A 61,391-nucleotide genomic window follows, 5' to 3' on the forward strand; every position below is an offset into this window, starting at 1 on the left:
GTTAGAACACGTTGGCACAGCAGCATTTGGGACACCGACTGCAGATAACTGCAGCATATGAGAATATAATAGTATGAGCTTCTTGTTTGATCACGAGGGTCTGCTTTTAAGTTGGCTCATTCGGCCGTCCTTCACAAAAGTACCAGAGCATCGTTAGAAATGTCTACATTTTTGCCACCTCAATTAAAAACACTGTCAGTTCTGGAAATCAAAAGATGCATAGCTTGCAATGGTCTGATGTTCCACATATTAAATTATACTAATATAACCTGGTATTGTTATACTGCACTCTGTGTAATTAAAATACCTTGTTGGTCCTTACACTTCAAATCAGAGGTTTCCCTGGATGTTGGTAGTTATCACACAGTTCGATAAACGCTTTAATTCGCAACTGCACTGTTCAACATTGGTGATGACTTAGCTTCAGTTTAATATTCATTATTACCTGTTGTTCCCCCTACCTTTGATGAAGTAGAGGGATTCCCTGTTTGTTTGTTTGTTTGTTTGTTTTAATCTCTTTTGAACCTCCTAAGACACCGAGTAGTACTATTAATTATTTCAAGCGATGCCCAGAGCATGTAAGGTGCAACGTGCCTGTAGTTCTCCGCTGACATTTAGTAGGCCAAGTATGGGGGCGTGCTTTATGTTAGGCGTCTGTGCTACCTTTAGCAGATTTGTGTCCCAAAGGACAGTATGGCTGCTGAGGCCCAGTGTAGAGGATCCTTCTGTTGTCGTCCAGCTGAGTTCTTTGTCGAGTTTGCAGGTAGAAGTCGAACAACAGCCCTCCGAGTTCATTATGAACAAATGGATTTTGCTGTCTTGGAGAAGACCTTGGGGGACATTTTTTGCACCCACCTCAGGGTGGCTGTTCTCTCCGTTCGTGTTGCTTCTCTGTCTTGTCTTACCTTACTCTTAATCATAGATACACACACACACACACACACACACACACACACACACACACACACACACACACACACACACACACACACACACGAATGTATTCAGCTAGACAAGCAACATAGTGTTGAAAAGAAAGTTAAAGACTGTAGCTACTGTAGGCTGCAGTTACGGAGATGTGTGTAGGAAAGGTATTATGACTTCTTTATCTCTCTTGTGTGGGCACACAAACTATATTGGTATTTTTATGTTATATGTTACCACCTCGCTGGTGGCTTTGTAAGATTAATGTATTCTCAATGGGAAAACAGAACACGCTCTTACTTCTTCAAACTACAATGACAAAGACCCTCTTAATAGCTCTTGTATGGCTAGCTTTTTCTTTCAACCTCACGTGAGCATTTTCTACCAGAAATTTTATATTCAAGAGCAGAACTAGTTTCACTTAACAGCTGCATGACCAGAATCCTACCTTCCGTCGCCTTCATTGCACTTCTCTCTGAAGCTCTCAACACACTTTACTTCACTGTCCTCATAAAAGCTTACTGCTCTGCTTCAATCTTCCTGTCTTACATTCGATTTCGTTCTTCACTTCACATTAACGCACATCAGACTACTTAACATTCTCTGTTTTTGTCTGTCTACTTGCAGTATCCCTGTCGGACAACTCACTGTTCTTCAATGTTATGATAGTAAGGACTGGTTGCTTTTTTGGAGAGAAATCTATGGAGGATTTGGATATTGCATTAAGTGACAGAAGCCATGGTGAGGGTTAATTCTATTAGTTTTATGTCCTGTAATGCACAGCTGCAACAATTTATCAAAAAATTGTTTTAGCGATAGATTCATTGTTTTTTGTCATTATTCGAGCAAAATGCCCCCGAAACATTGCTGTGATGATACCTTCTTTTTAGGCTTTTGGAAACTATACCAGGCATTTTTCACCATTTTCTAACATTTTGTAGGCAAACCCATTAAGCAATAATGAAATTAATTTATTTGCAAGCACTACTTTATAGACTAGATAAGAGAAAAATATACACAAGATTCCTTTGCTGTCTGTCAGTCACTGCTTCACACCTCCAAGTGCTTTCCCTATATAGAACGGACTTATGATCAACTTTGAAAAGCAAACTGGCATGAAGAAGCTCCCAGATGGAATGCATAAATATTGAAAACTGTAGGAGTACTGACAGCTAAAATAAGCCTATAGCATTGTATACTACCTGCTGTGCACACTTTGATGTCATATAGTAGTTAGTAATGCTAATGTTGTTAGAAGCCATACTAGGCTGCGCCTAATTCACCAGAGAGAGGGAGCGTTGGCTTGTTAGAAATAGAGATTTGTAAGTCTACAACGTAAAATCTGCAGCAAGGACAAAATATCCAAATTTGAACTGAATGATATTCTCCGTGGGAAAGCCCAGAAAATGAAAACTTTAATCAAAAAAATGCAAAGCCCTCCATAGACCCCCTGTCATAAATAGCTCACAGTGCCTTACATGCCTCTTTGTCTTACATGAATTATCATATCAACATTCCTCAAGAATACACCTGCCAATCCTTTACTTTCTCTAAAAACTGCCTCCATATGCTGACCACTTTGCAATTCAACACCCTATTTCAGACTTACTCTCACCCTCAATACAGCACATTCATAAACCCACCGTTTCACATTCTGTAACCCTTCTTCACATTATGTTGTCATTACAATTAGTTACAATTAATTATCTGTCATTTTCAGGGGCCGTATAATGAGCATTTTCACAGTTTGTCTTCAACCTCTCTCTAACGTTGCTCTTCCTGATATAGCAAGGGACTTAATGCTGTCTGTGTATGTTGGTGGTATCCGTGCACTTTGACTGAACATTGTGGTGACATCTCTGTCCCCCAGTGGGTTACCAGAGCAGACAGCACCCAACAGCAGCCAGCCGTTTACGTGACAACAACCAATGCCATGACAGCTCCCATTTAGAAGCCTCAGCTTGTATCAGGTCATGACATATTTTCTAAACTTATATCTGATTAAGAGACCCAGTGCGAATCACATGAAACGTGAGCTGATTGCACCTAAACAACAAATTTGATTAATGACGTACATTTTTGTGGGTTCAGTCCCCATGGCGGTGCCCAGAGATCCTCCTCCCTGCTGTTTTGAAATGTACACAACTCTCTAAAGTCAGTGGAATTGGTGCACGAGGCGGATGTTCCCCCACGTATCACCCATTCGCAGACACAGACGTATCAAAGATACAATGTCGTGTCCTGTCTGAAGGACGTGGTAGAGGTTACCCACAGTATCTCTATCCATTCCCTGTATGGGGCGCTCATTCACACACAGACTCATACTGTGCAGGCATACTGTAGAAGACATCCACACACAGGGGTTAAAATACAATCACACCAAGACATTCACTCAGACAACTACAATTTTTGGGGGGGCGATTCTTCCAAGGTGATTTGATAAAGCCAGTGAGTGGATAAGCTGTGAGACATCCTCAGAATAACAAGTGCTCCAGCTCAGAGGCTCCTCTGGCTTTGATGTTTGCCTTCAATCCTGGCTTTATGCTGACAGCAGGTGCTGAGCGAAGTACACACTACGGCTCCTTTTTTCGGGCGACTCGATTTCAGAGCCACCCTGGATTTCAAACACGACCCAGGTGTTCATTTGTAGCCTTTAACGAGCTAGTGCAATAATAAGTGGTCACCTGGTAGAGAAGAGAGGCTTGAAAGAGGGTGACGCTCACTCTCTCACTCATTCACTCATTCACTCATTCACTTCACTGAGAATTATCTTTTGGCTTGTTGGTGCAAATATTGCTCAGGTGTTTTGACCCTATCTGACCCTATCTTATGGCTCATCTTCCCAGGATGAATAGTTGCTTTATTGTATTTTATTTTATTTTATGTGATGCTTATGCAAGCGGTACCTCTCTTGTGAACTTATTTACATCACACTCACCTTATGGAATTCTGAAATCCTGATCTTATCATTATCATCACAATCACCATCATTTTTTAATACACTAATTGCTTCCTTGCTCTTGTTTTGATCTTGTTTTTTGAGCACTGTTATCATTTTAATCATGAATTAGTCATGAATTCCAATTTTTATCACAGGATTGGTTGAAAAATTCAAACCAAAACAAAGCATAAAAAGAAAAAGAATTGCTGTGTCAAAAACTCCTCTTTAAATATATTAATATGTTATTTTGTCCGCACACTTTCTCATGCACTCATCTTGCTCAGCTGACCTGACCTGACCTGACACAGGATTCCTGCTGATATCTTTCCGCTCTGAGCTGTTTCATCTCGCTTTGAGCTTCAGTTGACCTTGGTGATTAGCTTAGCTGGTCAGCAGATGGTGGGTGGAAAGCTGGCTGAGCTACACACTGTCACCAACTTTTGGGCTCAAGAGGGGCCCATGGGTGAGGATTAAGATGCCGAGTCAGCGCTGGAAATGCGTGAGTGGTGAATATACAGTGCAATAGTGCAAGCGGCGGGAAAAGCGTGTGAGAAAAGATGACTGTCGGTGGGACAAAGAGGCATGAGCATAGCAGAGAAATGAAGGAGAATTTGCATTAGGGAGTCGGGGGGGGGGGGCACAAAAAGTGGTAGCAGTTCTGGCTCAGGTCCTGGGCTTTCTTCTCTGGTGACAGGTGGTGGGGGTTGGGAGGGGCTCTCTCAGGCCTTTCTAGGCTGCTGATGGACTGCTGACCCTTTTATCCCTCAGCATCTCGTAGTGCACTTCTGGAATGTGGTGGCTGGCGAGGGCCAATCCCTCAGCCACCCTCAGTGCATAATGGACAGCTGTGTTCCCAGTGTCACTGCTGCCCTTTGTCCCACCCTCAGTCTCCTGTGCTATGAGGCATCAGCCTTTGGAGCTTCTTTTCGACCGTTCTTTAGGGGCGGCGAATCTGACGTCTTCACTGTCTTCCGAGGAGGACTCACTGGTTCACTGGCAAGCTCATGTAGCGATGGCTCCTTATACATCGCAACTGTGTGACAAAGATAGAAGCTAATTGTTAATAATTAAGGAGGTGATTAATAACCAAGATAAACTGGTTGGAATTGTTCTAAAGTAACACAAAGGACACAAACCCTCTATAACTTTAGGCAGGAAGTGTGCAGCTCCTTTGGTCTTCTTTACCCGGTTGCCCTTCATGATCTGGCCATCACGGTTGATACCGATATACCAGGAGCGGCCAGACTGGGTCTGGCGATAGAGCATGGAGGAGTATGTAACGTAGTAGTTCTCAAACACACTCTCCTTGAATTACACTCTGGAGTAAAGTGCTCCTGAAAATAAACATGGGAAAGGGGGAGAGGTGCATTCATATTAGCAAACAAGGCAAGAGAAGAAAAATCTCCAGTGCATGTGAGCACACACTGGGAATAAAAATACATGGACACAAGCAGTGAAATACATTAATTAGGTGGCTGTGTTTCTTTGAAAGCATGACCAACCTGCTCCTTTGGGACCAGCAAGACATAGATGCATACTATGCATGAAGAAATGGCATAAACATGTCTGCTAAACATCACCCAAAGGAACGGACAGAGAAGATGAGGAGTACTAACACACCAATACAACAACCAATTCAATCTATACACATACAGTACGTTCTATAAATGACAAATTCTGACATTAAACTGCAGTGACTGCTTCAGAGGCATCCCGAGTTCAGGAAACCAACTTGCCGAACCTATAATGAACAAGATCCTAGATAATGGGTTCAGTCTTTAGGAAATTTGTAAGTTGGTGTGTATGAACTGAATCCCCCATAAAAACAGTATTTTGGAATCACTTTTTCTGCAGTATGCATATCCACATGTATTTGCTGTGTATCATGTAAGTGATCTTGGAGTGTCATGTTATTTCTATGTTTATTGTAAAAATAGTGACTTAAGTGGATACTTAGGCGGCACAGAGTACCATGGACTTTATTAGATCTCATAGACATTTAACAAACATTTAAACTTCAAGCATGGTAGTTCCCAGCATGCAGGTCAGGATCTCTCCAGTGGGTCATAAGATGTAATCTGAGGGGTTGCAACATGAATAATGGGATAGGAAAGAATGAGGATCAAAAGTTAGGCAATGCTAATTTGTTTTTTATGTTTTTTCCCCTTTGTTAATTTTTGAAATATTTAACTTTTTCAAATTCCTTTATTTATTTGGCATATTGGTTAAAATGCCAGACCTTTATCAAGGTGGAAAAGGTAAAAAAAAAAAAAAAGTTTAGAAGGGAACTGCTCACAACTCATAGACACACTATTTAAGACACTGCTTTATTTTAAGGGGTCACAAGCCAAAAAGTTGGAGACCACTGCATTTGCAGTTTTTTAGACTCTGGGTATGTAGAAACAATAGTACTGTTCATCCGTTTAATATAGACTGCTGTCAATTGTCCATGACTGGCTAAATCTGAACAGACAATACAAAATCAAATTCGTTGGATCAGATCCTACAGTATGGCCTGTCGTAAATGATCATGTTGCAGCAGCACTTCCCCTCCCTCTCTGTCCTCAGCATAAGGACTACTGAACCCTGCATAATGTTGACTGGTGATATTAACCAATAACGACAGATATACATCTCTCTTAGTCTTCATCAGGGTCTCGACAGGGTCCTTCTCCTGTCAGAGAGCAAAGCCAATCTGCTGGATTGATTAAATGAGAGCAGCAGGGCAGAAATGGCCGAATGGAGAATTTCTCTGAGACTGAGGATGACAGAAGAGGGCCAAAGGATCACAACTTGGCATGGACCAGCAATAATAAAGACCCAAAAGTAGATTGAGAAGGTAAAAGAGACCTAGAGTTTCACACTTCATCACAGATCATCACCTTTCTCCTTCACAGGGAGCCGTTATCCTTTAGCTGAGAAGGCCTTTCAGGACTGTGTGTGCCCTTTCTCCGTCCACTCCTGCCCTGCTGCTCCACCACAGTTTATGCCCTTTTAACTACTGTCTCCCCATAATAAACAAAACAAGCCCCTACCCTTAACTCAGCAAACTCTCCCTCTACCAACACCACATCGCAGAGCTATTTTAAGATCCTCTGACATGTTTGATACTTTCTGCTGCGCTAACACAAAGGGGATGGGATCGATAGATGATCTGCTTCATTCATTATTAATCAGGCCAGAGAGCAAGAGGGGTGGGAAGTGCGGGAGACAGAAGGGGAAAGGTAGGAGAGACAGGAAAGAGAACAGAAGATCACTCAGAGAGGACAGAGGGGTTGCTGGGAGAGTAAGAAGAGAGAAGCCCGAGGCCTGCTTCTTTGCATTTCCCCCAGGACCAAAGCAGGAATGCTGGGCAGACAAGGGCTTTAGTCACCAGCACCCACAATCTGACACTCAAGTCCCTCTGGAAAGAGAACCCATCACTCCAACAAAATACCCTTCAGCTCAACCTCTGAAATGACACCAGTGGTAACCCCTCTCCCAAGTCATCCTATAATTACCCTTCATAATCAGTCCCCTGAAATTAGCCTAATGATAGAACCCACATCTTCTGTGTTTCACTCAAACAGTCTCCAAAGGTCTGGAGAAAAAAAATCACACTGAGAGAGGAGACTGTGAAATAAATGTCCTGAAGATTCAAAGACAGGCAGATAAAGTGATTTTTTTCATGATAACCTACCAAAATGGCCAGTATACCTGTTCCTTACTGAAACAAATGTGTTGTTATAATTATCCCCAGCTCTGAAACTCACCTTGAGGTAACCTGGCGACCTCAGAGACCACCCAGGGTGTACTGACTGACGATATTACTCAAACCACCAGATTTACCTGCGCAGATGAGTAATTGTTGAGGATGTGTTGAGGTTTTTTTTTAAGAGGGATGGGGGAATATTTCCATCTCAATGTTGTGTACCCGGACTACAAATGAAAAGAAATAAATAACCTGTTTCTTCGACCGTGACGTATTGGGAGACTGGGGTAGCTTCCCTGTGTCTCAAGCAAAAAAATGAATTTAAATAAAAGCAGATGAAGAAGGTAATATGTAGCATCCGTGCTGAGAATCCCCAAGATGGGGAGGAACCTTTTTTTGATGCAGAGCAGCGTCCCGACCACCACCCCGCCCACACACACCACCTCCTTCCTCATCCCTCTGATTACATCGATTCTACCTGCTCCAGGAAGCTTAACTCTCGACGCCACCGTACACTGGGACTGCACTTACCACCAAATAAGGACAGTGAAGTACTAATAATACAAACTCACAGGGCAGAGTTCCCTGACTAACGTCTTCCCCTGCATATAATTAGAATATAATAACAGGAAGGAAAGTTATTACTAAAAAGATAGTGAATCCATGAATAATATTTAATAACTTGTTTACTTTAATTTCATCATGCATGTACAGGCATGAAATGACAACCAGTGCCCCTGAAAATGAAGCTCCACTTCTGGAATTCAAAACATGTAGCTTTTCTGATGTGCAAATGATTTGCAGTACCCTGTTTAGACAGCAGGGGTCACAGTGTCATACAGGCCTCCAGCATCTATTAACTGTCCCATCAGCTCCCAGTGTAATCTATGGCAAACTGTGAAATCTGCCCCAGCTGCAGTAATCCGCCATATTTCCACAGTGCTGCAATAGTGCTGCAGCAACCCACTCACATGGTAACAACGTGAAAATGTCAAGTTCATTCACAACAGTCTTCTGTTGCACACACACAGACACATGCTCATAATATGTGTGTGTGTGTGTGTGTGAGAGAGAGAGAGAGAGAGAGAGGTGCAGCATGCCACCGGCAGGTCATGTTGCTGCTGTTGTTGTCGAGCCAGATGCAGATGCACTATGACACACCACGTTACGTAAGTCAATAGGGCACAGATGTGCTTATTAAGGGGGGTTTACAGAGGATGAGACTGACAGTTAATTCTGTCTAGTACCACACATGTATGGTCTGTCTGTAATGCTTTATGATAGGCTAGGGAGGTATGATGCTCGCATGACAAGATCAGAGTGGATAATAATGTGCAGGGACTCGTGCCTCCGCAGTGTTGACTGACAGCTGGAAGGCCCCTGTCAATTTAATGTAACTGAGTGGGGATAGGCAGCTGATGTTCCTTCTTTGACCCTCAGTGACAGAGGTGGCCGGCGCCACACTGCCTGCTTCCTTTATCAGAAATCACCCTGCTTTTAGTTTCCTAGGTAGGAGAGGGGACAAAAAGTGGTGGTTGGTTGTGTATTATCATCACCATAGGTATTTCAAATCTTGCCAAATCACAGAATTACATTCCAACATATTCCTGAGACAATTTTGGAAGGAGAGCACTGGTACAAAGTGCATCATGAGTCAGTCAGACATAATAGGTTTTGCCTTCCCTAAGTGCGCTTAATTGGCTGCCTGGCAAAGTAGCTGTCTGTACTGTTGCATTTCTGCACTTCATCTCTTTTGTCTTGCTCCAGCCAATTATTCTCTCTGCTACTCTTTCTAATGTTCACATTTTACCCTGTCCTGTGGTAAAAGCGATGCTATCTTGCTTCTGGTGTTGTCCTGCATCTCAATGCGATCCTCAGGTGAGAAGAATAGTAAGGACATTTCATCCTTTCATCAACAAGTCTAACGCTCTTTCTCTCTCTTTATCCCTCTTCTGTCTCTCTGTTTTTCTCACTCTGTCTATCACACACAGTTATCACAGGCCTGCACAGATCACAAACAAATTGTGCCATTGTCCTTTAAGTGTTTTTTTTTTTTGTCATTCTAGCGAAGATGTTCCGATTAAGTCCGATCTGATGCTTACATTTACCATAAATGCTGATTAAGTATGTGTCTGACAGCTCTAGCTAATGAATCTGACTCACCTTGTTTTTCACTAGCTACTTGATCACTATACTGAAGATCTTGGTTTGAAACTATTACCTTCAGTTTCCTGATATGATATAAATGAAAGTAGGGCTGGGCAATAAAACAATAATGATAATTATTGCAATATAATTTCCTCAATAAAAATATAACAAAGGTTTAATAAATATTTGATTTAATACATTTTAATCGCAAACAAATTAGCACTTTATTTTAATTTTACTCATACATGTAAGTTAAAAAATATTTTGTTATATTGATTTGAAAGTTCTACCTCGGATTTGTGAAGTGATCCACTGTTTGGCAAGTGTCTGCCATGTACTGACCATAAAGAAAAGTTTTAAACCACAATCAACCATCTGGTTTGTTCAACTTTCACTCAGCAGCAAAAATCCACCTTTAAACATGAAAGAAATACTGATTTGACATTTATAGTGATAATTATTGATAACAAACAATATGATTTTTTTTATCGTGATAACATATTTTGCCATATTGCCCAGCCCTAAATAAAAGTTCAACTGGGAGAACGCATCTCCTGATGTTAGGGAAAGGGATGACAAGTTGTTAGAACTATGGAAACACAGAAACAAACAAACTTTTGTCGAGCACAGACGCAGGCTACAGAGATTACTGTAAGTTTGACCTGGAATTAATGTTAACTAGTGACAGCTGATGTGACCCGGCGGCGCCAACATTTGTCATTTTAAACTAGTGCGAGTGACGGACAGCACTGGCTTTCTACACTACGCTTTACTAAGAAAGTGGAAGGAGACAGTGTATTTTGCCAAACTCCCTCTCTGAACTCACTGAGTCGCTCACCGGTGCGCACAAACCATGTTTTTACATCACACACTCTAATTTTCACTTACAGTAGATATGCAGTGGAATGTTCGCACTGTAGAGACGGACGGTTGTGGTAAAGGAGAGCAGCACTGCAACACTAGCCGGCTGAGGGGAACAAAACACAGTACAGTCATGTAAAGACAGGATTGGAAGTTGATCGGCTTTATTTTGGCCAATACCGATCCTTTAAAATATGGCTCGACATCTCAAATTCTAGCCATTTACTGACCAATGACTCAAAATTGATATTGTACAGTCTGTCGGGACCTTTTTTAAAATGTAAAGAGGCGATTTACACACCTAAATCTTGACTGGCACAAAACTGTTTCTGTGAAAACTTGCCTGTCAACAATCATATCAGCCTCCTTCAGCACAAGCCTTTTCCTCTCTCTCTCTTTCACACACTCTCCCTGTCTATGAGGAGTTTTCCAGAGCACATAGATTATAAAATGGGGCACGAATGAGCCAGGCTCTATTTTTATATCAGGATCAGCCATTTCCTGTTGTCAGCTACAGGTAGTGAGGCTGAGATTTATGTTTCAGACAAAGCAGCAGTGGACTTAGTCTGCTCGTCTGCTCAGGCCCCACATCCTGACCATCTACATCTGTGTGCGGGGGGCGTGAGTAAGGGATTCAGGGAAAATCTGCTTTAGAATCTGAGTTATTCAGGAGAGAACAACCAAATTACCAAAAAACCAAACTATGTATATGCAAGAAGATGAGAAAATAGCTGTAAGGAAGCTACTTGTCACTCTTGTCAGTCAGCTCAGCTTTTCTGAGACTGACATAAGTGATGAGCTTATGTATCGTAAATGAAAACCTTCCTCGTCTGTGTCACGCACTCTCTTGGCATGCTGTTTAAATCTAAAAGCAAATATGAACCTGCTCTCAGAGCACAGAGAGATGCATAAAGGGCCATATCATGCCACCTGCACACTCTACTACACCAACAAATTAGTACTCAGATACACGATAGACAATAACGTGGGGTCATAAAATCATACATGCATAATATTTCACAAGAAGGCAGCTGTTCTGTTGTACAGCACCTATATCAATTCATTCTTGGAAATCTAAGTGTGTGTGTGTGTGTGTGAAAGAGAGAGAGAGAGGGAAATCTCTGAAAGAGGCCAGTGTGGGATTCAGTACAGCTATTGACTGGTGCTGAGGAAATCCCTTCTCCTCTCACGGCAAGGCACCAAAGTCTGCTGCATGCTAATCAGGGGCTCAGAAGATAATAGGAGATAACGCATTTGCCATAATTCAAGATTTAACTCTCACATGTACAGATGATGCTCTCCCCTTCACGTCTCATGTGCATAAAAGGGTTCCTGCATTCACAGCTTTATTATATTATATTTTTAGAGGGCTCTCGCATCGCAAACATTGCTTTTTGTCCGATAAACTGCACAATAATAGCCTGATTACTGTTATTTAGCAGCACATGTATAACTTTATTACTATTGTGCAGTTATCTTATATCAGAATTGGATAGATAACATTGGCAGCCACAATATGGTGTAACTAGTCAAAACTTCCTGTAACAGTCATGTATTATTAACCATGTGGTTATGGTTAAGTGATTGGACACTGATGACATGTTACTAATGTTATAAGCACTGTCCAGGGTGCTGATCAAACTGCCCGTCCTGAAAGATTCACTAGAGGCCGAGAGGGGCGTCAACACGGCCTTGATCAAAAATGTGTGGTTTTACACGATGATCATGCTAAAGCAATGTTACAAGCGCTGTCCACATGCTGGTCCAACTGCGTACCCCAAAGCGGTATGTAGCGCAGTCCAAGGGCACCACCCAGTGAGTGCACGAGTGCTTAATCTTTTTAGATTTAGACAATTAGACAAAACAAGTTGTGATAGTAACACTGTCATGGGAATTGCACTCCAGAGTTCCTCATCTCTCTTTTCATCCTCCTGATGCTGCTTCACACATTTCTACACACAATATATTCTCTTCCGTTGCAATACGTCTGTGCAACACACACCAATAATGCACATGTAAATATCTGCCACATTGTTCTTTCTTTGCAAATAATTGTATTTTTTTCTGTTTCTTTTATTATTCTTATATAACTTGAATTTGTGTATTCCATATTTATATGTTTCTACATTTATTCAGCTGTTTGTTTGTCTATGTGTAGCACCTTATCACCAAAGCAAATTCCCAGAATGTGTAAAACACAATGAAGCTCCTTCTGATTCTGATTTGGTGTCTGACCATTGTAATATTATTATCTACTCAATTGAAAAGTCACTTGATTTAATGTATGTTAATGTAATAAATCAATCAGGCCATTGTTTTTTTTTCACCTGCACCTGATTACTGATTGCATTTTACTCTTTGTCTTTTTCTCCATCTAATTTAGAATCTGATATATTTCAGGCATTAGTTGATTACTAACTGCAGAACTTGGTCACAATCATTATGTCAACATGCTTGCTAACATTCAGCCGTGGTTGGCCTAAAAATACCTTGCACCTTAGTAATATTTAGTTTTACACCCACTCAGTATCCATTCCTTCCTCCCCTCCTGTCTTCCCAAAACTAATTGGAATACTCATGCAGGTAGTCTAACAGGTTGTCACCCTATCTCCCACCTCTCTGTGTCTCACCTCTCGCTCACACACACTCATGCACAGGTTTTTTTTTTTTACTATATATATAGTATAACTATATACTATATATATATATATATATTTCCTGTTTTCATGTTTGACGAGTGGCCATTTATGTGTGTGTACTCAGGTACACATATATAAAGGACACATACATGTATCACATAGTGTGTAACTTATGTGAAAATGGTAAAATATGGTCCCCAGTAGTTTATGAGACTTGAGTCCTTACACTGTATACTGTATATTATCCTGAAGTATGAGAGACACTAAACTAAAAGTCCAACTGATAGCTGAACCCTTAAAATCCAAAATGACAGTAGATGTTGAAGCTCTGATTGGTATCCCCCCTTTGAATCCCATGTCAGTGATGTCGCTAGGTAGTAGCTTGTCTACTGTAGAGATATCAGCAAGACATGTAGCTTTAATCCCAAACTGGACACTTACCATCTTACTAAAACCAGAGCAATCATATTTGGGTTTTCACTGAGATTTTCTGTCACAGCAACATGTTTTGTTTTATAACAAAGTGGTTTAGGATCAAATGGAAATGAGTTTCATCTATGTGCACGTCACTGATCTGTAGGGCGTACTTACCGAGGTATAGAGGTATCCTTCACTATTCATGGCAAGGTATAACCCTGTCTTTGCCCCCTGGATTGCCACAATCCGTAGTCCCACCGGAATTAAATTAAACTGTGCTAAAATGGGGTAGAAAGTAGGAGAGATAGGGCATGACAAAAAGAGAGAGAGAAAAGAAAGTCAGAGACTATTGTGAAACTGAGATATAATAGTGTATAGCACCAGAGTAGACATTTCTGTCCTCATTGTATTAGGCTGAATGGCTGCAGTGTCACTGCTGCATGCTATATCACTCTAAGCACAAATGGTGTGACCTCTCAGAATTTATGTTTATGTAAACACAACACCATGTCACCTTCACTATGCTTTACACTGCCTCTAAACCTGCATGATAATAGAGGTGTTCTGCCACACAAAATGGAGCTTAGACAGTGAAAAGTGAATAGATAAATACATACAGTATCTGGGTTAGTTAAACTACTCTGTACTTGTTATAATAAAAGACTCATCAAGAAATAATATAGGTTGTTCAATAAATAAATCTTTCAAACTACACTCTGAAAAGGGGCCCATGTCTGTTTCTGGAAGGTCAAATAGGCATATACAAAGACACAACACTGGGAAGAGAATACTGCACAGTTCCTGGTTTGAAAACCAAATTCAGATTGTTAAAGGTCAGGATGAACATTCATGTCATCTCAATGGTGGCAGTATCTCACTTTGAGGCACTTTGAGCCCAGGCAACAGCCTTGCTTTATTGGTTTATAAAGTTCAAATGCTGAGTTATGGATCCAATCAGAATCAGTATCTGTGATTCTAACACAGTGTGGCTTTTCTGTATATGAGCATAAAATTGCAAAAGTTTGACAGGCAGTTTGACGAGATATTCCTCCCTATTAAAAGACAAAAATAATAGTACAAGTTGGAACAAATTTGACAGATGAGCTGACGAAATACTAACTTTTGCCTTGACTCTTCAGCCACAGGGCCCCTATAGCACAGTTTGACACCTACTGTGGTTCTCTTTTGCTCAGTGTGTACAGTACAACACTAACTTTGCCAAAGTTGGAGATTTGGTTCCCAGTGAGGGTATGAGCTGTTCCATGCTTGAGCTATGTGATGGTGAAAGCTGCAGGTGTTCCTTTCAATATGGCTTCTACTCAGCTATTTTAGTGGTGCTAGAGACTAGACTGTGAATATTTTTTTAATAAAAATTACATGACCGCAAGCAAAAACATGTAGGCTATAGACATGAACACACACACACACACACTCACAAAATGAGCTGCTTTCATCCCTTGTGCTGTCCATGGTGCCGTCAGGCTGCATCTGCAGGTAGTATCCATGTTGGCTGTATAGTCGGGTAACAATGCCCTTCAGCTGTGGCTCTGCAAGGGAGCACAGGAAAACAACATTGTATTAGACAGGTGCCGTGACCAGAGGTCGAGAGCAGAGATGACATTCACTAATTTACAGAACCTGAAAAAAGAAAAGGCTTAGTCAAATATGTCAGAGATTAAACCACAGAGTTTAGTGTTAATTACCAAATGTTAGCATGCCAACACACTAAACTAAGACATGACAATGTTAAACATTATAACATCCATCAGCATATCAAGATTGTCATTGTGAGCATGTTGTTTAGTTCTTCTTAGAAGTTAGCCATTTCTCTCTAGCGGAGGGAGAATATAAAAATATTCAGCACAAAAAATTAGGGCTGCAGCTTACTCAAAGCTTCTATAGATTATTTCACAGATTCATCGATGCGTCGTTTAAGAAGTACTTTTCCTTGGTGGCGGAAGCGGTGGCGCCCCACCCCCAACCCTCCCAAACGCCTACTGCAACATCCAGCCAATGAGAGCAGGCAGCTACTTTTTCACTGCAAAACACTTTACTCCCCTCCAGCTCTCTCTGTGGCACAGATGATCCCTGTTACCTGCGTGTGCTAATTCATTGTTTCACCCATATTTTTTGTCTTTATAATCGCTATCTTTATAATAACAAACAACAGCTGTTTCGTGTTCAGGATTGCTCATTTCCCATTTCACATTACAGTGTCAGGTGACACAGCCGCTGCCAGCTCGTGTAGTGCGTGACCCCCTGTCACCGATCAGTCACGTAGTGTGAACGCCACAACGACTTCAAGAATCCCCTCACAAGATGGCAAGTTGTGTAGTCTGAACTGCACGGCCATCGGCCGACGCTGAAAGTCGTGTAGTCTGCACGAGCCTTAACTTGCAGCTCCCGACAGATAACTCTTGACTGCGACGTTACAACCCAAACTCACGGCTTAACCAGGAGAACAACAAATACACGTGTGTACATTTTCAGCTGAGGATTGTGGCTTACTTTGGCTAGCCTTCAACTCAACAGTCAATCATGATTTCGGTTAAATGCTAAAGTTGCTGTTACCGTTACCTTGTCTGTGGACCGCTGGCAGAACACTGGGTGCTTTCTGATCAGGCGCTGTTGGGCTGTTGCGAGGCCACATAAGTTTCATTTTGATGGTGGACGGACTGTGACATTACAGAGTTGTTGTTTTCTTTTAGCTTTAAATAATCCCATACTTTGGACACTTTCTTCTTTGTCCCTCGCTATTTTCTCTCTCTTCCTCCACTTTGCAAACAGCTCCATCATAATCACGTCGCGTTCACAGCGTAAGAATGATTTGCGACAGTAATAGTGTCCGTGCGAAACAGTGTGCTGTATATGGATTAAACAAAGCCTCCATGCAAAGAATTTGCGTCGATGCATTTTAAGAATCGATTTAATTGATAAATCGTTTCAGCCCTACAATAAATACTGTTGGGGCTTTCATTATTCAATACAAATTCCTTAGTTAATTAGCGAATTGCCCAAGGTACAGATTCAGACTAATCCACTTAACACTGGGAATGTATGAGCCTAACTGGGAATGTATGAGCCTAACAAATCAGAAATTAGTAATTCAACTAACTGATGAAGAAAATGCATGTATAAATTAAGCTCAGTCTGCTGTCTTGCTACCAGTGGTATTTATAGCAAGATCTGGGGCCTTCAGAGAAGTCAAGCGAGAGAGTTAGTCTGTCTCCCGCTAAATAAAAGATGTATAATCAAGGTGGCTGGGTGGAGGAAGAGAGGATGGAGGGTGAATCGAGAGGCTGAATGTTTCATGAGTCCCTGCAGCCTACTTTGCGTTCATTTAAGAAACGGACGGAATATTTGCAGCAGCTCTCAGACATCAACAGTGCTTCTCTCAATTACACAAACCACTCTCTGCATTATGGAAATCTAAGTTGTCTCTGGAGCTCAGCACCTCGCTGCCTCAGCCACACTACTCCCCTGTCTGAGTTTAAAGCTCAGTTGTTGAGGCTGGTGAGTGAACTGACCAGTCTCCTTCAGCGCATATTTAATAAGGGAGTTGAAACGTGGAATGAGCAGTTCATGGCAGCCAATGGAGGACTGAGGGCCGCCTGGGAGTTCCCCCTCCGCTAAACCTCGCCCATGTCCTCACTCACACTCCCCAGAGAAGAACCTAGGGCACTGCGCAATCTGCCTGTCTTCTTCGGCAAGAGAGAGGCAGAAGATGCAGGGATGGGATCTGTAGGACAGTTTCCCAAAGGAAGTGTGCCAGGGTTGAGGCATCAGTGAAACTGTGACCTACTCCCATTGTTACAAGCAAGCATCTGTAGCACTCCCTATCCTCTCTCTTTCAAAGCTGCTTTTCAAAACATTTCAGTGTCTCTACTCCTGCACTTTGTTCTTCTTCCCTCCCCTTTTCCATGTCATACCCTTTCAGTTATGTACGCCTTCATCCCACCTAATAATTTCATACATCATCCAATCAGAGGAGGGAAGCCGTTCATTACTTGTCCCCACAGATGCAACACAGCGAGATGAGAGAGAGTGAGAAAGAAAGGGAAATGGGAGGATCAGGGAGGAGAGAAGTGAGCAGAGGGACGGCAGGGGAACAGAGAGAATGAGATGACACTGTTATTTCATTAAGAGTGACGGCTGTATGTGCTAGAGAAAAAGTGCATTTAGGCCGAAATTCAATAGACAGCTTGTGCAATATGGCTGCAATCAAAACTCCCATGCTCGGTGTCAGGGGCACTAAAACTAATGTTTCACTTAGAGCTGGCTCTGACTTCAACATCCTCATCCTCCAACACACAATAAATTCTGATCCATTGTAATAAAAGCATGCTCCCAGCTGAAACCATGACACATGCATTAGAGATTCATACATAATAAAACAAAAAAACAGCTCCGGGGGAGTCTTGCATACAAATATAACTATGAAGTATTTAGGTCCAAAGTCACATTTTTTGGTTCTCTAAAAGTCATTGTCCTCCTGAATTGCACTCATGTTTCCCTACTGAGACTAAATTATGAAGTTGCAGACATTTAGAACTGGGAGGTACATGTCAATACGTCGCCATAATAGGGTTTTATAATCTTTACTGTAAACTGACAGAACAGTTCTATTAGAGTCATAAATAAGGCTCATAAAACCACTTTTGTGTCATTACTATGATCAACATACACAGCTGTATATGCCTGTATCTACCTTAATCTTTCTTGACTTTCATTTCTTACAAATTTGCTGGAGAAGATTGATGAGGGAATCCCAACCCTTTTACAAATTTAATAAGAACCAATCATTCTTGATTTAGGTTTAGTGAGTCAGGTCCACAGGATAAGGATGCTGACTGGAATAGACTGAAATATTCTATATTATCTATAACTTAATACTAAATCCACCTTTTTGAGTTAGTAAATTACATTTTTATCATTTGATCCTGGTTTGATTTTTGCTGACAGTAATTCTCTAGAATAGATTTTGCACAGATTTCTTGGGGTCTAGAGATCAACAGATAAATCGACAATATATATAACTTACAAACTCAAAGAAAGTGGATTTAGTGCAAAATTCTTCTTTTTGTGTACGCCTGGATCTACTGTAATATTCTAAAGCTCTCTTTTGGCTGTAACCGTCGACTACTACAAGGCTTTTAACAACATGCAAATGAACAAAACTGTGCATAACACTGACTCGACTCAGTGTCATCAAATAGAAACACTACATCCCCATGCGTATTCTACCAACTGCTCCCCTCTCGCTGTCTTGACAGCATCTGTGTCTGCATAATATATATAATGTCTACACACACGCACACACACGCACACGCACACGAACACACACGCACACACACACACACACACACACACACACACACACACACACACACACACACACTTTTTCTGCCTTGTTGTTAATGTTGCAGGATGTTGGCTTTAGGAGTGAAAACATCAAGGCTTCAACAAACATGTCACTTTGTTGCATAAGTAACTGTTTCATCAAAAAAAGGAGTAAAATACAGTGCAAGACACAAAAACACACATCTCTTTTAAAGGTTGGAAAACATATTCTATAAACAAGACCCAGTACTGAAGGATATTTTCTTAATATCATTAACAATGCTTTCCATTCACATGTAGAATGTTTTATACAGAATAGTATGGCGTCTGTATATATGGCACTGACTTGGAACATAGCTTTTTTTTTTTTACCTTTCTGCTGCAGCAGATAAATGAAAGGGGTACTTGAGAGATTTTCTATTGCATTTCAATGAATAAATTCTCAAGAGAGAGATTTTAAACATTAAAAACAATGGTCAAAATTGAAACAGCAGAGGCAGAGAAATTCCTGACTTTTAGTCCCTATTATGGCTCAAACTCCAAAACCATCCTACATTTCCCATGATGCAACTGGACAGCATCTTTCATTAGATTTTTCTGACTCCTAAACGCCTACTTCTTTCAAACCCCCCCAGTTTCCAATTGCAACACCAGGATTAACCCTGATGACATGGCAAGGGTTATTTATTCAAACCTCGCAAAGCTCTGGTGTGGCCCTCCAGAGCCACAGCAGACATTATACAAGTGTTTTCACAGGCTGAGTAGTACTCCCCGTGACAACTAAACTGAACTTCATCTGTAAAATCGCTGGAGTGGTTTGCGTCCAAGCCACATAAGAGTGAGCACACATTACTAGGGAAGCCAACTTTCCTTCCCCTTCATAAGCCCCGGAGAAGTACACTGACAGATAGTGACACACTGTGACAGGAGTCTACCTCTGGTTGGATTAGCAAAGCACACAGAGTTGTTTACATGAGCAAAAAGCCTGTGTTTGTATCATGAGGATGCGTAGTGTGCACATGTAGTCTCTACTGCTCCACGGGGGTAAACAGAGAGGATGATAACTCGGAAAGCTACTGACTCAAAGGTCATGTTTAGTGATTTGGGAATGTTAGGGCATAGCCTACTTGGATTCAAACAGTAAGAGCGTATTTTATATGGCAGGGAGCCAAAAGCAATCATAGTTTTATAAGACCATAACCCAAACTAATTTAATATTTGAAGTCAGGCAGCTTCTATTGCACTGGTGGAAGGTACCTAAGTACAATTTTGAGGTATAAGAACTTCTTCTAATCCACCACATTTCAAAGAGAAATATTGTCATTTTCACTGCCTACATTCATCTGACAGCTGTAGTTACAAGTAACTTTTCAGATTAATATTTTACGTAAAAAAAACCAAACATATAATACTCTTATAAAATGTGCTTTAAAAATCTGTGTCTAGTTGGGGCCCCTTGTCACATTTCAGATGTCAATGAATAGCTAGCTGTTCCATTTAAAAAAACTGTTAAAGGCACAAATAGCTTAGAGATAAATCCCGATAAGGACAACAAAAGTATATCAGAGCTCATACTCCATTAATCACCGCACAACCCTTCAGATTTATCTTGTGAAATGTGTCCAAAGAGACAAAGTCAAACGGCTTGTTTGACCTGACTAAACCCGAAGATGTTTAATTTACCACCAGGAGCTTGAAACAGAACCTTTGTCTTTTTTTCTTGACAAATGACTGCAAGGATTCACTGATTATCAAAATAGTCTTAACAATTCAGAAGAGCCTTGGTGATTTGACGTTCATGTGACGCAGAAATGTGAATCCACCTGAGGGGTTTAAAATGGCCTTTTTGTTTTTGCATGAAAGTGAAAAGGGAGAAAATGCACCCTCAAGTACTCATGACTGAAAAGGGAGTAGGTTGACATTGAAATTGTGGTGGGAATAAAACCTGTTGTGCTCAGAGTGGTGGAAGGGATGTTTAACTTAACTCAGATTAACAGGCTTAGATTCCCAACTCATGCTAAATATTCTTCTGTGAGCAAAGTATTACATTTTACTCAGGTTTTCTGAAAAAAATCGACCATGACCATTCAGTAAATGGATCAGCACTGAGTGAAAAAATCTTCTCTCTTGAGCCAATTGAGAATGCTCATAATCATTATTAATCCTACCATATGTGTCCTATCCCATGTGAGTCATCTTGCGTGAGGTGCATCCCTTTTCTGTTTTCTTTAAAAGAACGGCAGGACATTATCTTTCAGGCTGAGCATGCCTGCGTCTCCCTTGCAGAACTTTCACTATAGCTGCGCCAGAAACACAACCTGCAGCCTCGACAGTTCTGGGTATTTCCCGTGGAGAGGAGGGGTGTGACTACATTCAGCACTCCTGGGACACGTGTGGGCTTGAGTGACAGAAAACATTCGCTGATCCAGGTCAGTGGAGTGTGGGTCAAAGCGAGCTCCCTGTCTGTTTATGTACATCATACATGTGTTGTCAGCGCACGCGGTGACATGTTGACTCGTCAGCAGGCCCGTTTTCAAGTGACCTCTCCACACATGAACGAATATATGACTTGCAGTTGACAAGCAGGAAAGCAATATAGGCTACACCTAACGATGACCTTTTTCTAAGGACTAATTTATTTATGATTACTCAAAACATTTTTACTCGATTAATATGACAATTTATCCAATATAAATATCAAAAACTTGTCTCATTCATAACTCAACATTTTATCACCCTGAAAAAGAGGCACATAAAGCACATTATAATAATAATAATAGTGGCTTATTTTAAATTGAGTCACTGCTGTGTTATGATATCAATAATAATAACAGATGCAATCTGTCAGATGCCTGCTCAGAAAAATACTGGACCTGAAATTCAAAAAGATTGCTGTGACACAGGTTATTCAAAAACTGTATGTCAACCCTTTTCCTGAACTGGATAATCAGTATTTTTGCTGAAGTACTTGACTGAAAACATAAAATGGTTTATGGATTGGATTTATTTTATCTCAGGAGTAAAATAATCTCTGGCAAATGTATTTTTGCGTCAGTGTGGGGCAAAGAAAATAAAAATATTTACAGACTGTAGCAACAGTAAGAAATTACTTGCATGTAACAGCTATTAAGAAACATTTTGAAAATCAAGTGACTACGACATACAGAAACACATTCCTTGTGTTGACAATCCTAATGTTGATTGTCAATGTGTGCAGACAAAAAGTATACAGGATTAGCAGTGCTGACTTGCTGCCGTCATGATGCGCCATTTCAGTCTAAAATACTCCCCAACCTCAGACGGTCGAAGGCGACGTCGTTAAGCTGCAGCTTATTCTCTGAAGGGAAGACCGAGTGCAGCAAAGCGTTGACAAATCAACATATTTGACTGACCCCAGCCTTACTGAATATGCGCAGTAAGTCACATTTACCTCTGCCAGTGCTGAAAAAGGTTCACATTAACGCATGTTATTGCAGGCATTGTGTAACTGGTAGTGTAATTCTATGTAACTGTTTAAGTCAGTGGTTCAAGTACCTCTAAACCAGTGGTTCTCAAACTGGGTGACCCTCTGTGGTAGTATGGAGGCACTGCAAGGGGGGCATGGATGACCAGGGTAAAAATAAGAAGTGGAATTAAGTTGAATGAACTTGATTTATTTGCCGATGCTATCATACTAATCTGAATCATTTATTTTATTTCAATCAAATTCAACTTGGATCCCTTTTCATTTGTTGCTCCCCCAATATTGGTTAATGATTGATAAGAATTCAGTCTGTTTACGTGTGCTGGGGGGCTTTTTGAGAACCACTGCCCTAAACTGACACACCGACCCCGCTTATCTGATAGGATGCTTTTAAATGTTTTATTGAAGAAAGTGTATGAAACTGAAGACCAACATAGTCATACATTCTGTCCAGGGGTCCCCGGTCCTCACTTTTAGAAACAAGAAGTTAAACTTAACACTAGTCACATAGCTGATGCACAAGTATGATTTTCTTGTGCTTCTATTACCGTATTTTGGAGAGAATTATTTTATTAGCATTTATTTTGAGAAACCGATTATAAAGTAAATGTTACAAGTTTTGTAAAAGCAGGACAGATTAAAGTGATATGTTTTGTTTTTAAAATTGGGTTTGCCTCTAATCCCAGCAGTTACCATTGCACAGTCTACACAGGGGTGCCCCTCATCAATTTCCATCCGGCACTGATAATCATTTTAAAAATCACCTGGGGGAGATCGGAGCCTAGCGTTACAGTACAGCCATTCACACCGCAATTATGTGCATATCTGTATAAATGAGGTCAATGCACATTAGAACCCAAGGTAATCACTTCATGCATCAGGGCTGCCATCAAGGACACTTAAACCCTTCGCTGCAGTGTAATTGTTCTGAAAAATAAGCAGTGGTTGAGGTTTATCGCTAATCAGAGTAGTGTATAGCTCTGTGTTGATTATCATTACACTAATGTATTTATCTGGCTTGATTTGAGCTCAGTATGTTACTTGCTTATCTCCCTGTAGCCAAGCTCTTTTTGATAAGGTTGGAGGTAATTACTAGGGGCCTGCATGACTGAGCAGCCAAGGGCATTTTTTCTTCTTCTCTGACCAAACCGAACAACAGGGGTTTCCCTTGGCTTATATTTTCAGGACTCCCTGACTTTCCCCTCATGCTGATTTTCACTTTCAGCTTCTGTCTATGCCTCTATCGCTAATTCTTTGCATGCATGCGTACAGTGAATGTGTGTTGTTGTATGTGTACTACATAGAGGGAGCCTGTCTCTCGTGTAGTTTTTGATTGTGCTTCTTATAAAAGGAGAACATGGTTCCTCCTTTTTTTTTTTCCTTTTATAAACTGGGCCATGAGCTCTTCAGTGCTGCAAGTAATTATCAACCTTGTGGGAAGATAGAGGGGGGAGAGAAACGGAGAGGAGCAAGGGAAGAATCGTGAAAACTAGTTAATAACGTGGAGGCAAGATTGAGGAATGCTCTTCGTTTGTCCAGAAATAAAAGAGGGAAGGATAGCAAGAGCAAGAGAAAAGGGCAGCGATGGAGTGACAGAGCAATACAAAGATACAGAGTGTGACAAGGGTGAGAGGTAGGGAGAGGAGATAGGGGAAGACAGGTTGAAAAAGGATGTTGTAGAGCAGGAAGAAGAAGGATGGCTGGGCCGAGGTGAGGTTAGAGAAGGAATAGGAATGAATGAGGTGTATCACATTACTTGCAACTCCAACAATGGCCTCTTAATTTAAATTCAAGGCTTCATAAATCATTCCATGTGACAATGGCTGTAGTTCACATAAGTGAGATAGAGTTATTGCTGCTTAATAAGGGTGCTGACAAGAGCATGTCAAACACGAGCAGAAGCAAATAGGATTCACACTGCTTCCCTGACACATTCAATATTCACATATGTGCTTCATTAGCATGATGACAGGAACATATCAGTGACAGTTAACAACATGCTCAGCGCAGGAGATTCAGAGTGATGCTTCACAGCTTTATCTATAACATTGCAGCACCAAATCTCAACGGTGCTTTCTCATGAGCTGCATAGAAAAACACTGAGGCACAAGAGCAAGAGCCCCACAGCTCCCCAACCCACCTCACCTATCCTTTCTCCCATGGACCCTCCAGCAATGACACAATCAGGCACTTTAATGTATGCAGAACAAACAAACACAAACATTCCTCTGCACTCCCACGGGGGCCCAGACCTCTGTCAGATCGTGTGGTGATCACACAAGTAAACAAACAACTAAGCTAAACAGCACGGTGATGTACAACAAAGGATTCAGAATTTGAACTTGGATTGATTTGCTTGCTGAAACACTTTGATATAGTCCTTACACGGTTCACTTTTCCCACACAGAAGAAGAAGAAGAAGAAAACCATGAGTAGAGAAGCTGACGAGCAGCTTTGCATGGGAGGAGGGAGTCCACTGTATATTTCAGCAAAACATTGTCTGAGATTAAGTTTAGCTGACACAGTTTCAATACTCACACACAGCTGCAGCGAAATGTACAGACACAGATACACACACAGAGAAGTGGGCTCATAAATATACTCGAACTAATGGATGTACAGTACCCATATGTAAGCATGCATGCCAGTGAGCAAGTACATTAAAGTTGTATACTTGTAGTAAAGTTACACATATGTGAATACAGATACACTGAATGCATGCATATAAATACGTTCACAAACATAAATCCTATGTACATTTACATACACAAGAAATACATGCATGTGTTCTTGTATGTGCACATAGCCATATACTTGCACACAGCCACATGCATGCAACGCTCAGCTCAGGGTTCTCCTGGCAATGTCCCAGTGCCCACTCAGACCCTTATCAAAGTCTTTCAGTAAACTGGCTGCTCGCTCCGTGTTAAGCAAGTCTAGGTAATCCTCCAGCCATGACTCCCTTCAGAAGCAAGGTGGCTTTTGGAGTTTTCGGTTCGCTTACGGTGTCCAAGACATTCTATTTTGTAAAACAAGAGGAAAGCAAGGCGGACGCTAGAACCTAGACCGTATGGGTTATTACAAGTTGAGGTTAGGGGAAGCTAAAGGTTACGGGTCGCTAACTTCCCACAGTGGAAAAGAGCTATATGTTTGTATACATATATATGTGTGTGTGTGTGTGTGTGTGTGTGTGTGTGTGTATGTGTGTATGTGCTTATAACTCAGGGAATTTCAAATGTGGTATGATGATGCAAGAAATCTTGATCACAATACGATTACCAGATTAAATTATGTTATATATAATGACATATCATGTAAACACTGATAAACTTGATTCCGCCAATTTGAACACGATCATGTGAGATTTTAATCTGGCATTTCACTCAATGTAATAATTTTACACTAACTTCTTGATGTTTACACGGTCTGTACGTGTGCACACAGACATCCATTCATGCCCCTCTTCCTCTAACGTTCTCTCTACCTCTGCTCCTTTTCTTCTCATCATTACCTCTATAGGTGTCCTCCGCCTTCACTGTCTTTCTCTTGTTAGAGGTAAACTCAATCTGTCCTTGTCAGCTTTAATCAAAGCACCCACAGATTCAATTTAGTAGGTATGTGTGGGAGGTTAAGGCGGTATCTTCGGGACGAGGGGAAACAAAAGGGAGTTCTTTGTGCACACATCCCTTCGCCGCCTCACTTTGAATAAGACTTGAGGCCGTTGTCAACAGCTTGTCTTTTCACATGCCAACTCCAAACTATAACTGCAATAATACTTCTAGAAAACTCACTGTTCTCGCTGATCCTTTCCATGTCCTGACTTTATTTTCTGAGCCTTTGAATAGTGTTTGCAAACCAGAGACATAAACTTGATAAACCTTCAAAATGAAAATAAATACATAAATAAATCCTTTAATCTCTAATGGGTTTTTACTTTATATAAAACACGCTAAAAGATTAGAGCTCAAACCTTTGTTGTTTCATTGTGGTTTAATCGGATGTGTACATCGTGGACAGCGTTTGAGGGATGAACTAGATCAACTTCTTCTACGCAGCTGCGCTCCCCATTCTTTGGTCCCAGGAACATTTTGTACCAGATATTTAAGATCCCTCTGATGAAACAAGGGTTGTTCAAAGCTGAAAATCCCCAAGAATTGGATGACCTCAACGGCAATCAACCACTAATCTTCTGTTTGTCTCGTCTAGATTGAGACAATCAGAAAGCTGTTGTTGTGCAGAAATCTCCCAAATTGTGATTCAGGCTGGACATTTTCAATACGAGTGCTGTTACGAAAACCTAGTTTCTGTACTGATACCAGAAAGATTTACTTTGAGAAATATAAAGATGTTTTCTACAAAACCCTGTTTTTCATTTTCATTCAAGTTGAGAAAAATTAACAAGAACTTAAAATTGGTAAAAGTTCGATTTAAATCAGGAAATATCTGATAAAAGTAAACGAGATCTGACCCGGTGTTCAATGTCAACTTTCAGTACCTTTGCAATTTCACTGATTTTGGTTTTTATCAAAAGAGTTGTGAGGTTTTTCCATGACTTACGGAGCAACTGAGAGACAGCTTTGTGAGTTTCTTAACATTTACTGCATGCTCAACCCAGTATGATAAACTTTACCATTGCCTGACAGCAAATTTCTAAGGTCATTTATTCCAGACGCATCTCCTACAAATTTAGTTTATTTACTAACATTTATAACAGCAAGTAAGTTCAGAACAAAGATGTATCGGTGCCGGTCTTACTAAATACTGCCAATTTCTCTTACAGTCATTACCGTGATTATCACCATTTTCTGAGGTAACTACACATGGAAAAATGACACTAAAGGGCTTGACAAAGCGTTTTTTTCTCTCCCTTGTTAAACAAATTGATTATAAGGACACTATTGCACATGCTCACAATAAAGCATGTGCAGCAGTGTGTGCGTGTCCCGGCATTTGATCTGCATTCATAAACCTACGGAATCTTATTTTTGTTTCCCTGAGGAAATTCAGTGGAATCCAATCACACGTTTACTGACGTTTTTTCCAAAGGGGTGTTAAGCAAGCCAGAGTCTCTTTTGAATGTCCTTCAGAACTTTTCAAAGTAAATACTCTAAATAAACTTGACATATAGCATTGCTGCAAAAAACATTCTCAGGCTTTTATTTTGGAGGCACAACAAATAAGTAGTATATAAACATAATTTCCTGGAGGCAGCTTTAACTGAAACACCTGTTACATTCATTAAATAGGAGAAAAATTCTCAGGTTTCAATCAAAAATAACCTACTTTCTAGACAGATTATTAAACAAGGAAGGAAGATGTTTAGCAGTGGCAGTTAATATCCAGCCTCATGGCTTTCCATCTCATGTTCTTCTACACATGCCGCCTCTACGTCAGGCTCATTCACAGCTCTTTTTAGTTCCCACCCACCTTCCCTTTAATCTCCACTGCTATCTCTCCCTGCTCACCTTGCTGTATTTTTGATCACCTCTTTATCTGTGTCCACCCACGTCATTGCCACACACTTCCACCTTTTTGGTAGATTTTCTCTGACATCTGTAACATGTTGACTTTTCTCTTTAAACCTCTGTTTACCTCTGCAGACTCGCCCTCCCTCTCTGTCTCTCTCTCTCTGACCCCTGTCAGTAAAGTTCTGACGAGAAGCTACCTAACACTGCATTGTCTGATCAGGTGTTGTTGAGTAAGCGAGTTTGTGGCCCTGATCTCATGGGGTCAGCTTAATGCTATCCTCTGCGGGATCTCTCCCTGTAACCTAGTCTGCTGCTCACCTGCCGCCGGGGCCTACATTTGTGCTCTAACTGTCGACTGGCCCCTCCGATGCTTACTCCTACAACATACTACAGTGCTCCTCCATGCCAGACAGCACACTCAATGCTATAAGATGTCTAGGTCTGCACTATATTTCTATGCATTAGTTTCTAAATACTCGGCTAATAGTGTTGCTGTTTTTAATATTTGTATTTTTTTGGTATTACTACTGTAAAGTCTAATGTCATTCCTCTTCTGCCAAAGTCCAGATAGCTGTTAAAGTTATTATTTCATAGTATCACATATCTGGATGACTTTGGATTTAAATGTCTTTCATTTCCATGCACATATACAGTACATAAACTTTAAAAAAGTTCTGTGGGTTTAAAAAAAGGCTTAGAGATTATGCTTCCACATTTATGCAACAAAGTGCACAGAATAGTTTCTCATTTGCACGAGCTAATACCTTGTTACCAGGAAATACATGTATCCATTTTCTCCACACACCACTGCCATCACAGGATTCTGTCGATTCTCTGCCAGCTGTGTATTTTGAGAGGAGTTTTTTTTTTTTCAGCTGTCATATTAACATCACACCAGCACACATAAGCTATATTTACTACTGCCATAAAGCAACTGGCTTCTAAAATGAAAGGGACGGACATAAACCCTGCTGCTTATACATGTGGTTGGCACAAAGCTCACACTGGATGAGATCCGTGACAAAACACAGAACCTGCCTGATTGTACCTGCCTCTCCCCTCTTCATCATCCTCCTCTAGGCGTCCTGTACAGTGCCGTAATATACAAGAGAAGTCTTCAGGTGCTTGGCCTATGGAAAAAAAACTCTCCCACTGTCAGTGATCTGCACTGCTGCCCTCTTTTCAGATCAATTCAGCTCATTAATGTATAGCGATTAATCAATAATCACCTTAGTTTGTTCAAGGTGGAATCTGACTTGAAAAGGGAGGGATATTGAGCTGCTTGCCCCCCGTGTATCACCTTTAGTACCCTTCTCTATGGTAGATAAAAAGAACATACAATCTTAGCACAAACATACAGTATTCTCAATAAAACTAAATTGCAGATTGACAAAAAATGTTATCTGGGCAACTAGAATGTCTGCACAGAATTTCACGCTGACATTGCCTTTCATAGAACCACGTCAGTAGCATGGCTACAAAATGGTTACTTGGGGAAATAAGGTTCGGGGGAAAGTTAGACATTACAAATAACTAAAAGGTGATTGGTGAAAACTTTTTAAGAACCAGTACTGATTAGGGTTGGGCAATGTCTACTGAAGTAGTATGCGAGGATGTCCACGACTGACGATGATATTCTTGTAAAGCTATTATAATTATTTTATACTTTTTAGGTTATAAATGTCTTATTACTATTTCTATCTTTTAAGCTCATTCACAGCCCATAATTCCAATAATTCTGTGATGTATTTTTCCTAAACATGAAATATTCTCAATTAAATGTGCAGGGCGAGATATGGTGGAAAAAAAAGTTAAAAGGTTTTAAGCTACTGACTTTTATAGTATTTTCTGGGAGACTTTAGGTTAAGATTTTGACCACATTTTGTAAACAGTTGTTAACTAAAGCTAGCCAGCCGCTAAGCAGCACTATCGAGCAACAACATGTTTTAAAGTACTCCTGATGCAGGTACTGCTTGGGTTGCTATGCCAGAGTCTGTAGTCTGTACAGTCCCAACAAAGTTTCTGATGCTGGTTCAGCAGAGGACATACACTAAGAAGCGTTACGCCACAGCAGTTAATGTTGCAGAGGTGTGTTAAGTAAATGTTATGTGTCTCAATATGTCTGTCTGTCTGTGATCCAGACAGAAGTATTTCAACAAATATTGGATGGACTGCCATGACATTTTTTGAATTACCTGGCGGTCTTCTGCCTTTTCATCTGGTGCCATCATCAGCTTTAAATTTCAGTATGACCAAATACCCGCTAAAAGATCCATTAGCCTTTAGCTGTATTTTGTGTTTAGTGCTAACATGCTAAACTAAGATGATGCACACATTATACACATTATAGGCTACTTGTTAAACATCAACATGTTAACATTGTCATTGTCAGCATGTAACCATGCTAGCATTAGCATATCATGCAGCCTCAAGGAACAGTTAGCATGGATGTAGACTTAGCATTGGTTTTCACTTTAATTTGTAAAAAAAAGTATTAGTATCTCAGAACAAACCAAGACACTGATAACATTCTCATGAAACCATAATGATAATAACTGTATGTGAGCATAGAGCCTTTTGTTTCATGTCCACAGTCAGCCTCTTTGCCACTGCAACACCAGACGAACATCTGGTGTTATTATGTAAACAACTTACAGCCAGTTTAATAAAAAGCAGGGATTGTCCAGGCTATATAGCTGGATTATTACAGTATGTTATCATTGTTATGTCACATTTGCTAAGTCTGAAAATCAGGGTCTGAAATCCAGGTGATTTGAATTTGAAGTCTTTTGGCCATTGGGCTTCAACGTTTTGGAATTACTGCTGTCTGAAGCATAGTAGACGTGTTTACAGAGTGGTGCAGAATGAAAGGAAAGTCCTCATCATGCACAAAGCTCTGCTCGTCACTCATCATTCTCATGTTCAATCTGTTTAGATGCAGTTTTTAGCTCCAGGGGTGACACTCTAAATCCACTGTTTCTTCCCCAATCAGCCGTGATAGAATCATTATGAAGGGTGTTTGTTTCTGTAATATGCATCATTTAACTTAAGTAGACTACACTTAATAAGGCAAAACGTTTCTCAGTCATGAATTAAATAATTCAGCAGTCTACCAGTCACACCAAAGGAGAGAGAAATAAATGCAGAAATTACATTATTCTCTCTGCTGACTTAATGCAATGGTGCATTTAGAAATAAATCAATTATGGAGAAAATAACACAGGGGTCTACATATTAAGAAATTTAACAAACACAAATAAAACACACACTGCACCTGCAAGCACATCAAAAAGATTGTACACTATCTGTGTTGTGGCACATCTTTCTTTTCCACAGAAAAGTTGCAGATTGGTAAGAGAGAAGATGATGTTGGCAACACATCACATACTCCATTCAGAGCCTCAGTGTTGAAGTTCTTCTTTCAAATTGAAAGTACATCAGCAATACTCAGCAATACAGCAATACTCAGGCCAGTAGCTGATTCATCCAAACAGCATCCATTGAATTATAAATGTTTTTTTTGTTTCCCCTGTGAGCCACATTTTGTCCTTGTGTGGGTGTGTTGGTGTGGATGTGTGTCATTCACTGCAGAAATCCTTAACTTCTACACAAATTAGTCAGGATGCCGGTAGGTTTGTGTAAGTACATCTATTAACATTTCTTATTTGTTAACCAAGAATTTCCCCCATTGAACGAGGCAACTCTTTGTTGTGCCATTGTATGCAATCATATGTACAAGGTAATTTCTAATTGCAAATCCTGCTGCATTTGAAAAATGTGCACGGTTGCACTGAATTCTACAATCTGCAGATGTGCAAAAAAAACTGGAGAGAATACTAAGAGTGCACAAAACTGCTGATGTTTTTTTTTAGCTAATTTCACAATTTATTGTTCCTGCAGGTATCTGCATAATTATATATTTGGGAATGCACAAGCTCTGTGAGGTGTATGAAAAGTGATTTCAGCTGAGTTTGGCATTTATTCAACAACCTGTTTTATTTTTCCTTTGCAGAGCTGAGTGCAGCAGCCACCGGTCAGTGTATCAAACAGACGAGGTGGCTGTAGACAGCTGCTCGTGTTAAACTATTAGCTTTTATGAGCTTTGACGGCAACAGCTATGAAGTTGATCACTTTTAACTGTGAGTCGATGGTAAACATGTTTTAGTCATACAATGTCATGCTGGGTGATTCCTTATTCCTAGTGGAAATAATTTTTGATACACTGTTGAGATAAAAACTGAATAACATGGAAAAGCACACTGGCAGCTTGATAATCAGCTAAATAAACATGGGATTCTTTTTCAAATTGATTTAAGTAAAGAAATTAACTCCATACTGAAAAGACTTTAAATTTGAAAATTTGACATTATGATAACCCATTGAATTATTCAGTTTTATAATGTGTAAATTTGTATTTGATTAATTGTGGAAACTCATTTCCTCCATTGTCATTTCATACAAATTTCACATTCCTTTGTTCAGCTTTCCTTTTTTAGCCCAATATCTGAACATGTGAGCGAAAAAAGGAACAAGCAGAGAAAGATGAAAGCGATAGCAGTGACTCACCCGGCCTTTTTTCGTTTCGACTTTTTCGACCCCCGCATAGTCGTACTTTGGAGATCAGGACCAGGATCTGTTTCTGGCACAAGGACTTGTTGCTCTTAGGACAGGGCTTGCGCTTGCTGGCTACCGGTCGGTTGGTTTGGTCTTCCTTGACCGCCCGTTTTTGTCTAATGAGAGAGCTGGCGAGAGCTGCCATCTTCCCCCCCTCTCAACTTTGGGAGGGGGGTAACTTCCTTCCCAGTACCCCCTTTGCTGGCTTGGCTCTTGATTTCCTCAAAAAAAAAAAAAAAAAACTACAGTAGGACGGACCTTTAAGAGAAGCCCACACAGGGCAGATCGGGGCGTCTAAGTGGGTTAACAGGGGAGAGTTTAGTTTGAGGATTCCCTCGGAGAGCGAAGAACTGGAAGAGATGCAAGTTCACCTGCAGTCCAAAGTAAAGCCTCCACTCTGACCAAAAATAAGAATCTGACACTAACAGAGCACACAAGAAAGTGCCACAGTCACATTTTCAGTTTTTAAAAAAAGGGTTAAGATGAAGATATATTTCTACCCCTCTTCCCCACTCATCTTTCACATCAAAATGCGCCTCGATATCCAAGTCCAAAATATTAGATTAGAAATATTAGATACTTAAAACAGACAATACCAAAAGGAAGGAGCTCAATTTACTTTACATATAAAAACACTTTTACTGAAGAAAAGTGAACTCATTTTGAATGCTAGGAAGCTCTTAAAAGCACAGGAAGAATCAAATTGTTTGTCACCATTTGTGCAGTCCACGGAGGTCCAACTTTGCCTCCCATTTAAATGTGGCAGCATGGAATAATGAGCCGAGAGTCCAAGCGGTAATCCAGCAGTCTTAAATCCAGAGGTAGAACAGCAGGCGGGACATTGGCCAGGCTTGTAGGAATGAAGCCGGGAACAGAGCAGAGACATGGACACAGACAGACAGAGGTTCCTCTTCTGCCTCCGATGGCACGCTCCTTTCCCACAGTCCTCACCAAGCCCCCCCTCCCTCCCTCCTCCTCCTCCTCCTCTCCTCCTCCCATCCAAAGTCAGCGAGTGGTTGTGAGAGTGTGTGTGCGTGATTTCCAGCAGCCACCATCAGTAGAGGTGACATTCATGAGAGAGAGAGAGAAGGAGAGAAAGCAAAAAAGAGCGAGGGAGACAGAAGGGAGGGAGGGGAGGGGGGGAGGTAGACGCTGTGATGTGTGCGAATGAGCTTGACTGGCAAAGGATCCAGCAACGTCCCCCCTAAAAAAACAAAAAAAACCCTCAATCACTTTGTCCTACTGAAACAGGGAGACAGTGCCAGAGGGCAGAGAGGGAGAGCGCTTAAGGTACAGATTGTGACAGTTCTCTGTCTCCTGGAGAGGAAAAGCATCCCCATGTGTTACCTTCCTGTCACATGCATCCACACACACACACACACACACAGCATATCATCTTATTTTGTAGAGGAGTCTTCCCTGCTGTATGATTGTGTGTCTCCAGTCAGGATTCTTCTTTGCGTTCCTCCCCAACACCCGCTCATATAGTAAGTAACCTCCACGGTCTCTTTGTGATCTGGTTCCTTGAGCTCGGCGTGTGAATTGGAGGGCAAAATAAATAAAGCCTTTGTTCCCTGAAACTGGCATTTAGTGTCTGACATGTCTGACTGCTGGCTTACGCTAACCCCGACAGAGAAACATGAGCTTGGACAGATTGAGTTAGACAGTCAGCCGTGCCAACACACACACACACACACACACACACACACACACACACACACACACACACACGCAAACTCATATCACCCTTGCTCTCCCTCAGCCCCTGAGTTGAGCAGCAAACAATGGCATATATTACGCATTGTCTTCATGCAGCTCCCTCATTTGTTCCATTTAGACACACATTCGAGGGCTGACATAAGAGATCTCGCCAATAATTTTGGACAAAACAGACTTCTACAAGTATCGGTAGAGAGCACACATCATTCTGACATACTTTTACACAAAATAGCTGGTTCTGGTAAATGACAATGCCCTGCAGTCAAGCATTTCTCATCATGTTGAGTAGCAACAAAAACAGGGTTTATGTGCACGATTTTCATTTTGCAAAACAAAGAAAACGTGATTTCAGACAAAACCGTATGTTTGGAGAAGTGGAATATTAGGCAAGTCTGTCCAAACATTTCTATAAAATTCTCAAAGGATGTTTAGTGTTTTCCACCTGTTTCTGGCTGTATGTAATGTGGACATTAGTGGCATGATCTTGATGATGAATTGTTAAGATTTTTGCAGGAATTATGTTCACCTTCAAAATAAAAGTACACCGCTTGATATATCTGGACCGTAATGTGAAAAGCTCATTCACTGTCAAAAATATCCTCAATGTGCACAATGAATCTGCGTAGAATATTTTATATTCTACAACTGAATATGAAAATGCTGAGCATTTTTGGTTCAAACCATCAGACTCGAATCCAATAAATCAGCTTATCTGAGAGCCAATCAATCCAGTTTTATTTGGCATGGCACCTCTTTTACAAGCCAATTGCCGGGGAAACCAGCAGCAGAAGCAACTTGAAAATGCAAGGTCGATTCAAATAGTTTCTAACAATGCCGAGCAAGGTCACCATCTGTCAGGGCTTGATTGACAGGTGACAGCGGATGTTTGGTCTCCACGGAGCGACGGCGGCATGGCAGGGGCGGAGGAGGGCAAACCGTGAGATGAGATGATGCAGTTTGTATTGACAGGGAAACGAGAAACGATATTTTTTCTCCTTTTCTAAAGATTTGTTCGCCCTGGACTCTCCAACAGTGCTCTGCCACACACTCGTCTTCTTGCTGTGGGTTAAGAATCAATCTCCTAATGGACATCACATTACACGCATTACCAAAGGTTATTCTCCTTTTTGCTTTCTTCAATCACAAGTATATGCCAAGTTACACCAAAAGAAAGCTAAGTGGGAGTTCTCAAGGTTCACAGTCTCAAGGTTGAGGAGTGTTTCCGTCATTATAATGAAATTTCATGCCAAAAGCTATGTGGAATCATTAAGAGTGAAGACATCACCTGTGTCAACACACCCCAGCAGAGAACTAACACCCGTTAAGTCAGGAGTTTCTTACTGTCATTAGTTATTTCCAATTTATTGCCATATAAATGTTGGTCTTTTGTCTTGCTCAAATGTAAAGTGTGCACAGCACACAAGCCTAGCACACTTTTCAACAAGGTTCTTAAACTCACATCTAATCAGTCAGGATGTACTGTGTGGGCGACCTCAGCCCTGGTATCATTATTGAAAGTGCCTTGGTAAAGTGGAGGGGGAAAAAATCTGCATAAAAGCCAAATGAAAATATGAAAATTAAAAATAGCATATAATAATTCTGTCCATATGTGAATTCTCATCATCTGCACAAATAATGCACCAGGGGGGATTAAATGCAGATGTTTTGCTAAAAACAATCCATGCCACAATGCCTGCCCGCATATCAATTAACATGGAAGCGTATGAACAGCATAACCTCTTTGAAAATGCTTTATGTTGAAAGGTTTTTCCCAGTATAATGGCTTCTAGGCTTTGGTGCATTCCATGCTACCTAACAAAGACTTCTCTAATCTTTACTCATTGGGGTGATTAGGTGACTATAGCAAGGAGTTTGAAAATGTGGGATTTTTGCTCAAAGATATTGTGTTTCACTATTCATCCCAGTGGTGGAAAGTAAGCAAATACATTTTAGTGATGTGCGGATCGATCCTAAAGTATCGATATTTCTGATACCAACATTTCCTGCTCTAGAATTGATGCTCATATAAAAGGATCGATATCTAAACTCCATAATTTGGAGTGAGTGTTTGTTTTATCATAAGTATCTCACTGTCACCAGAATGGTCTATTTATACTCAGTTTATAGGAAATACTTTTCCTTCCGCCTGTCAAAGTCATGTTTGCGCTACCGCTCTGTGACTGAGCTTCTTTGAAGTGAGCCGCTGTAGCACTTTACATTTCCCGCGATTGAATACTGACTATGGCTGACTGTAAAAACAGTCATTTCTGGCTGTATTTTAGCTGTGAAGGTGATGGAATATGGAATGTTGCTCTGTGTGATGTGTGTGCAAAGACAGTGAAATACTTTGGCAACACTGCAAACTTCGCTAAACATCTGAGATTAATTAACAATAATATGATGATGTTATGAAGCGGCAGTTCTGAGCAGGATATTTTTATTATAATTAAAGAATATGACAGTAGTATGATGTCTTGTCATTATGCAGCTATTATTTTGAATTGGTAAGCCTACAACCTACTCCTTATTTCTCTCATAAATACAGAAACATGAGGGGGAGGTCACATTAAACTAGAAATAAAATATGTAAAAAGTATTGGTAGCGGTATCGGCAATGCCAGCCTGGGTATTACATGATATTGGATCATATAGGAATTAACTGGTATCGTACATCACTAATACATTTACTGAAGTACTGTTCTTAACTACAATTTTGAGGTACTCTTCTCAACTCTACTTTATAGTATTTCCACTTGATGCTACTTTTTACGTCTGTTCCACTACATTTCAGAAGAAGGTAGCCCAGGTTGCCCACTAATTAGGTCGGGGATTTGATCCCCCATGAATGGGACAAGTAAAGCACTTTGAGTGATCAGAAGACTAGAAGGGCCCTATACAAGTACAGCCCATTTGCAGGAACAGTAAATTATCTAACGAAACAGTTTTTTGTATTTGTTTTCTCTACTCATCATGATTTAGCAACATCAAAATATGAGAGTTGTTGGCTTGTTACATTGCAACTGCTAATGTAAATGAGGGTAAAATTGTAAACGTGCGGCTGGTGTAGTTACCAAGCGAATGGATCTCATTCTGATAGCGAAACGAGTCAATTTGCTCGGATTGCGATGGTCAAATATATTGATTCACTGTGTTACAGCCGCCGTTTTGGCCACTAGTAAAAGTTTATTCAAAGCGCTGGATACTTCCGGTCGGCTCGGAGGCATTGCGAGGCTACCCAGCCGACCAATCACAGTGCTTATGGTCCGCATCGACTCGACGTGTAGTTACATTTTTGAGGAGGAGGACGTCAGGCGACGCTGTTGATTCGATTCAGAAGTATAAATTACCCTTTATCCATTGCGCCATTCACCATCTAGCTAAACTTGTTTTCTTCTTTCCCATTAAAAGAATCTCACGACCCCTCAGATTTATCTTAGGACCCTTTGGAGGGCCGATGTCCTGTTTTTGTCTGTTTTATATGATAGTTATTGAATATTATTGGGTTTTGGACTTTTGTTTGGACAAAACAAGCAAATTCTAGACAAACTTGTTGCTCTGCAGAATTGGGACTGGCGTTTTCTCTCTATTGTCTGTTTTTATTCAACACAAGATGAGGTAAACAATGAACATAATTAATCGAGAACACAATTACTTGATCCATCAAAAAACAGATCAATCAATAATATAGGCAGTATGGTTGTTACAAAGTGTCCTATAGTGTGTCGGCCCAGTTAACCCTGATATAATGTAGCTATTCTGAATAGAGTTTAGACATGCAGTCACATTTACGTAAACACACACAAACACACACACGCACAGAAAGCCAGAAAGAGTTAAGTACATCAAAACAATTGGCCTAGTTCTGTCTCTTTCTCCCGCCCCTCTTTATCACTCTCTCTCTCTCCTTCAGTCCCCTCTCAGCTCATCACGCTGTCCACAGATGACAGGAGGTATTCTTCGTTAATCCTCCTCCATTATGCGAGCATGTGGAATCTGAGGCCTGCCTCTTGCATACAGAACTAATAATTCTAATGTCCATGACCCATGGGTGAGTTGCTCATTAACTCTGAGCAGCATATATCATTCTCTGTTTTCTTCTTTATTTATCCCGGTTCAGATCAGTCTCTGGTAATTAGGTTTTAATCGTGAGCATTACTCTGTGTGTGAGACTGATACAGATTCTTTTTTTTCTCCCCCGTATACAACTGCTCCTGATTGTACTTGCTGCGAGTCTGAAATGCTTTGCTTTTAAGCAACACCAATTATGCTGGATTCTCTAAATGAACGTTGTACTCAGTATTCATCATTGTTTTACATTTTGTGTTGTCCAGCTGTGTTGGGAAAGTAAATCAGACAGCAATCAGTGTGTTGGTCAGTTTATAATACTATTTTTGTCCCCATTTCCAACTTACATAATAGACATAATACACATAATCACAACAATGCTTATAAAATTTTGGTCAACCAGAATTCACAGTTTTGTTTGTGTTTAGAATTATATTTCCTCACAGCTGCCATCATCATTTCTGGGTTCTGTGTCACTTCCTGTTTACTATGCAGTGCACTACATTTACCGTGCGATAGTTGTGTCTGTGGGTTGTCTGGTGCTGATCATGCAGTGTACAGTGGTGTTTTAGAGCTTTTTCAATGAAAACAGCTGCCTGCTGCACCCGAGACGCTATGAGAGCGGCTAGAGGGAACCAAAACATTAAAGTTGCAACCGAACAGCTAAACACTGAGCTCAAACTCTCACTCTTCCACATTCTATTGGTAAGGAGGGCATTATCTGTTCTCATTTCCTTCATCTTCACTGTAGCCTGAGGTAAACTGTCAGCAGGTAAATCTGTGGGATTAAACTTGCCTCTCTCTGACTAAGTAAAGGACAGCGGGATACTTTAGAATTCATTTTATTTCACCTGTGTCTTCACACGCATCCTAAAAGTCCCTAAACTTTTTCTTACCTTCCTAAAAGTTATATAACCACATCTCTGTCATAATCTAGAGACACACAATTCATGTTATACATATTATTGTGCTCAGTGCACTTTTAACAGCTTCTGATTTAATCATTTAAAATGAGAATATTGCAGTTAAGGTTTAAGCTGCTTACAGGACCAGCTTGATGGTATGCCTGATTTCAGTCCCCCAGCCTGGACTGAGCCTGGACACCACAGTCTGGGTGGAGTAAATTCTTGCATTCTTCTAAAAACAGTTGTCCGTCACTTAGCATTAAGGATTGTTTAATTCATTCAAATGAAAAGTAGTGAACTGTGTCACAGAAAAAAAGCTGCGTCTTAACCTCCAAATGTTTTGTTTGTTTTGTTTATGGTCACTGGATGTAGAAGACACGTATAATACGATCAGAGGCAACACAGTAATGTTTAGTGTGATTAATGCAAGCCAGTGATCATCTCTGCGGTTCAATCCCCTTTCTCCCCGCTTCACAATCTTCATCCCTCATTTCTATAAAATGAAATGGAAAAAAAAAATGAAATAGACCTATGCCAGACTAGAATGTCCTTTCATTTCGTGGATTAGGAGTGGAAATGAAATGTTTGGGTTCAAATAATGACTCCTGATTTATGAACTAATCTAGTTTAAGCCGAATCTCATCATCCCTACCAAAACTCTTTAAACACAAACAGTGCAGAAATCAAAGTGTGTTTACGTGTGTGTTCAGTGTGCACAAATGTATGGTAATACTGCAGGGTTTTTTTATTATGATGTATTTATGCATATATGAAGCGGATTCACAGAGAATCAAAGCTAAGCAGGAAGGCAAAAAACAGATAGTTTTATGCCAGCAAAATGAGGTCACAGAAGTAGGTTTTGAGATTGGCCGTGTATTCAATATAAATATTGATTTTGTGTTTCTGGAGGTCTCTCAAGTGTTCCGTCAGTCTTTTTGGCATTTCACTGCCCGACACTTACTGCAGCTTGTAAGAAAAACTCATTCAGAATAAGTCATTTAGGATTCAGAACACACTATTGCCTACCGTCTTGATGGTTTCAGAAATCTGATTTTTCTCATTCTTCTGGCACTGATGACAGACAAGACAGCTAAAATTAGCGATAGTTGTTTACATACAGGGTGATCCATTTTAGGGTGAGTGTAGGAATGCAGCTTGGATGGTGGAGGAGAGAAGTGGTAGGTAAAAGCTGGCATGTCCTTGGGGTTATCAGATGGGCACCTCCCATCACAGATGTTCTGCTGAATTACGATAATAACGCCTCTAGAAGGCTCAAAACTAACTTCTGGCACCGGAACCACGCCACCTGCTCTCAGCATTGACCGCTTTCTGTGGATTGTTACTGCTTCATGCTCAGTTCCTCTCGAATGTGGAGAAAGACACCCTTCTGAAGTGCTGAGGGTGTAATGCTTTGGACTCATTTGCCTAGAATTACTTGTAACTTCTTTTTTTAAAACAATGGCTTTCATGCATACATGCCAAATCCATGACAAGATTCTGTGGCTTAGCAAGTAAGTCAAAGAGCAAGCAGGCGGACTGAGGAGCACAAACTCCACCTCCTCACATTTATCATCAGTCAGGAAAAGCAATTCAAAAGATGTTTTTCTCTTCATGGCTAAACCCCTCAGAATACACATAATATTTAACAAATTAAGTATTAACAATTGTTTGTACAAAACTGTGTGGCTCTATGGATGGTAATGGTTGTCTGCTGGTTGGGCCACCACTTTGGCCCAGGTTGACATATCTCCAACACTTTTGGATGGATTGCCATAATATTTGATGCATGGCGTCCAGACAATGTATACTTATAACTTCGATGATACTGTGTCATTTCATCTAACCCATGAGTTGACATTTGTGGTTTTGCGTTAAATCCACCCATCCATCGTCAACCGCTTATCCTGCGTACAGGGTCACGGGGGGCTGGAGCCAATCCCAGCTGACATCGGGTGAAAGGTGGGGTACACCCTGGACAGGTCGTCAGTCCATCCCTAGACAAACAACCAGTTTCTCACTCACACCTTAGGACAATTTAACAATCAACCTAGGCCACATGTCTTTGGACGGTGGGAGGAAGCTACAGTAGAGGGCCCGGAGAGAACATACAAACTCCACACAGAAAGGCCGGGGCAAACCAGGGTTTGATCCCCGTGACCTTCTTGCTGTGAGGCCACAGCGCTATCCACTGGACCACCCTGCCGCCGTTTTGAGTAAAATGTCTCAGCAAATATTGGATAGGTTTCCACAAATTTTGGAACATACATTCAGTCCTGCTGGATGAATACATACTTTTCATCTAGCGCAATAATCTGGTTAAGATTTTCACTTTTTCTATGACAAAATACCTACAAAACAAATGCCTATTCCCATCAGTCTCATTTTAGGTTTAGTGCTAAGAGACAAACTTAAATGCTAAACTACAAAATGGAGAACATGGTTGACATAATTATTTTAACTTCTGTGGAGCCAAAAAAATGCCAGGAATGTGCATTGCAAGAGAGGTTTGCATGCAATGCGGAGAGTGTAAGTGGAAAACAATGCTTTTGCAGGTGAAGCATCTCCGTGTGACTTCCCCTTCAAGAATTTAAGTTTAGAGACATTTTGTCATAACTTGACATTAGCTCAACTTACTTATGTCCACAAATGATCTTAATCATTCTTAACCATAGTCTGTTGCAGTATTATCTCGAGGGGGATCAGGGCTTCTTTTTCCACCCCTGATCTCTGTGCAAGGTGTATAGCTCATCTGTGTCATTGATACTGATGCTATGGCCTTCTGTTTAGGGTCACTATATTATATTTCCAGCTGTCTTTCTCATCTATCACACATATCAGGTGGTCACAATGGCCATTGAGCAACTCCACTGAAAACCTTCCATACTGGGTAATTATTTCTAGTGCTGCTTTTGGTGTCCCTAGGGTTGAGTTAGAGGAAGGTGAGGGTAGGTGAAAGCATGTATGTCATTATTTAGTTTTTAACCTCTATGTACTCCGGGTAGTTTCACTGAGAACAGTGCTCGCTTCCCAGGAACATCCTGCTCACACTCGCACAGTTCAACACGTTCACACCTGGAGGCTGGCCAGTATAGCTAGTCTGATCTGCAGGCCACTGAGCAGCTTGTTGGAGCAGCTGGAGATTAAGGGCCTTGCTCAAGGGTACCACAGTGGTTGGCGTGCACTGCCCCTCCTGCATTGCAAGTACTTTTACTGTATTTGGGCAACACAGTAACTATAGTCTGGAAGTATGCTTTCATTTTTTCTTGTAATTAAATAAACTGTATTTTGAGAGCTTTATATAAAAGCATTAGTGGTTGTGAGGCTTAGCGCAATGGGTGTTTTTAGTCCAGTTACAATTAGGGATGTAATGTGTTCACAGTGAGATGGCACGTGCAGGATTATGGTACAACAAAGTGCTGTAAAGAAGATAAGATAAGTAAAGAAGTTCCATTAAACAAACGTGACCTTATAAGGGTGAGGCAATGAAAGGAAGAGGTGAAGCTAAGAGGAGAACCGAGTGTAACTGACCTTTTTAAAAGACAAGATAATCATCTGGAGAATGGTGATGGCATGAATAGTTTATTAAATTAGATTGACAGTTCTCAGCTGTTTAAATAAACATGGTATGTTGTCATTATTTTTGTGAAAGTGTTTTTATGTGAGTTAATAGAGGTTGAATCATCATGGTTCTTCACTCTCAGATTTTAGATGTTTCAAAACAAAGCCCATGTGAGCAAATTATTATCTTGTCTTCTTCTGTGGTGCAGGGTTTCAGCCCAATGCTCAAAATCCCTCATAGACCATGGGAGAGGACTGTCCAGAGACTTGAAGTGTTGTTTGTTAGTAATCCGTGCATCAGATACAGAATAGCAACGGGGTGATGGCGCAATGGATGCGGTGATGGCGCAATGGATCAGATTCATGCCTTTAGTGTGAGAGACACGGGTACAATCCACCATTGTGACACATCCACCATTGTGTCCCTGAGCAAGACACTTAACCCCTCATTGCTCCAGAGGCGTGCGACCTCTGACATGTATAGCAATTGTAAGTCGCTTTGGATAAAAGCGTCAGATAAGTGTAAATGTAGCAAAATATCTTTAGTCAACACAGTTGCAGCAAAGGTGTGGTTTTAGATTGTGGGCCAGTGGAGAGGCCAGAATAGGCGTAATATGGCCACTCTTCCAGGTACTTGTCAAGAGCCTGGCTGCTGCGTTCTGAATTAGTTGCAGGCGAGACAGGGACGACTGACTGATCCCAGTTTAAAAGAAGTTGCAGTAGTCCAAGCGGGAGGATATAAAGGCGCAGATTACTTCCTCAAGATCTTTAAAAGAGAGAAATGGCTTGATTTTGGCAATGGTGCAAAGCTGGGAAAAGTTGGCTTTAATGATTGCATTGACTTGCTTGTCAAGCTTAAAGGCGGAATCAAACATCACACCAAGGTTTTTGAAATGGGGTTTAACGAGAGTGGACAGGTTGCCAAGAATGTTGGTAATCACTTTGATGAAGTCAGGGGGCAACATGGGACAACTTCTGACTTGCTGTCATTCAACTGTAAGAAGTTCTGTTCCATCCAACACTTGATGTCCTCAAGGCAGTTCATGAGAATGATTAGATTGGACCGGTCATTTGATTTCAGGGGGAGATAAAGCTGTGTGTCGTCTGCGTAACAGTGGAAGAAAATGTCGTCTGTTGAAGGAAATGTGCATTGTACGATATTGAAATATTTTCCATGTAAATTTAATGGGAAATATGTTATGGATTATTCTTGCACAAGAGAAAATCATTAAAACCCTCATGATATTACAATGTAAATGTTTGTTTTGGTAAAAAGTACAGTTGCAAAGTGGGCGGAGCTACTGTGGAGATAAAAATGTGCCATTAATTTTCTCCATATACATTGACTCGCAGTTAGAGCACATGTATAGCTTTGGTTCGCTTGAAACTCTCCCAGCTGAATCATCAGAACAAATTATGAACTTCAATGTTACATGTACTTCTAACGGCAGGTGGAAGCTACTGATTATGCTGTTGAGAAAAGGCTATAATGGATATTCTTATAGTAACAATGTATCAAATGACAATGTCAAAACCATGTCCCAATGTGAAAGGGGTCACTCGTAGAACCTATCTACCCTAACCTAATTATCATCTAAATATGCAGCTCCCCTCGGCTTTACAGAGCTTTAAAGCGAGTTTCAGCTCATTGTGTTTAGCTGTCCACCTCGCAGCATTACTATTTTCGTTCAGTCTCATGCTGTCATAACATTGTTTTTGGCCATAACAAGCAGCTGTTTTCAGTGGCAACGTTCTGAAAACCCTGTACACTACCTGCTTAGCACCAGATAGCAGACAGACAGAGTTAACAACTAGCTGATGAACATACTGAAGCATTTAGCAGCTAAAGAGACAGATATTTACCTCAGGAGTTGGTACCAAAAACAGAGCTAAAAGAGATGGTATAATAAGAAATGCTAATGTTGAATGATAATACTCCTTAACTGCTGGCTGTGTAAATAAGCAGTGGTTTGCTAATAAGTTATATCATTACATATAAACTTAAAAGGTGATGATATGTCAGTTTTGTGTTCACAACTTGTTTCTGGGTCCACTTTGGATGAATTCCATTACAATGGCACAAGGTTTTGTTCCCAACTGCAACAACAAAGCATTTTCAATTCGCTACAGCTCTGAGCCATGCCTCTGACTGGCTTCTTCCCTATAGCAACTGCTGCTGAGGATCATGGGTATTATAGTACTTAGAGCCATTATGCCAAGCTGACAGACAAAACATTTTTTCATAAATTTTGTTGAATTAAATCAAACTAATAGGCATAATAGAAAGTAACTGGGTTGTTACTTTATCTGTTAATAAGTAATGTCGAAGGTATCATTAAATGGCAACACAGAATACTAAAATGTATTTGTTTTAAAAAATGTTAGTGTACAATGTAAAATAAAGTTGCATTGTGGAAAACCAATATTTCCCTAAAATATATGCCTTTCACATAAGGGCTTTCAAGTATGACATTTTCGGTCCTTTGTTTTGGTTAATATTAAACTGAAGTTGGGGAACAACATAGATGACCAAACAGTTGTGCCTTAAAGAACAGGGGATACCATTAGAGAGCCGTAAAACTATATGTTCCTCTTCCCATTTAGCAGGCCATCAATGTAGAGGTAATTTCAATCACACCACGTCTTAATTGCATCTCCTTGTGAATTCCAAGGAGTCCTCTGCAGCATGGTAGATAGCTGAGCTGAGTTCCACATTTCTCTGCTACCGTTCGTTAGAGAGTACTCTTTGATGTTGCAGAGCTCTGCTGCAAGACAGCCTTTGAACCAGTTGGAAGCTGCAGTGGATTAATGGATATTGCAGTCAAGCCTCTTGCTGGGGGCTTGCTTGCGCTATTGTGAGCAGACCATGCAGATCTTTGTTATTATCAACTTACCACAAGCCATGCCTTGCACACGGCCCAGTCAGAGGAAATGCCATGGGCTCACATGTTTGTTTTTCAGATGTTAAAGAAGAGTTGTTATGAAAAGGCTATGCTTAGGGCCATAAGCGGAGATAGCATGGGTGCGGCCGACCCAGGGTCCCAGCTGATAGGGGGTCCTCTACATGGACCGTGAAGTTTAGCTCAGTTGATTGTTGTGGACACAGACATACAACAACACTACATGCAGCTCCGCTGTACCGGGAAAATTCAGCCGCTCTTATCAAATGAAACAGTCCCCTCACTGATGGTTTCAATGGTAAACCACCACAAAAATGACAATTACCAACAAAAAAAACTATATTCTAAGGAGACAGGTTTTAATAAACATAAATCATAAAGTAACATTTGTATTTCAAACAAAGGGCAAACTTATTAGCACATTTTAACAAAACTCCCTTCACCCTCATGCATCATGGGAATTCTGAGGTACGGACGTAGGCTGCGTGTGCACAGCGGTTTATTTATGGCGTCTTCCACTGGAAGCCTCTCAGAAGCATTTCAGCAGCGGAGTGTGTAGCCTGCCCCACATTAATGACTTGTTTTTAATTTTCCTTTTTGTGCTTCTACTACATTCTTCAAAGCTCTCTGTGGACCTCTTCCGTTACTCATCTTGACTGGTGCGTCTAGCAACTACCACAGGGAGCATTTCAGAATAAGAGCATTTCGCCTACCGGATTTCGCCGGCAGTGTCGTTGGATTTTGTTGATTAGGTGATTAGTGCTTGCCTTCTGTGCTTCTACTATAATTAAATAGTCTGCGTAGTTAAATTGTTTATTTTTTCGTCTGATTTAACTGTGTTTCTTGTTGATATACGATCAGGAGGTATTTTATTTTGAAAATTGATCGTATTCTGTGTCATTTCTGTGTCTGACATCCTGCAAGGTTCATCTGCTCTGTGCTACGATCACAAACATTTACTAGAATGGTAGCAGCGGCAGACTCATGTAAACTTGGTTTAAATGACTTGGTAACACGTGGGCCCTGTGATGAAGCTCCACCACCACTGTGCTGAGAGTCTAGCTCTGGCCCTGCTAAGGGCAGCTGTAAATAGGAAGACGTTGTTATCCATGCTTCAGGCTCTGTGATAGTTTGTATTGCCAGAGTCCATGTGGGCACTGGAGTTGAAGCTAACTTGTTGCTAGAGTATGTCATTGGCTTAACAGGCTCTGATCATAGCTAATCTAGACACCATCAATCTCCTCTTTACCGTCTCGCAGGTTGGGTCCATTGATTTTGTTGCTGTGCTTCGGAAAACTGAAAATCTAACACTCACTTTGTATGAAAAACACACAGACACAGAAAATGCTCGAATGTTCAAGAAGAAGATGGCTGGCATATGATAACTCATTACCTGCTGTGAAGACACACACACATGCACTGTTACACACGCACATAGATCCAGGCAGTGGTAAAAATCATTTCCTGTTTGCTCCATCAGATCCACCTTGCTGGTTACTGAACAAGCACTGTCCCACCCGTGAAGCCCAATTAAATGACATGCAAGAAGAAACCCAATAATTGCCACAGCCTGAAATGTTTTGTGACAAATCTCAGGGAGAACATTATATTTATTTTTGGTTTGTGTCGCTACGGGCTTTTCTTTGTGGGACTTAAGCCTGCATGGTTTGAGATTAGTTAGAAATATTGTTTGTCACAAAATAAGTGCCTGGTTTTATTTAGTTCAGTAATTTCTGTCTGCTCACCATCCGTGCTCCTCTGTGAGTGCTGCCTTCAGAGATTTGCACTGCACGGGAGTAGTGTAGGGTAAGTTTAATTTAGTGGTCAGAGAGTGCTATTTATCTCACGTGAGCCAACTTTAAATCCGGCTTTAGGTGCATTGAGGTACATGCCAAGGCACAAATTGAACTTGACTATTTGTGTGCATAGGTAGGGGGCCTGGGCCGACCCCTATCATATAATTTAAGTTGAACTAAGGGAATGCATGAATGAATCAGTCCTGGGTATGCAGGGGAGCCAAGGTAAAGCCAAAAGACACTCAGGCTAAGGAGAAGAAGCTACAATTACATGCTCTACCTTTTAACTTCACAGAGGGCAAGAGTTTATCCCAGCATGCATTGGACAGGTTGGCAGTCCATCACGCGGGTACCACAGATTAACAGGATCACAGGCGCATTTTCACCTCTGAGGAAATAGCACTTTCATGCTGTGAGGCAACAGAATATGTCACTGACCCGCCATGATGTTCCAAATTGTTTAAAATGCAGCTTAATTAACACCTGTGCTGTGTAGTCTACTGATGGCAAACACAGGCTGTATGCTTTTGTGGCTGCTTTTCCATCAATCATCCTGAATGAACACATGTTATGTATGTATTTGTTAGGCTGAAATGTGACTCGGATATGGTGTCTAATTCTCTTGCCCCAGGTTATCAGCCCTTGGATTTATATCCATGCCGCCACAGGCTAGGTGCCTTTCAGCCAAAACTGCGGTTTAATCCACCAACACTGTCCTCTCAATTCTCCTGGAGGCCGGCCAAATCCTTGTTTACCTCTAACCCTCATCTGTCACCACATTAAGCCTGTCTCTCAACACAAGCCCTGACACTGCCTGTAATTAAAATATTAATGTGATACCTTTTACTCTCACTATTAGATAAACAGAAATATCCCCACAGATCCTTCTCTCACTCTGACACATGTGGATGTGCATAACATAAATGAATGCAATCATGACCATTCAGTTTAGCAATTATGGGTTACATCAACAAAAATAAAAAATACAGATAGAACGTAAACTACAAACAAGAATGAACGAGATTTAACATGCCACGCAGTGAACACAGCCAACAGTTCGCTGAGTCACCCAGGTTGTGACACGGGGACACGGCAAGGTTTGTCCTAAAGCACATATCCCTTCTCCTATTTCTCTGTGTCCTCTGTACTCCTGCATTTTATTTTGTTTTTAACATTTTATTTAAAGCTGAGCATTATTTACATATCAATCAATACAATCAGGAGAGCAATTTCCACACATAATGCTGCACATAGAGGATTCCAAGAAGGCAACAAACAAGAGTCAAGACAAGAGTCTCTGTACGACTGAACTTAGACACAGCGGTTCTTTGAGCTAAATGCTAATGTTAGCATGGCAACATACTCACAATGCTACAGTAAACACTGATGTTTAGCAGGTCTGATGTTTATAATGTTGACCATCTTAGTTTAGTGTTTCAGTATTGCTAAGATTTTCTAATTAGCACTAAACACAAAGTATAGCTGAGGCTGATGGGAATTAATTTAGTACCAGTAAATAAAATTAAAATAAAAGTCACAAAGACGCATTGAATTTCTGACCTGATGGTGGTGCTAGAGGAAAAAATAAGGGATCACCAAAGGTTATCAAGTCCTCCAATTAAATTTTGTCCATTCTCCAATACAACTCTTTAGGGAAAGGCCGAAACGCCAAAGATGGCGGTTATCCCACCCCTCCCGCTAGAAAGCCAATCGTCTGGTTTTCACAGCCGAGGCGGGAAACACATTTCAGTCGTGTGGTTTCACTGACGTATCAGTCTGCTACGCATGCGTCACTACTAACACACATGACTGTTTCGTCATTCATCTCTTTTTGCCCTCTCCTATGAATTTATGCTTTCAGTTTGGAATTATGGATTTCCCCTGTTTGTTATATGGATTACCTTGTTTCTTTTTAGACTGTTTACTCCACCTCACCTGTAAGTTTTTACCATTTTCACCCGTTTGTTTACATTTACATTTATTCATTTAGCTAACAGTGATTAATGACTTTTATCCAAAGTAGGGCTGCAGCTAACGATGATTTTACAATTCAAGCTTCTATAGATTATTTCAACGATTCATCGATGCATCATTTAAGAAGTACTTTTGCTTGGCGGCGGCGCCGTTTATTAATAAATTTAATCAATGAATCGTTTCAGTCAGGGTCAGGGTTTAAGTTTCTTGCTCAGGGCCACATTGGCGGATGTGTCACAGTGGGGAGTTGAACCCAGGTGTTATCCACTGCACCATCACCACCCCTAACCTGTTAAACAAAACGTCATGCCCAGTTCCTAATATGTCATTATAACCCTAATAACTCCGTTTTCGATGTACACAACTACAATATGTAGAATTCAAAATGGCTGCTGAGCTCACATGTCCTGTTCACAGCCTACAATAGCCAACTAGAGCCCACGCTGTAAGGTATATATGCCAGCCCCTGTTATTTCGTGGGTAAGCCGAGCCAATTGCAACCAGTTGTCCTGATTACTGGCGTTTCTTGTAGCCAATAAAATTCAGGAAAAAATGACATCTAGCTTGAACTACCATGATCTACCAGCAAAAAGACACACCGCGTAAAGACACCGGCTAATATGGACGCAGCAGCAGCCCCTTGCGTCCAAGATCGGTTTTGGCTGTTTTTGGAAAAAAAGTACTTAGACATAGCCTTAGAAAAACCTCTCTAATATATAAAAATTTTTTGTGGTATTGATATAAACTGTAAACTTGGACTAGGTAAGGCTTCAAGCTATGACCCCACAGTGTTTTCCATTTATAGTTGTATGCATGCATGTGTTAGCAAACATTTTAAAGTGGAAATGAAAAATGGGTTACTTTTAGCGTGTTCAAACTTATATTAATCAATTCCAGTACAGTGATTCTGACTGTTGGGTTAGACACTTCAGAGTGTTATCTTTCAGAGAAAACCATGCATTTACTCCAAATGGATCAAGAACTGCATTTAATTTACTTTTGGAATGCCTTGGATAGGCATTTTAGGCATTTTACAGGAAAGCTAAGAGGTTAATAAAAACTCACTAACTTTACCTCTGTCCTGCAAGTGTCTGCATCTCGGCCCAAAACCCCTGATTCCCATGTGTGCACCATGTCAGAAGGTAACAGTTTGTCACTGCTATCTGAGGAGCAGAAGCCTTTATTTGAAGAACGGCACAGATTGTAGCTCTAAAAATTTACATCCTGGTATTATGGGGTTTAATAGTCCACTGAATCTGCCTCTAAAGTAGACCTCATAAGCTTTCGGCAATGAAATTGAGATGAATCTCAAGCCATAAATTGAATTACACTGGGCTTAAATAAACCTAAATAATATAATATGTTAGTATTACATATATATTTCTTTTCATATCTACCATTGACTAATCAGCGAACATGCTGGTCTGAGAGGGCTTCCTGGTCTAATTACCTCCCTTGTTTTTGGACTGCAGACCGTCTAGTGTGTCATGGCTTAAGAATAATTTGTCACAGCCCACTAGGAGTCTGTTTTCTTCTCTCTCAAGCTTTCTGTCTCTTTCTACTTCTCTCCGTCTGTCTGTGCGTCATCCACTGTGTTGATATTCAAGTCAAAGATGCCACTAATTTAGAGTTAATGAACATTTCAAATTCACCAATCTGTTTGGTTACAAACATTTGGCAGTGAAATGCATGGAACTATTAACCTGACCACAGAAAATCTCAGTGAAGTAAATACAGGCGCCTGCTCCAGCATAGTGCAACCCCTTGACTGAAACTGCTGCAATGCTCACAGAGGGGATCTAAATTTGTCTATTTCCGATTTTGCACTTTAGTTTGGAATGGTGAGAAAATGTTGTACCGTAGACAATGATCGTCTCCTGCTAGTGTTGGTCAAATAAAAATAATAAAGAAAAGGGAGCAGAAAGTAGAAAGGATTGGTTAAGAAGGAGGACACAGGAAGAGAGACGAAGGAAAATTAAGTTGATAAAGAATGAAAAACCACCGTGCCGCCCAAAAAAAAATAATACATTCATTGTTATCAAAGGTTACTTTTTATTTAGTTACAGTCTAAACACTGAAAATGAACACTGCTTTAAAAGGAATAAACTGAACACATAAATAAATCTATGGAGCAGAACATTTTTCTTTATACTAACTGCTTACATGTGAAGCAGCAGTAACCAAACATCAACCTTCGACCAACACACACAGTAATAATAATAAGAGCAAGGCAGGAATGATAGGGACACTGTGTATACACATGCATACAAAGTAAGAAAAAGACAAAAGGTGTAAATCAACCATTCATTGACCACCACAATCTGCCCCTAAAATCCCAGCAGCTCTCTTTTCATTTTTCTCCACAGCAACTATTAATACTCTCACTGTGTTAATGGAGATTAATGGGTACGGGCAACAAACAGACATGGTAGCGCAGAAGAAAAGCCATCATGAGTGTTGGTGGAGGGGGGTGCGGCATGCTGTGAGTGGGTAGAAACAAGGACGGACTGAAAGATGGATAGATTTCATTAGGCGGGGAAAAGGAAACGGTGAGTTGAGGTGAAAAACACGTCTATAAAAAGTACCCTGTCCCCCCAAGAAAGGTGTTCTCCAAATAATTACACTTTATTGTCCCCTTCTCAGTGTTAGAGGGCGATGGTCACATGGCAGAGTGTGGCACAGTATACAAGAGGATAACACAAAATATCTTCGTTCTACATGAAATTAAAGACAAAGACCAGAAGTAGCCAAAAGGTAAAGCATTTCCTGGAATTGCGTTGTTATCAAAAGCCAGTTATCAAAAGCCAGTTGTTTGAAGCCGTCAATGCATCTAAGATGGTGTCAAATAGCTAAGATGCTATATGAGGCTAACTGATTGCAAACAGGCTCTGTGGGAACTGCGTCTTGAGTGACAGGGCTGGGATGCTGTGCTCACTGGGCAGTTTTGGGGACACAGGGAAGGATGGGGTCGTGCTTATATAACTTGAGCTGTGGAAGATCGGGGCATCCAAGCCTGAGTCCACACCCCACTGCCTGGAGACGAGGGACACAGAGAGACAGGCAGACAGTGTTTTGTGCTGGTGGGGGATGGGTGGTGGTAGTTGTGGGGGTACAGCAGAGAACATTCCAGGAAACTCAGAGGCATAATCTTCTTATCCGTGGCAGATTGGTTCAACGTGTGATGTGCAGCGCGTGCACGTGCATGTGTGTGTGTGTGCGTGCGTGCGTGCATCCATGTGTGACTGCATTTATGCACGAGATGTTTGTTTGTCCTCCGTCGCATCACTTCGTCCTTCACCCGCTTTCTTTTCTTACATGTATTTGACCCTGACCTTCGCCGCCCTTTCCCCATACACTCTCTCCATTTCATCCCACACACCGGATCAAGATCCGCTCATCTGCTTTTTGTCCTCATTAGAACCTCTTTTCCTCCGTGTCGGTTTGTCCCCCCCCCCCCCGGAATCAGAAGATGAAAGTGACCCAATGTAGAAGGCAAAACGAAGGGAGGTTTCTCACTGAGACTGCTGGCGTTCTTCTGCCCCTGGCCATGGTGGGGATTTGTGGGGGGTGGCAGAAGGGCGAGAGGGGAGGGGGTGGGGGTGCTGTGGACCAGATTCTGCTGATTGTAGGAAATTATATCCTCTAATTTCACCTGCGCACTCCAGGAGACAAAGGCCTTAGGGAGAGAATAGGATAAGGAAGTAGGGAGGGATGAAAGAGGGAGAGAAGATGGACATAGGGGGCATGAGAGAGGATGTAACACTAGAACAAGGTTTGGTCCGAAGCCAGTCAGGGAAGACAGGGAAAGAGGACAGAAAGAAGAGAGACAGCCACTGAAGAGAAAAGTGGCTCTGCTAAACCAAGCCATGTCCTTAAGGATCACCCATCCAGCTTTAGCGCACACACACACACACACACACACACACACACACCCATGTCCATACACACAACACTTTTACCCACCTATACCCCCACTTTTCATCCTAACACCTTACTAAAGCACCATTTGCCTTGGCGGTCCCTGTGCATCCTCGCATCTTCCTCTTCGATCCTGGTTTCCTTCTCCTCCTTGATAGTCTTACTCACAGACCGTGACTATCTCCCACTGACAGAGCCACGACAGGATTAGAGAAAGAGGAAGAAAGTGGAGTGCAGTCAGCCAGCACCTCCTGCTGTACACGAAACGCAACTGACTCACAGGTCTGCTGCATCCTTGAAAAACAACAGCAAGGGCATTTCTTGATTCAGACACTGGCTTATTCTTTCATTCACCTGTGGTTTTTATAATGTGGACAAATAAATTCAGCCCTGAAGGTGACACAAGTTAAGTTAGCTTTGAATTGTTATCCAGTAATATCATATGAGATTATTTGTGTTATGATCATTGTCAATGCAAGCAACCTCTCTTCTGAAGAATTTAACATCTCGAAGCTGTTAACCAAAGTGAGAAATGAGACACAGAGCTGAAACGATTAGTCAACTAAACAATTAGTTGATCGACAGAAAATTAATTGGCAACTATTTTCCTTATCAGCTTACAGTTTGTGTCGCTTTTCAATGAAAAAATGCCAAACTATTTCTGGCATTAGCTTCTTAAATCTGAGGATTGGCTTCTTGACTCTGTTCTATATTATCGTTGGTCGCACACAAAATTTGCAATTTGACTAAATTACTTAATAATAATTGTTAATTGCAGCCTTTTTTGTTATAAAAGACAAATAAAGGACAAGAGGGGGCCATAACATAACACCACTTATTCCCGACAATGTGGAAATACAGAATTAACTGAAGGAAGCAAATCCAAAGCAAATGTCACATCTAATTTGCTAAATCAATGGATGAGCTACATGTCCCGTGTCCCATCTGTTATACTAATACAACTATTAAATGTAACACATTGCTTTTCCCAGATCGTCATATAGTAATGTAAATTTCAGTATCCGTGTTTAATCCAGTCAGAATGGGTTTCAACTGATTTAAAAGGTCTTTGGCAAATTTGGCTACAATGGAGAAACTGGGACACGGCAGTACTTGCAGTACGCTCTGTGTTTCACAATTCTGATTCCAACAGCAGCCTCAAGTCGAGCTCCTCAAAACTAGACAGACAGCGTTTTTTCATCCAGAGACTGAGACAGCAGTGTTCTCTCTAATATTTAATGCTCTCTGAGAGCCTACAAATGATCCAGCCACCAGAGCTCTCTTGTCTATTGAACATTTCACGTGGCAAGTGCTGCACATCAAGTGTGAAAACATACTGACACAAATTCAGTCAAACATTTACTATTGCTCCTTTTTATTATCGCGGTGTCCTTGTTGGACCTCTGTTATTAGTCGGAGTCTGGGGGAGTGAACAGTATGAGCCAGTGCTAAGTAATTCAGAGAGAGGAGAGTGGGTTTTTTTTTTTTTGGGGGGGGGGGGGCGACGACAGAGAATGAGAAGCTAAATGACAGAGAGTGAGCTTGGCAAAGCTACAGCGTTTCACTGCAGAGGTTTTAAATCCTTTAACATGATTTCCCTCATCCCATTAAACACATAGCTATGGATAGGGAGAGTGTAAAGTGTTACGTACAGGAGGGAGGGGGACTGAGTGAGAAGGAGAGAAAGGGAAAGTGAGAGGGAGAGAGATTAAATGGGTGTTAAATATAGGGAACAAGCCGCTATTCCAGTCCCATTTGTATCTGCAATCAGGCTGGTAAATGTTCTCTCTTTTTCATATCTTGTAGATTACACTAGATGACCTTTCATTGTTTGCTCTTCTTGAATATCATTTCTTATCCTGCCTTTCGTCAGGGTTTAGACATGTCAAAATGTATCTTTAGAATTTTTTAAGGGCACTGTCCAAATAAAACGAGTTCCGCTGGTGGTATGAGAAACCTTTTTGGATGCAAAGACACATCTGCAGTGATCCGTATTAGCACATGTATGTGGATGACAGCATATTGACATTTGTATTGCTTTGGATATGAATGGCATAATGGCACAAAATAGCAAAAGAACAGTGTCAAAATTTGATAATAACAGAGCTTCTTTGCTGTTTCATGTTAATAACTATAATTATTATCATGATGTATTAGAAAATAGCGGACTTGACTGAGGGAATTCAGTGTGTGTAATGGAGTTTATTCTTACCTTGGAGCACCTTGTCATGCACTATTTTTTTATTGTCTTTAGTGATAATGTCAGCACAAACAAACAACATATACAACATCTCCAGGGGTAATGAATAATTTAACAGATTCATTAAGGCTTTCCGCTAAAAAAATTCCAGCACCAACTTCTGTTCTTGAGTTCCGATATCAGTCACTTCCATCAGGTCATAAGGTGTTGGATATAGTTGTACAGCCCTTTGAGCTTTGAGCAGATTTGTTATTGAAATATAGTCCTTTCTTATCCTCCCTGAAATCAAAACCACCAAAGAAGACATCCTTAAAACAATGAGCATGAGCAGGCAACATGAGCCTGAATGAACATATCTGACCAGAATTTCTCAGTGTGAGACTTGTCATGCACTATTATCTGCCTACCAACAGATTAGCTTAGCATTAGCCACCTTATATTAAAAATACTGACCAACATTCATGGTTAGCTTTACACACATAAATGAAGCATTAACATTTTCTGTTTATTTTCCAGTTGCGGTTGTCAAACATGTTATTACAAAATTACAGATTAATTTACAGGTTGATCTTTAACAAAACATTCTGCCTTCTCTCCCAAGCTTGGCAAATAAAATCTGTTACAAAAAAAGGTTTCACTTCCTGAAGCACAACTGAAGTCATCCAGCTTTAAAAAATTAGCATAAATGGAGGACATTTTAATGAAAAAAGTTCATCACTTACGTCCTTGTAGACAGGTCAGCAAAACAAAAAATGTACTTCATTCTCAATTTAACCTAGCTCACACAAAAAAGTCTGTCTTCCTCTAGAGTGGCATTAGGGTAATGTTCCTGAACGTAACTGCACACATCTCTGACCTTTGCTGAAATTATACTTCACATGAGGTTCTACACTGTAGTTCTTCTTTATAAACAATAAGTTCATCATTTTTGTTTAGACCATCTATCAACAGATCCTTTTTCTCTGTACATGAGAAACATTTTGTTAATTGGGGAGGGAAACATGGAACATTTTGTTCTTAATCTCCTGAATATCACAAGTAACCTGTTCAGGAAAATGAAAAACAAATTGTTCAAATAAAATAAGGATTTCAGCTCATTTGCCCAGGGATGACGCAATTAAAAGTTTGAGAGTCTCTGATCAGACACCTTCACAAGTCTATTTGGAAGCCAAAACATTTGACATTTGTGTCTGATGTTTGGAGGTTCCCATCCCCAGCTTCCAACAGCTTCTTTAAATGTCATGTCCAGCACATACTTGCCGTCCTTCCTTTTGCTGGGGTCTCAATTCGCCTGTATTTCTCCTGATTTATGAATTCCCACGCCTTCTTTTCCTTTTCATTATTAGAACCTGTTTTCTGGCACTGTACGGCGTGTTGTCTACTGTTTCCACCCAGACAACAATACAGCTACACCAAATGTCATTTCCTGGCATGCACGTGAGAAAGAGGGCTGCTCGCACCTCGTCCTCCTCAGTGAGTGAGAGAGACGGAGAGAGAAATGGAGAGCCCTAAGAGACAGAAATACTCAGGAAATAAAGTCTCTGAAACTCACATTTTTCTAGGGGAGGACCCAAGACCCCTTGCTTTGGTTTTGAAATCCTCCCCATTTTTGAGCTCAATGGTAGGAACTGAGGCAGAAATAATTCTCAGCCGCAGCCTTCCCTCTGTCGCCACTAAATGCTAAACCATAAAAACCATACAGCTCTGAAGTTGTTCACTGACCCCTCTGACTCTGAGAACCTCGCCTTCATTGTGCTATCTTTTCTAGCTGTTACGTCGATGGAAGTGGACTCTTCAAATTAAATTGAGTCATTAAATCTGTATTTACCAGTTTTATAAATCTTTTAACTGGTCTTGATTTTTACAACTTTTCCTTTTATAAACCACATCATGCCTTCTCTTCGCTAAATAACCATCATTCAAAAAAATCAGATGAAGGGCTTTACTAATAATTGACTGAGGTGTGAATTGTTTTAACCAATCCAATGTAAATTTAAGTATTCATAAAGATCACTGCTGTCAATCATCTGTACTCCTTTAACTTGTTACTGGAGATGTTAGTCTCTCGTTTGCTGTCCTCCATTTTGAGCTGCACTTGTAGCTTAACATCTGCTCATCTGAGGTTGTTTGCTGGACACATAGGTGTCTTCATGGCAGTTGATATCAGAAGCTGAACCCAGGTGGTCAAGTAACAAGAAAGACTGTCCTACTACACTATCGCTGTGTATGTTTTGTTTGTACATTAATGCACAATTTAGAATCCTGCAGACTTTGTAAAGAAAAGAAAAAAAAAACACTTACTTGAATTGTGTTCTCTTTAAATACTTTGCAGGGCCTTCAGACAAATTCAAAGCACATGCAAGACAATACAGTGAACCAACAGTGCCTAGAGATGCAACATCAACTTTTATCCAGCAGAGTGAGCTGTTCTCCAACAACTGTTGAAATGCGTCATTTCTTCTTGAACGCATCCCTGAACTGGATCCTGTGGCTTAGCTCAGTCTCTTGTGTGTTGCCTTGATGCACACACAGATTTGTTTCTCTCAGTTGCAGCAGCAACCTGATAGTCTATTTATGTCTGTATCTGTACCAGCTTAAGCGATGCAAACCTGTTTGTTTTTTTTCAAAGTATACACTGCATGTTTGCATAATTTGTTAACAATTTGATTTAGTAGCCTTCAGCTCTGTACTTCATTGTGTTTTCATGTCAGAGTAAATCTGCCTCTGACATGGAAACACAATGAAGTACAGATATAGTCTAAGGATATTTTACTTATTTTACATTATTATTGTCTAATTACAAGGATGATTAGAGTTCAAGTTTAAATGTGACTGAAATCAAGATAATGTTAAGCTATAGTACAAATAGCCTACTTTAGCATTTTAATATGAATAGTAACATTTTACTATATTATACCCTCTCATGCCTCTTATTCTCCTGGCAGTTTATTGGTGGTAACTGAGAAGTCATTAGAAATGTGGAAAGATACGGACTGGATATAAAGTTGACTTTTGATGTAGTTTAATTGAATGCACATTAATGTAATTCAACCAGTCCTTTTGCCTTTGCCATTCTTCTTCCTATCATATACCACCTCCCGCTGCATTTCAACTCTGACAACCCAAGGACACAGGATCGTCATGCACCACCTTAATTTAGGAAACAATGAGCTTATATCAGGCCAAACAAGCCTGCAATTTATTTCAGCAGTGCAAAGTTTCACTATTCTCCCAACAAGTCAGGTGATGATGAAAAGCTTTATCTTGTGATGCAATCCAGGCCACAAAAAAAGAAGCTCACTCCCACTCAGTTTCTGTCAGAAAAAACTCCAGGGCCAGTCTGGACAGATACTGCTTTGTTGTTTGCAGTTAATAATATTCAGTAAGCAGATGATACTCCTGCAGCTGTTGGCTCTTTAATCTCCTTCCTAACCTCTGATAAGTGGTCAGAGCCCCAGGGACCTTAGCATCTACAGTATTTCCCCTCTCTTTTTAACATGACACCTGAGATTTCTGCACAAGGACTATTGACAAATGGTGTTCCTGCATGCTGACCCATAGTAATAAGTTGTGGTTAACAGCCTTTGGCATTTGCGTTTGTTCTTTCTGTGTCACAATAAGGCTTTTCTTGCCATCACTGTCAGTTATTTTTTCGAAGTCGGAGCATGTTGGAGACAGTGATGTCTTTTTTATTAGCTATCAATTTTCCAGCTTTGTAAAAGCGAGTCAGAAAGGAGACACGTTTGACTTGTAGCTTGTCTTGTCAATGGATTTAAAGAATATTTCTGACACACAATGATCTCAAGCTTGTTGCAGTCACTCACATAGTTGATTATATCTTTTCAATGCATTGATTTTATTTATTTATTTTTCATCAGAAGCAATTTACCATAAACTGGTGTAAATCTCATATTTTCACAAGATGGAGCCAATTAAGTAATTAAAGCTAAAATAAGATTAGGAGATAAGTATGTTTTTTTAAAATTGCATGGACAGTTTAAGCTTCTCAGCAGTGACAGGGCAAAATAAATCTTTCTGAACATAGTTTGAAAACTACTAGAAACAATAAAAATGGTAAACCATTCAATCTAGAGACTGTTTAAGTTTAGTAATTTAAGGATTTAGTACTCCGTTTAAGACATAGTTATGAGAAACACAGCAAATGATGCTCAAAAACACTTTGTGCCTTCAAGCTAAATGAGGTGAGTACTCATTTTGTTTTTACAGATAGATTAGTGGCATGTTATCTTTTCCCAATTATATAAAATGTTTTTTGTCCTCTTTATATTGTAGCTTATAGCTGATTCAGATGAAAATATATTGCCTTGGTGTATTCCAGTACAGCACAGTATATATTCACACTTAATTAACAGGTATCATAACTGTTCAGAGAGAATGGAGTCAATAAGTCCCATTGACATTTGTGTGATTAATCTACTGTGACAATATTTGTGAAACTTTGACAGTGAATTACAGGGTCAAGAAAAATTGATGCTTTGTAGATCCAATCAAACTAATGGATATAATATTCTAAGTAGACTCTGGTTTCCATTTATCCATCTATCTATGCATTTTCTGTTTCATATTATGGTTTGGGTTGTGTGGGAAGCAGGCTAAGTGGCCCAGGATTCTTCCTCCCCAGCCACAGCTCCCACTTCCTTGAACATCCCATGGCATTCCCAGGCCAAAGGAGATATTTCATCCCCCCGGGATCATCTCCCAGATGCCCTGAAGTCATCCTGGGAGGTGTCCCGGGGGCAACCTACTCAAATGGCTGAACCACCTCAACTGACTCCATTCGGCACAGATGACTGGACTTAGACTCAGCTCACCCTTCACCACCACATCACTGTGGATGTTAGAGCAATCTATATTACCGTCCCTAATGAACAAGACCCAAAGCTACCTGAACTTCCAACCCAAGAGCGGCAATCTTCTTTAACCATAAAGCTGAGATGCGGTGCTCAGGTCACCAAACCAGACATGCTCCAACCCTCAGCTACACCTTGACTTTCAGTCACAACTGGTAGTGTTGAGGGCTTTACCTTGACACCACCTTGGCACTGACCAAAACCCACCTGAGAACACACGTCTAAGTGACAACCCTTGCCCCCCATATTCCCTTCTCTAAGTCTACCAAACAAAAGTAGGTTTGACGAGCCTGAGCAGTGAGTGTAAAAATTAGAGCACAGTCTCTGGCCTCCACCGTAAAAAAAAAAAAAAAAGATAATACAGGAACCACCTACTTTAAGTTAGCTGAAAGCCCGGAAAAAGGCCCTGCTCTGGCAGAATGTTCTATAATAAGGTTAACACTTTATTAAACAGATATATAAGTTCTGTGAAAAACGATGGCAGATATTTAGTAGTGTTGACTTTGAAAGCAGTTGTGAGAGAGAATTACCAACATAAGAAAATGCTCACTCATTAATTCTTTACAGACATACAATTCAACAAATATGTAGAGTAATGTCTCTAATAATTGACAACATTCCCATTTTTGCATGTTCAGGTGACCTGCTGTGACTACAACATTCTTTGGGCTATGCTAGTAATTAATTGGAATGAATAAATGCTGCTAGAATCAATAATTGTATATTAACAACAGAAACAGTTCCCATCATCTCTACAGAGCATTTTAGCATTTTGCAGCTCATTGTTTTGCTGACATTGCAGGAGAGGGGGGTACACCCTAGACAATATAGCCTAACTAGGTACTGTACATACATTATATGGAAACATTCTCTAAATATATGCTTTATTATAAACATTTTATTATTAGTAGTAGTAGAAGTAGTTGTAGGTTTTAACATTATTATTTTATTATTATTACTTTCTTACTGGGTCTATAAG

General features: G+C 40.6%; 1 protein-coding gene across 1 annotated transcript; it reads right to left on the reverse strand.

Annotated features, from left to right (window-relative positions):
- Positions 1-417: 417 nt before the first annotated feature.
- On the reverse strand, positions 418-33,424 carry fgf11b (fibroblast growth factor 11b). The gene is given in 6 exon segments (XM_038709592.1): positions 418-4,898; positions 5,002-5,178; positions 5,181-5,199; positions 13,796-13,899; positions 15,058-15,168; positions 32,459-33,424. Coding segments are annotated over 6 exon segments (741 nt in total). The 5' UTR covers positions 32,652-33,424; the 3' UTR covers positions 418-4,761.
- Between the last annotated feature and the right edge of the window lie 27,967 nt (positions 33,425-61,391).

The sequence above is a fragment of the Micropterus salmoides genome, unplaced genomic scaffold (genome assembly GCF_014851395.1).
Source record: "Micropterus salmoides isolate LMB-PRFRI ecotype aquatic unplaced genomic scaffold, ASM1485139v1 Ms_hic_scaffold_9, whole genome shotgun sequence".
NCBI classification, from domain to species: domain Eukaryota; kingdom Metazoa; phylum Chordata; class Actinopteri; order Centrarchiformes; family Centrarchidae; genus Micropterus; species Micropterus salmoides.